This window comes from Equus asinus, chromosome 17 (assembly GCF_041296235.1).
Source record: "Equus asinus isolate D_3611 breed Donkey chromosome 17, EquAss-T2T_v2, whole genome shotgun sequence".
NCBI lineage: Eukaryota > Metazoa > Chordata > Mammalia > Perissodactyla > Equidae > Equus > Equus asinus.
The window spans coordinates 38,093,450-38,151,660 of NC_091806.1; the positions used below are offsets into that span (position 1 = coordinate 38,093,450).

General features: G+C 40.4%; 1 protein-coding gene and 1 long non-coding RNA gene across 5 annotated transcripts; one reads left to right on the top strand and one right to left on the bottom strand.

Moving 5' to 3' along the window:
* Positions 1-16,315: 16,315 nt before the first annotated feature.
* LOC139040792 (uncharacterized) lies at positions 16,316-34,297 on the bottom strand. 2 transcript variants are annotated; one of them, XR_011495102.1, is made up of 5 exons: positions 33,405-34,297; positions 27,424-27,766; positions 25,000-26,015; positions 22,447-22,561; positions 16,316-21,606 (listed from the first exon to the last, which is right to left on the bottom strand). It is a non-coding gene; the product is annotated as an uncharacterized lncRNA (long non-coding RNA). The 2 variants fall into 2 exon arrangements; XR_011495101.1 differs by having other exon boundaries at positions 21,708-22,561.
* Positions 34,298-37,506: 3,209 nt separating this feature from the next.
* Positions 37,507-56,690, top strand: MS4A7 (membrane spanning 4-domains A7). 3 transcript variants are annotated; one of them, XM_014861794.3, is made up of 7 exons: positions 37,507-37,656; positions 42,266-42,425; positions 47,326-47,460; positions 48,084-48,140; positions 49,929-50,135; positions 52,782-52,883; positions 53,668-54,961. In XM_014861794.3, the coding sequence occupies exons 2-7, from the start codon at positions 42,279-42,281 to the stop codon at positions 53,740-53,742; spliced, it is 723 nt and encodes a 240-aa protein (XP_014717280.1). In that variant the 5' UTR covers positions 37,507-37,656; positions 42,266-42,278; the 3' UTR covers positions 53,743-54,961. The 3 variants fall into 3 exon arrangements, with proteins under 3 accessions (XP_014717280.1, XP_070344012.1, XP_070344013.1); XM_070487911.1 differs by lacking the exon at positions 53,668-54,961 and adding an exon at positions 55,704-56,690 and having other exon boundaries at positions 37,515-37,656; XM_070487912.1 differs by lacking the exon at positions 53,668-54,961 and adding an exon at positions 55,700-56,690 and having other exon boundaries at positions 37,522-37,656.
* Positions 56,691-58,211: the final 1,521 nt, after the last annotated feature.

The window sequence follows — 58,211 nt, forward strand, 5'->3', positions numbered from 1 at the left end:
ATTTCTATCTCTCATTTACCTATCTATTTTTTATTTTGTGCATCTGACATAATGTAACTATCCCACACACAAACAGCAATGCACTTGTTCCATCTCCACTGGAAGATAAAGCACAAATAGACTCAGTCATTGCATCCAATTTCTTCATTCTTACCTAATGGTAAGTTTCACTATCTTAGTTCATTCTATGTACCATAGGAAGGGAAAGAAAGAGAAAAATGAAGACAATTCAAAAATAATAAGATATAAAATGTGATAGTTCCTTTTGGCTCTGGATTTCATTTGAAGCACAAGTCACAAAACAATAGCTAACAAGTACCCCCAAATTAAAGACAGCTTTTGGATCCATCTCTCTAGAACTTAAGTTAAAAAAAGTTAGGAAAACTGCTCAGTGACCATCACACCCAATAGCCCATTTAAGAAAAGCATAGAGATTCATCATCAAAAAGGAGGATTTTTTTGAAGGGAATTCTTAGGAGTAGAGAGACTTGTAGCATTTGTCACACCAGTCCTCACAAAAGACAAGTGCATGGGCACTAAAGGAACTCACTGGAAGTTTTGGGGGAATGACTTGTCAGAAGGGGAGTTTGCAATTTTACTGCCAAGGTTTAGAAAACCATAGCCAGCCCCAAGCTTCCACCAGAGCAGAGCAGAAGCAAGTGCCTGCTGTTAACTGGCACTTAACCCTTTGAGTTTGCGACGGCTTGGAGATTCTTGCCTAGCTCTGCACTGAAGAAGTCTGAAGGTAGGAGATTGACTAAAACTGCTGTCCATGGCAGAGGAAGCTGAAGAGCGGAGCAAGCTACATCTGGGTGCATGGAATTCATGTGGACCAATTGATGCTGTAGAAGGTAGCTGGGTTAGTGCTATTAAAAAAATAATAATTGGAATAAATGCATACAGCAATTTTGAAGATCAAATTATTTTTAAAGGAAGAGAAAGGGCCACAGCACTAGTAATCGTGAATGTAGACTCCAGAATCAGACAGAGCCAGATTTGAATCCTATTCCCTATGTGAGCTGGAGCCAATTGCTTAAACTCCTTGTGCTTCAGTTTATTTGTCTGTAAAATGTAGATATTATGCCATAGGATTGTTGAGAGGATTATATTCGGTAATATGCATGAATTGTTTAACATTATTATTAACGTAGAAATGTTTCAACAAGAAGAAATATTTCAATTACTGTTAAATAGTTTAGAAAAGCAAGATGACAACAACAAAATGTTCATTGGATTTAGCCTGAATAAGGTCGTTAGTGTCCCCTTCCCAGCGTCTCAACCAATTTCCTTTCTCTGGAATTATTTAAATTTTTAGTTTCTTTTTGTGCTACTTCCATATTTCTAAGTGAATGAATGTAATACTATTTTCAATTTTTTGGTTTTATAACTAACTTCCTACTGTTGAAGACAATGAACTAATCCCAACATCCTCCTCCCTTACTCTGGGCACACACCTCCACCATAATACTTCCTTTTCCTTCATTCTCCAAATTGAGTTTTCCCATAATTTTTAGTTGGATCAATATATAGTGTTTAAATTATCAATGGCTAAATCATTGTTCATGTTATGATTGTATTTTCTTTTGACCATTTCTTTTCCCAGGAGTTGATAACTGCCTCATATTTCACACGCTTAGTTTTCTATATACCTAAAACTAATTCCAAATACTCCACCATAAATGTAAACTTCTCAGTGTCTACAGACTCAGGATAATTGGTCAGTTTCATTTATTTTTTTTCTGGAGACATGCATTCTCTGAGCCTTGTATTCTCTTGTTCTAGTTAGAACCAGTTACCTTCTAGGCCTGCTGAGATCTTAATTCACTATTCTTGGTGAATTCACTTAATTTACTATTCACTAACTTCTTAGACAGTTAGAACCAGCTCATCACCATGTACAGAAACACATCGACCTGGAGGCACTTCCAGTTCTTGAGACTTATTGGAATTCTACAAAGAGCATCAGCCTTTTTCCAGGCTTCCAGCTCCATCAGTCAGATTTATACTTTTCTGTTGGCTACTAAGTCACTTAGGACTTATCCAGCTGCTTCTTAACATGAAAAGAAAAGGATAATGTGATGCTATTTTTTCTTATATTCTTTTTGGATTTGTGGATTGACGACTTTCTTCCTACCCCTTATATTCATTTTAGTTGGGTTTCATGAGGAAACAGAAATACATGTTTTTAATACGCCAAGATTAGCCTTCAGTTCAAAATTATATTCTCATATATCTGTTTTTCTTTCCGTTTTGTTATATCTTTGAAAATGGGACTGTATCATTTATTTTTCTGATTTCAGCATTTTGCAGTATCTGATGACATTCAGGGACATTTCTGTCAAATGCTCCTGGGTGAGTAAAATAGAGTCACTGGAGGGAGTGGGTGTACGTGATGCACTTGGAGGGAGTTGAGATATATTATCAGAGAAAATTATATTCCAATGTCAGCAAAAGAGAAGGGAAAAGCCCCAGACAACTGACATAAAAGATTAGAGCAGAGGAAAAGTGTGAAAACAAATATATTAGGAACTGGGGGGTCATGTAAAGTTGAGGTGACATATCTAAGCACTACTCTTCATTATTTTGAATCTCGGAAGGATATTACTTTGCTTTCTCTTAATAAAAGATTTGTTTTGGGGTCGGCCTGGTGGTGCACTGGTTAAGTTCACATGTCGTGCTTCAGCAGCCTGGGGTTCACCGGTTTGGATCCCAGGTGCGGACCTACATACTGCTTATCAAGCCATGCTGTGGCAGGCATCCCACACATAAAGTAGAGGAAGATGGACATGCATGTTAGCTTAGGGCCAATCTTCCTCAGCAAAAAGAGGAGGATTGGCAGCATATGTCAGCTCAGGGCTAATCTTCCTCAAAAAAAGAAAAAGGATTTTTTTTCCAGTGCCTGTATAATTCCAAATTAAAAGCATAAACATATTTTTCTCTATGGGCTTCCTCTATCATTAAGAACAAAATGGTTCTGAAAATAGCAGATATGTAGCAAAGAAAGGTATTATTCTTAAGAAATCACTATTAAAATGCTTAACATCTAGCCCCAGACACTTGTGCGTACGTATACTACCACGTAAAATAAATGTTAGAGACCCCTAAGGACAGGGTCTGTTTAGTGACAATAGCCAACTAATCCATGCTGGCATCAAAGCAATGTACACACATCACATTCTTCTCTCCTTTATCATAATCAGCTCACTCAACTCTACCCACCTAACTGCTCTTCAATCATTTTGCCAAGTAAGCAAATTAGGTTTTTATCTGAACTTCTTAGAAATGTCTTTCAGACCAATCAAATCACTAAAATTGAGCAAATATGTGTTTCAAAAGGATATAAAAGCATTGTTTCTTGTTTGTTTATAAGAATATTTTGTAAATTCTGAAGGTCTGCAACTTCAGGGAAATCTAATCTCACTTCTTTTGAACATTGAGTTTCACAGAAAATGATAACCCCCACTGTCTCTGGCAGGTGATTCCCCCAACACTTCCATTCTATCAAAAGTCATAAAGGCATGTTTTTGGTACATTGGATTTTATCTCGTGGCTTTGGAGCAGGAAAAAATAAATTCCACAAAAAGATAAGTAAAATACCTTAGCATTTCTCCACATCCAACTTCAGTGGCTTGATACAATATTTCTCACAGTGTCATTTCCTCTGAATTCTGAACCCAGAATAATTAGCTATCCCAAGATTCCTATAGTATATTCAGCAATCTAAACAAAGACTATTCTCCAGAGCCATTCATTACAGTTGTTTTAATAAAATTGTGTATGACCTAAACCTATATACAAACTTTTATTATTTTTTTGGCCATGGGCTCTGCCTCTGAATGTGCCAGTGCAGTCATAGAGAAACTGACTCTGGGGGTGTCCGAATCTGGGAGTAGCTGCTGTTTATTGAGGGGTTATCCTGAGCAGGGCACTGGAAAAGACGCTTTACCTGCATATCTCCCTTACTCCTCACAAAAAATTCTACAAGGAAGGTGTTATTAGCTCCAAATTACGGCTGAGGCTCAGAGAAGTTGGGGGCACAAAGCTAGGATCACACAATAAAGAAGTACTGAGTCTAGATTTGAAAATAGAGAGATGAGCCTTTGAAGAGCCCCATTCTTCACCACAAGCCCCTCTGCCTCTATACCAAGCTCCCACAAGGATGAGAATGGTTCTATGCAACTCATCCAGGACACCCGGGAGCAAATGGTTACGGAGGCTTCCTGAATTCAGAGTGTGAGCCCTAAGAGATGCTCACAGCCTCAGCACACCGGAGTCTACCTGCCCTCCTTGTTGGGCTCTGGTGAGGGAAGATTGGTCTTTGTAAATAAAGTGATACAAAGGATGTGAAAGTGTTTTGTAAATTGCCAATTGCTATGCAAATGCAAAATAATTGCAATTTATTTTCCTTCATGAGCACAATGGCTCTACCAATGAAATATGAGGTTGTATTTCTATGTGTAATGCTTCTTTTTTTGAGATATAATCAATATATAACATTATATTAATTTCAGATGTACAACATAATGATTTAAAATTTGGATATATTGCAAAATGATCACCACAGCAAGTCTAGTTGACATCTGTCACCACACTTAGAAAAATTTCTCTCCTGTGATGAGAATTTTTAAGATCTAGTCAATATACAAACATTTTGTTAGGCCAATGGAGCATGATTGAATAAGATGATAGCTCTTACTATGGCTTTTAGGAGAAGGGCATTAAAAACACAAGAGTAAGGACTGAGAGGAAGCAGAGATGGGCAATGGTGGTAAGGGAAAACCAAAACAAAGAGAATCTACTGCATTCTCATCACATGTGCAAGACTTTTGCTATGAAGACTGTCTAAAGAGCAAGGCGGCTAAAGATGATAAGGCACATAACTAGGAGTGAGATGACCCAAGTTTTCACCTTAGCTAAGCCACTAAACTCAATGTGATGAGAGTAAGGTTTGGTTTTTCATCCTCCAAGTGAGGAACTGCAATAGATAAGTTCTAATAACCAACCAACCTGATCCCTAGTGACTCCACATCTAGTTAGCTGTCACATAGCTTCTCATTCTTCCCATCGAACTATCTCCTCATCAATATGAACCAGCTCATTTGAGCACCTCCTCCTTTGCCATCAATACCACTTTCTATGTGTATCACATGACCACCACATCTAATGACTGTTATTTCTGAAAACCTGAGGATCTTGATCCATAAAACCCAGACCTTGACGTGTACTGGGCTCAACTGAACATGCTGGCACTCTTAAACTGGCAGAATTTGAGTTGAGCTGTCTGCAACACAGCGGCATACGTAGGCAGAACAGCAGGGCTGAAAGATCTACATCTTAAGCAGTCAGTGTCTCCTGCAACAACAAGTAGACAGTGCCTAGGATAAGCCAGAAGCACAAAGGGAGTTTTCTCTGATCTTCACTCTGAGAACCTGGTGGGACTTTTGGAGGTAAAACTCATGAAAGTGTGCCCACCTGCAACTCTCAAGTTAGTCGCAGCCTTTATCCTTCATTAGAAGTGACTCCAGCAATGAAGGCTACATAAAACATCAGACAGAGCAATGGGAACACCATCAGACTGCTCAATCCAAGGTTGGGATTTAGATCAATTGTCACCTCTTCTTTCTCCTTGGAGGAGGAGAGAGGGAATGAGCAGATACTTTGTCTTGTCACCCATTTATACTTTTTTTTTTTTAAAGATTTTATTTTTTCCTTTTTCTCCCCAAAGCCCCTCCGGTACATAGTTGTATATTCTTCGTTGTGGGTCCTTCTAGTTGTGGTACGTGGGACGCCGTCTCAGCGTGGCTTGATGAGCGGTGCCATGTCCATGCCCAGGATTCGAACCAACGAAACACTGGATCGCCTGCAGCGGAGCGCGCGAACTTAACCACTCGACCACGGGGCCAGCCCCCACCCATTTATACTTTTAACTTTCGATGTTCATCATCCCTGTGAGCCAAAGTCAAGTTTCACGTCATTGTTTCTCCCAGAAAAGGGGTTATATGGTGATGGAAAAATCCTAGGACTAAGAAGCAGCACACATGAGCTTTAGACTTAATTTGGTCATTTGCCAACAATATGCCTCTGGGAAAATCTTCAAATCTCCCATAAATTTGGAATAATAAAGCAAACCATGTAGGTTGTTTGGAGGATTAAAGGCTAAAAGGAGGGAAAGGGCAAAGCATTTCTTCCCCAACCTCTCTCAGCAGTGGCGTAGCCTCTGGAAGTAGCTGCTTCCTTCACAATTATACTACAAAGAAGCTCGTCTTCCAAGGTGCCTGCTCTTAGTGGACTCCAGTAACACTGTCTTCTCATACCTTTAGCCCTAGAGGTGGTACACCTTCCTGCTATTTCTCATCTTTGGTGCTCTCTCATCTCTTGTTAGTTTCCTTAACTGGGCCCAGCCTGTAAGGTCTTCATTAAAGTCCCTTATGATGGATCACACAGGATGAATTCTGTTTCCTGGGGGACCCTTACTGATAACTGAGGATTCAAAATGAGTGACTGCGGGGGAGTGAAAGAAAGAGAAGTGCTTAACTAGCCTCCCAGGTTTTATTTTGAGTAAGCAGTGATGCTGTGTCCCAATGGTCTGAGCCACCATCCTCTCTCTCCTGGACTACTGCAGTAGCTTCTTCACTGTTTTTCCCATTTCTGACCTTGACCACTGTTGGTCTATTTTAAACATGGTATCGCAGCCAGAGTGATCCTGATAAAACTCAAGTCAGATCTCGTCTTTCCTTTGCTCAAACTCCCCCAGTGCCTTCCATCTACCTTGGAATAAAAACTTCAGCTTTATGAGTTTTTAATGAACTCAAGCCCCCAGACACCTCAGACAACACTACCTTCTCTCCCCATCTCAGTCTCTCTGCTTCGGGCACACTACCTCCTCAGAAACACGAGTCACCCACTCACCTCTGGACCTTTGCACTTTCCATTTCCTCTGCCCAAAGAATTGCTGGTGAGTTCTAAGGATTTGTATTACCAGGTTCAAGAAAATTACTTGGTTCCACTCATTGTATTCAACATTAAGTTAGAAGAATCATAGTACATGTATATTCAGTTAGGTTAAATTTTATTCAACTAATTGCCTTTTGAAAAAATTATTTTAGTAGTCATTTTGAATAGAGAGTGCGAATGCTAGGGGGTACACAAGCAACCTAAGATGATTACTAAATTGCTGGCATAAGAAATGTTGTAGGTAGAGCCAGCCCCAGTGGTCTAGTGGTTAAGTTCAGCACACTCCACTTCAGCAGCCTGGGTTCAGTTCCCAGGCAAGGACCTACACCACTCATCTGTCAGTGGCCATGCTGTGGCTGAAGCTCACGCACAATAAGAGGCAGATTGGAAACAGATGTTAGCTCAGGGAAAATCTTCCTTGACAAAAAAAAAAAAAAAAAAGGAGGAGGTACATAATTTAAAATTCCTCTTGGGGAGACAGGGCTGGAGAAAACTTAGTCTAAATTGGTAAAGCTCCACATTGTGTAAAATAGAGAGAGAAGCAAAATAAAGTAAAACAAAAAATTCCAGTAGTGGTAATGGCCCTGTCATGTTGGGACTGGGTATTACAGAAATATTTAAAAGTCCTGATGTTATTTCACTTTTTAATTTTCGTCCCAGCTCTTTCACTGATCCACTCTATAGCATCAGGCAAGTCCAATCTCATCTGTCAGCTTCATTGAAAATGACTAGTTTGGCTCAATCACCTCCAAAGACACTTCTAGATCCAGAAATCATATGAGTCATTCTAATATCTCTCATTGACATGTTTCCATATAGATGGTCTTGATGCAACACCTGGCATGCAGGAACCTCACAGGGTCTCGTTCAGGTTGTTTCCTGCATCAGAGGCAAGTGGCTATTCCACCAAGATGGAAGGGAGCCAGGGATAGGTGGTGCCACCTGGCCACTCACCTGGAGCCTTCCCCAACCCTCACCTTCTGTACTAAGGTCTACTTTCCAAAAAGACGGAAGAGGACACAACCATGTCTCTGGTGTCCTATTGATAACCCAAATCATTCAGAGTATGCGATCAGGTGATGTTTTAGTCTTAGTCTCTTTTTCTAGTTTTATCCATGCCCTCCTCCATCCTGCATGTGCTCAGATCTTCCAGAATGTGAAGATGGAGAAGAGAGAGGAAACTAGAGTAGATAACAATTGGACAAAGTCCAAATGATTGCTTTTTATCTTACCCAGAGTGTAGTGAGTGAGACAGGAGTGGAAGGCACAAAAAGTACTCTTTGAAATTAAAGCATTATCACAATATCTGTCACGGTCATTAATACCTATTATCTCAAGAATCAACTTTGTGCTAAGCTTTTTATATGCAATATCAACAATCCTTACAAGATGTGGTGTATATCTATATATACATACACACAACGGAATGCTACTCAGCCATAAAAAAGATGAAACCTTGCCATTTGCAACAACATGAGTGGACCTTGAGTGTATTATGCTAAGTGAAATAAGATGGAGAAAGACAAATACTGTATGATTTCACTCATATGTGGAAGATAAACAAACAAACACATAGATACAGAGAACACATTGGTGGTTAACAGAAGGGGCTAGGAGAGGGTGAAAGGGGTAAAAGAACACATGTGCATGGTAACTGATGGCTACTAGAATTTGGTGGAGAACACGATGCAGTCTATACAGAAGTCTAAATATAAGGATGTACACCTGAAATGTATATAATGTTATAATCCAGTGTGACCTCAATTATTAAAAAAAGGGGGGGGGGAATCCAACCTATATCTAGTACACGAAACCAGAGCTTTAGGTCAGCCTTGCATCAAAACCTCCCAGGAGGTAGCTGAGATTAGGTGAGAATTCAGAGCACATTTTCTTGCCCACCGACTCCCTCTTGTGGTTCAATTAAATATATCACTCAACGTTGAGGAAATGAGACAGAATATTTAGAAAAAAGTGAGTTGGGGAACCTGAGTTATAGATCCATTACCTTCATGACTCCCACAAGTCACTTTATTTCTCTGGACCACACTTTTATCATATTTCAGTGTAGGAAATTATGTAGGAAGATCTCCAGGTCCCTTCTAGCTCTGATGTTCTGTGAGATGTATATTGGGTCTCTCAGGAAGAGCCAAGTCCTGACACATTTACCTTATAAGGACTCTGTGTGTGTGTGTATTAAGAGACTCCTCAGTGATGGGCTCATGATTTTAGGACTTCTCTAGCACAAAAAAGGAATTGGGGTGTTTAGGGCTAGGAATTCATCTAGTTTATCACTATTTCACAAGAGGGCCATTCAGGGCACTGTCTAATCTCAGGAAACTTGATCAAAAAGGCTGGTAAGTGTAAGATCCAGGATTTGAACCTAGGTTTTCTGGCTCCAAGCTCAAGTTTATTCTTCCACACATATTTATACCAGATTGAATAAACTTAGTTATGAAAATACCAAAGACAGGAAGAGAGCATAAAAGGAACTAGGATGGTTTGGTGAAACACCTTGCCAGCAGTGTGAATGTAGGTTAATTACAACTTAAACCATTAGCACTTACTTGAGTCCCCTCTTTGTGGCATACAATGTGTTAAACGCTTCATGGATGTGAACCATGTTCACTGTTCTGTCTCATATGGAGAACTGACTTAACAATAAATAAATTATAGAATTGTTACAAGGATTAATGCATGTCATGAGCAGGTGATGGTAAGTGGCAATAAAGATGATTGTCCCTTCTACCCTTATAGAAAAGCAACCCAAAAGAAACTGATTAGGAAATTCTGCAAATAAGAAGAAAAAAAATAGAACAGAATTCACAAAGCATCCTGAAGGAGAGAGAACTGAGTGTAATCACTATAAAGGTATGGGAATGAGTTAAGCCAAGATTGGAAGTTTTGTGAGGGAATATTCAGGTAGGGAGGGTAATGAGGGGAGGGAGCAAGATGGCAACAATTAGGATTACAGAGCAAATATTAGGAGAACTGTGTACCTTTTGTATTTCTGGACACTTCAAGGTTGTATGCTATTTTCCACATGTGTTTGAGGTCAACAGCTGACAGGCCATGTCATGGATGCTAGGAGAAGTCTCCTGATGCCAGGGCTTGAGGTTTCTACTGCTCCTGCATCCTAATTCATCCCCCAAAACATGTCACCCTTTTCCCTTTGATGGAGCAAGAGTGAAAAGCACAACCTGGCTTGTGTTCCAGGAACAGCTAGTCCCTGGGAGGTCTATCAGATATGGTCCTCTATCAGATGAACTCGGGCTTCTTCACATGGCGGCTGGGCAGGTTTCTGAGAAGTGGACCAGACTTCTTGAGGCCTGGACTCAGATTTGGTGCACCATAATTTTCACTGTATTCTATTATCTAAAACAAGTGACAGGGTTACCCAAATTCAAGGGGAGAGGAAATAGATGCCCACCTATTGATGGAAAATGCTGAAAACTCACATTGCAGAGGACAAGGATGCAGGAGAGAATAAAAAATTATGGCCATTTTTGTAACCTACCACCCTTTTTTGTCACCCTCAACGTACAGGCACCTGAATAAAACATCAGCGGCTTTCAGCATCTCCTGAGACAGCCTGTAGCATAGCCTTGGGGTCGAGCAACCTCAGCGGCCTTTCTGCTTGAAGACAGTCTTTTGTCTAGAACTTTCTAGAAAAAATTTTCAAGTTTCCATTTGGCTTGTCTGTCCTTAGCTCTCTCCTTAACTAGTCTCTTGAGCCCAACAGCTTCTCTATAATTTATGTCCCCCTAGTCCTTTCCCTTATGCAGGCCAAAATTCTCTCCTTGGTGTCCTGCTACCTTCTCATTTCTGATTTATTCTTCCCTTTTGTGTGAAGTGACTGCCTTTAACCATCAGAAAGAATGACTCCCCTAAATCCATTCCCCCTCCTTTGAAAGTCACTTTCAAATATCATAGCAAATAAAAGAAATAGCTCATTTTGAAAGTTTTAGCCATTAGCACAGAGCCTGCTACTTATCAGTACTCAATATTTATTGACTAAACAAATACATAGGAATAGCCCACAGTCCATGCTAGATAGGCGACCAGCACACAGGAGATAAACCACCAGTATTAACTGTTAACAAAAGGAGAAAATACTCCAAAAAATGATCTTAAAAGAGGGGTTATGGATGAGGGGGAGAGTATGTGAGTTTAGGGAATAACGGACCAAAAAATCTAAATCAGGACAAATACTCTTGAAGACAATTCTCCAGGGGCTGGGGCTCGATTTAAGGCAATGAAACTGGCCCTGAGCCATTGTCCACTTCGTAGATCCTTCCAAAAATACCTGACTCCTATTGAAGAGGAGGAAATGGCTCGTCATTCCCTTCCCACCATAATCAAGCTGGTACATGTGCCCAGAATCTGGATTTCAGACTCATAAAAAGTCTAAGTGTTGACAGTGCATCCCATATGCCCATAAAACATTATTTTAGAAAGAAACAGATGTTCAGGTGAGCAGATGCTCCTAATGTGACAAGAGGAACCTACAAGAAACACAGTTCAGGGTGATGAGGATTTTTAGGCTGCTTAATTTTAAAACAGTTTATGATGAGGATTTTTAGGCTGGTTAATTTTAAAACTGCAGATGAGAATCAGGCTCCGAGGAGTGGAATTTGCTTGCCCTTTGATCAGAGACAATTGCATTTGTGAAGGAAATCTCCATGCCTCCCTCTCTGCACCAGGAGGAAGGGGGGATGGCCTTATCTCTGGAAACTCTTAATGGGGAAGGCAAGGACTTAAGTCGTTTACTGTCTGGCAACCTCATGTAACTGACCCCCCACCCCAAAATCCTCCTTTGTCTTTAGTTGAAGATAATATTTGAGCGGTGACTTCTGCCATTTACTCAATCCGGTTTGATTCTTATCTAAAAGTTGTGGGAGCGCCCAATGGCCGGACCCTACCGGCACTGGTACCATTTTAACTTTTTTTCCTTTGTCTTGTAAAGAGATGACTCACGTACCCATGCCTTAAATTTAGCCCTAACCCTCAACTCGGGGCAGCAGCAGGAGCTCTGACTGCCCGTGGGTCCTGTCCCCACGCACCAGCTCTGCTTGCCCATGGGTCCTGTCCCCATGCCAGCGGGGGCAGCAGAAGCAGCAGCAGCAGGAGCTCTGACTGCCCGTGGGTCCTGTCCCCACGCACTAGCTCTGCCTGCCCATGGGTCCTGTCCCCATGCTAGCGGGGGCAGCAGCAGGAGCTCTGACTGCCCGTGGGTCCTGTCCCCACGCACCAGCTCTGCCTGCCCATGGGTCCTGTCCCCATGCCAGCGGGGGCAGCAGCAGGAGCTCTGACTGCCCGTGGGTCCTGTCCCCACGCACTAGCTCTGCCTGCCCATGGGTCCTGTCCCCATGCCAGCGGGGGCAGCAGCAGGAGCTCTGACTGCCCGTGGGTCCTGTCCCCACGCACCAGCTCTGCCTGCCCATGGGTCCTGTCCCCATGCCAGCGGGGGCAGCAGAGGCAGGAGCTCTGCCTGCCCATGGGTCCTGTCCCCATGCCAGCGGGGGCAGCAGCAGCAGAAGCTCTGACTGCCCATGGGTCCTGTCCCCATGCTATTCCACACTATTCTCTAAATAAAAGAGCACTACTGCCAGATCTTGAGAGTCTAAGAAATCTTTCTTTCGACTCCTCGGCTCACCGACCCCGCATCAAGGGGACAGCCAGAGACACTCAGCTACTCTGGAGGTGGAGAGGCAGGTAGGTGACGTTGATACACTTTTCATTCCAGAGGTCTTGGATAATCTTTGACTTGAAGACAGGTGTCAGAATCTGATGAGAAGGAGATTAGGGGCATTGGGGTATTCAGTGGTTTGAGCCGTTACAAATACTAGCTCAGCTCTCGCCAGCAGATGCAAGGAAGGCTGACTCTGGTATTCCACAGTAGGAAGGCTTGGGCCACATCTGGATGCAGGCGGCTAAAGCACCCTTTCTGCCTCCTAGAATGTGCTACATCCAGGCTAAGTATCTCCAACCCTTGGGTTTTCTTCTTAAAAGAAAGTCCCAGGTGACAGCCCATGGGCAGAACATTCCATGGCTTTCCTGAGAATCCATCAAGGACAGAGACAAGAGCGTCTTCTGACAGTGGGCACTGTTACTCCCCAAGGCTTTCAGAAGTTGACTCAGTTTTATTATTTCTCAGGCTACCAAGCAGACAAACAAAAACATGTATCTCTTCTAACAAGTAACTAGCTGAAGATTGTTGATTTGGGCAAAGGAAAATAATCAGGGCACGGTAACGGGCTGTTCTCTGATTCTCTGGTTTTCTATGTTTAGGTTCAGTCCTAGGACATTGGCTGAGACCAGCTTGTCCTGAGTGTTCACTGGTCACCTTTGTGTCCACTGGACACAGGATCAGTCCCACGCCTGAGCACGGAGGCCTCTCCAGTACTTCCTCTGAACCAGTTAAAAAGGATTCTGTATGCCAGGTACAGAAGAATTCCAGAGCTGGAGTTTTTGAGTCCTGGGGTTTCAGGACAAGGGTGAGGACAAAAGATGTTGGGATGTATAACTCTGATGTTGAATGCTCTCATTCAGCCTTCCTCATTTGACCATCTCTGTAGCCCTGAAAGAAATATGCGAATGTCATGCTGTGAAATTGCATGTGGACATAATTGTTCTGCATTCTAACTAGATGCAAACAACAGGCCGCAGGACCTGGGTTGCACTGCCAGCCCCTAACTGCTTTTGTGACAGCCATCACAAAGTTTTACTGCAAGAATCTCCCTGGGAACTTGGACTCTGACGCTCTTCGTGCTGATTTTGCAAAAGGCCCAATGTTGCGTATCCTGTCTCAGCTTCCTCTTTCCCAGAAACTTCCACATCTTGAATATTCCCCCTTGGGGTACGCTTAAAGCCTTTCTCTCTCACCCTCTCTTATTTGCATTTTAGGACACTTCATTTTTTATTTATTTGATCACACAAATCATTTACTTTCAAATCCAATTTTTTTTTCATGAATAAACACATGGCTATTTCTATTTCTTTTAGCTGAACTGCCTGATTCTGTCCTTCTTCCATTTATTTTTTTCCTGCCTATTTTTCTTTCTCTTGTTGCTTGTTGTAGCTGTTACAAATATTTATCCCTTGTTATAATTTGGCTTTGCCTTTTGAATTGTTCATCAGGTTTTTACGTTAGTTAAAAAGTGCTTAAATTTCTGGGTGATTAAGCACATTTTTGTATGCCTAGAGATTGCTTCCAAACTCTAAAATGACAAGAAAATAGATATTTTCTTCTTTCTTCTTTAATTTTTTTAACATTTGATTATTCATTCCGTCTGTTATCTGTTGTTTATTCTGAGAGATAGCATAAGTAATATAAGACTGGATCTGGCCTATTAGCATATATTGAGTTAGCTGTATTTTTTCTTCCACGGTTTAAAAATAATTTATTTAGAATATGTTTAACAGACATTAACATTTTTCTTATATTATATTCACATATAGATATAGTTACTGTCTGGAATTTTTTTTTAAAGGTAAGATTGTTGGGTTTTTATTTCCTATGAGAGGAAGATTGGCCCTGAGCTAACATCTGTTGCCAATCTTCTCCCTTTTTTTTTCTCCCCAAAGCCCCAGTACATAGTTGTATATCCTAGTTGTAGGTCATTCTAGTCCCTCTGTGTGGGATGCTGCCACGGCATGGCATGATGAGCAGTGTGTAGGTCCGCGCCTAGGATCCAAACCAGCGAACCCCAGGCAGCCAAAGCAGAGTGCACTAACTTAACCACCTGGCCACGGGGCCGGCCCCTAGGATTTCTATTTTCATGATTTTATCTTCAGTCTATTTCAGTGCCAGTAACAAACAATTTGTATTATTTAAAGTATTTCGATTTTCATTACTGATAGTACAGTCTTCACTCCAGCTTTTATCTTTTATGAAAGGCTTTTGGCTAACTATGCCCATTCCATATGAACTTTAAATTATTGTCACGTTCCACAAGGGACTATTTTTGGAAGTGAATTACATTTAAAATAAAATTTGGAATAATTGACGTCCAGAAATATGTCTCTGTAGTCAAGTCTCTTTTTATGTTCTGTAATAAAAAATGTGTATCTTTCCTCATATAAGTCCTTTATGATGAGGATTTTTAGGCTGCTTAATTTTAAAACGGTTTATGACGAGGATTTTTAGGCTGGTTAATTTTAAAACTGCAGATGAGAATCAGGCTCCGAGGAGTGGAATTTGCTTGCCCTTTGATCAGAGACAATTGCATTTGTGAAGGAAATCTCCATGCCTCCCTCTCTGCACCAGGAGGAAGGGGGGATGGCCTTATCTCTGGAAACTCTTAATGGGGAAGGCAAGGACTTAAGTCGTTTACTGTCTGGCAACCTCATGTAACTGACCCCCCACCCCAAAATCCTCCTTTGTCTTTAGTTGAAGATAATATTTGAGCGGTGACTTCTGCCATTTACTCAATCCGGTTTGATTCTTATCTAAAAGTTGTGGGAGCGCCCAATGGCCGGACCCTACCGGCACTGGTACCATTTTAACTTTTTTTTCTTTGTCTCGTGGAGAGATGACTCACATACCTATGCCTTAAATTTAGCCCTAACCCTCAACTCGGGGAGCAGCAGGAGCTCTCTGACTGCCCGTGGGTCCTGTCCCCACGCACCAGCTCTGCCTGCCCACGGGTCCTGTCCCCATGCCAGCGGGGGCAGCAGCAGCGGCTCTGCCTGCCCGTGGGCTCTGTCCCCATGCCAGCGGGGGCAGCAGAGGCAGCAGCAGGAGCTCTGACTGCCCGTGGGTCCTGTCCCCACGCACCAGCTCTGCCTGCCCATGGGTCCTGTCCCCATGCCAGCGGGGGCAGCAGCAGAAGCTCTGACTGCCCATGGGTCCTGTCCCCATGCTATTCTATACTATTCTCTAAATAAAAGAGCACTACTGCCAGATCTTGAGAGTCTAAGAAATCTTTCTTTCGACTCCTCGGCTCACTGACCCCGCATCACTTTACACTTCAGGTTAAGAGAATTACTGATTATTTAACATTTTTGTTGCAATGTGAACAAAACATATTCACTTCAGATTTTTAATCTGGTTATTGACAATATAAAAATTTATAAATTTTCATTGGGCTTGAATTTTTTTAATTGTGAAAACAAATATTTACATTATCTTTTTCCACTTTACCACAATGTGATTAGTGAATGTGACCTGATTTTTATAAATTTAATGAGGTTTTCTTTGGGATGAAAATGCGGTCAATTGTTGTCAAAGTGCCAGGTAACCTTAAAAAATATGTTTCCTTTATACTGGTTCATTCAAGCATTTTATTATTCACATCATTTTTTTTTGTACATTTCTCAAACCTTACAAGATATGTTAAAAAGGCTCATGGCTATTGTATTTTTGTTAGTTTCTCCTATGCCTAGGCCAATTTTTCATTACTTGTATATCATGTAATTTGGTCATAAAGATTCTCCACAATGTAACATCATTACAAACGAGACCCGTTGTCATATTTAAGAATTTTCTTTAGACTTTTCATTGTCTGATATTAATATTGCATCCTTTGTCCTTTTATTTTGCATTTTCTGACCTGTCTTTGCCTCTCCTTACCCTCACACACCCTACTATATAGGGACTTTAGGAAATACAATTGAGATTTTGTCACCACACTGCTAAAATTCCCCCATGGCTGCTTATTACCTCCCTGACAAATCTCAATGCCTCAGGGGGCATTCAGAGCCCTGGGCATCCAGGATCTTGCCTTTCTCCCGGTTGGGTCTCTCACTTCTCACTCTGTGATAGAATCATAACAAAATGCTCCAAGTCCTCCAACAGGACCCGAGCCTTTGCCCACACTGATCCTCCTGCCTACAATGCATATGGCCACAGCATCTGCTCTTCTTTAAAAGCACCATCTAAGTGTCCTTGAAAAGCCTGCTTTTTCCGTTGTTTAACCGACTTCTCCCACCTTCACTCTCTCAGGATGCTCTCTACACACTGCATTCAAGGGCAACGACAATATCTTGTTCATAAGGTTTTGCTAGTCTCTAGCATAACACTGGCACATGGTGGGCACCTCATAAATACTGGCTGAATAAGAGAATTAATTGTGTATGGTAGCTCATGTGGAATAGTAACTTAGGATGGCTTGGTAGGACAAAAATGTATGATTCTGCTCATGTATACTGTAACTGGCATTTAGTGATGAGGATTTTTAGGCTGCTTAATTTTAAAACAGTTTATGATGAGGATTTTTAGGCTGGTTAATTTTAAAACTGCAGATGAGAATCAGGCTCCGAGGAGTGGAATTTGCTTGCCCTTTGATCAGAGACAATTGCATTTGTGAAGGAAATCTCCATGCCTCCCTCTCTGCACCAGGAGGAAGGGGGGATGGCCTTATCTCTGGAAACTCTTAATGGGGAAGGCAAGGACTTAAGTCGTTTACTGTCTGGCAACCTCATGTAACTGACCCCCCACCCCAAAATCCTCCTTTGTCTTTAGTTGAAGATAATATTTGAGCGGTGACTTCTGCCATTTACTCAATCCGGTTTGATTCTTATCTAAAAGTTGTGGGAGCGCCCAATGGCCGGACCCTACCGGCACTGGTACCATTTTAACTTTTTTTCCTTTGTCTTGTAAAGAGATGACTCACGTACCCATGCCTTAAATTTAGCCCTAACCCTCAACTCGGGGCAGCAGCAGGAGCTCTGACTGCCCGTGGGTCCTGTCCCCACGCACCAGCTCTGCCTGCCCATGGGTCCTGTCCCCATGCCAGCGGGGGCAGCAGCAGCGGCTCTGCCTGCCGATGGGCTCTGTCCCCATGCCAGCGGGGGCAGCAGAAGCGGCGGCAGCAGAAGCTCTGACTGCCCATGCGTCCTGTCCCCATGCTATTCTATACTATTCTCTAAGTAAAAGAGCACTACTGCCAGATCTTGAGAGTCTAAAAAATCTTTCTTTCGACTCCTCGGCTCACCGACCCCACATCATTTCGGACTTTCTGAATTCATATTTGTTGGATGAAAGTTGACTGGATGAACAGTGGTATGACCATCTGCCAAAGGCCAAATATCCAGCCTCTGTGGAGTAGAGAGGACGAGCGGTGGCCTGTTTTCAGGCACACCTTCACCCATAGAACAAACTGTCATCTCCTTAAGCGATGAATGAAGTGATGGATAAAATCATTTGAATTTGGAACAAGAGCAAAATAAGACAAAGCAGCAATTGTAGGCAGTGTACTTACTTGGTATCAGTCCTAGACGTCATATTAACACACTTCTTTTGCACAATCAAGTGAAAAATAATAACATTAAGTGTTACAACCTGTGATGTGATTCCTCAGCTGAGTATCAGTTTTCCACAGCCTAGAAAAATCTGCCAGTCTCAGGATCTATAAGTGGGAGCCAGAATTCCTGGTGGGAGGGGAGCCCAATTTTTTCACTTGTTTGTTCTGGAGAAGAAACAATTTTATCGCCTCCTTATAACTCCTTTTCCCATTTCTTTCCTCAAGAACGGCTTGGTTTCTTTTCCTCTCCTCATTTTCTATCCTTCATTTCTAGGGCCCAGAGTACAGAATTTAGACAATTTACCTATCTGAATTGGAGAAACAAAGGTCTCTGTGACAGTAAACATGTCATTTTTGTGTTTCTCAATGCAAAGGGGGGAGCACATTATTTATCACATAAAGAAAGTTTGATACAAATGCACAAAAATGAAGACTATCTAATTAGATTAAGATATTCTAGACCCAAAGAAATATTGCACTGATATTAAAGTTAGAGGCAGTATTGATGAAGAGTTGATACAGCCATGGTAAAATCTTTATGCCATCACTTTAAGGGAAAAACTAGCATACAAAATTGTATTTACACATTGGTTAACAACTATGAGAGGAAACCTATGGCTCTGTGGCAGACGGGTGATCTTAGAGTGTGTGCATTCGTAAACATTTCCTCTGCTGGAGTCCCTCCCTCTATCTCCCATCCCACGTGCACACATTTCTACTATGAGCTAATCCTTTTGGGAGGACCACCAACTAGGCCAGAGTCTTAGGGGTAGGCTTACAAAGAAAAGAAGTTGAGAGAGAGAGTTAAATTTCTGCTCTACACCATTCACTTCTCTCTGATCCATCTTCTTCACAGAGGCTCTGTGGCTCTTACTCTTGTGAGGTTTTCTGTCTGGTACAGAAAGAGCTCTCAGGCCCTATTTTCCTTACACCTCACACTCATGACTGACGGAAGCAGAGTCATATTATGTGTTCCCAACCATTCATATCCTAGACATTTAGATTTTATACCCAGGGCCCTTTTCCTTCTTATATTTTATAAATAGGAAAATTTATTTCTCTTTCTATTAAAAAAAAAAGTGGGGCTGGGCTGGTGGTATAGTGGTTAAGTTTGGCATACTCTGCTTTGGCAGCCTGGATTCATGGGTTCGGATCTCAGGCACGGCCCTACACCACTCATCAAGCCATGTTGGGGTGGCAACCCACATACAAAATAGAGGAAGACTGGCACAGATGTTACCTCAGGGCCAATCTTCCTCAAGTTAAAAAGAGGAAAATTGGCAACAGGCATTAGCTCAGGGCCAATCTTCTTCACCAAAAAAAAAAAAAAAAAGTTCATGAAATTTTTCCAAGAAAACAGATAAGTTGCTAGAGGAGGCTAGACAGTGTGAAGAAGAGGGAAGAAACAGTGGAGAAAGGGCTGCCATGGGTAAATAAGATTCTGGTAAGAAACTGCCTTGAGAAAGTTTCATTCCGTGTGCTCTGATGAAATCATGCCCTCCCTCCCCCACCATTTTGCTGACATTTTAAGAGACTTAAAGATTTGCATTGTTCTCAATGCTCAGATGGTAAGACTGTTATATGCATTCTTTGCTCCACCAAGGAGAACAAGAAGGCCTAGATGTATTCAAGTAATATTTGAAGGGCTCCTTTTTGAGATTTAGTATCTAAGCAGCAAGGCTAGTTGTACCTCCAATTAAACTACCAATCATAACTAAGCTAGTAGTCACTCTCACCAAGAACACATATTTTTCACACAATCATTTGGCTTAACTGTGTCATATATAAAATGTTACTGGGTTTTTTTTTGTGACTTAATCTAAGAATCTTCCTATTATGTGTTTTTTACATTTACAAATATTGACATAAGAGACATGTTTCCACCTAATATACACTATTTCATGTCAGTTTCTGACCTTATTTTTGTGTGTGTCTGTTTTAATTGGGCAATTTATGCTTGGAACTTCTACTGCCAGGAATTCATTCTATGCATATATTTGCATAAGAAAACGATGCATACAATGATAATGTGTCATGAGCTTTTCAATTAATACAATTAAAACTTAACCACCTTCTTTAAAACTAAACAAAATTTATAGGCTTACGTATCCAAAAAGGACAGAGTCAGGGCAAAGTTCAGACAAGATTAGAACAGCAGTTTATGATGTCACGGAGCCTGCAGCCCAAATTCTTGGCTCTACTGTCTGTGGCGTTTTGGCTTCATCCTCAGGCTGATTCCCTGCTGTTAACAAAAATGTCTACATCGAGAACAGGCCTTGCATCCACATACTAGCCCATAGTTGGGAAGAACAGTGCTTTTGTCTGAAGTTTCAGAACTACTGAGAATCAATCTGACTGAACCACGTTAGGTCACGTGTCCGCACTGAATGGATCACTGCCGTGGGAGTGGGGGATGACTTAGCCCAGAACCAGAGCTGAAGAAGGGGGTGGAGTCTGTTCCTCAGAACTACCGGGATCCCCAAACAGAAGTCGTAGATTGTTGGGAGAGGAACACAGAAACAACAAGTTTGTGGTGCAGTTCACTCCTCTGGCTATTCCTCATGCAAGTACATTTTTCTTCTGATACACACTTCCACCAAGGATCACAGCTCCATGACATGCACTCAGCTTTTCCCAAAAGGAAGTCAAGTCAAAATCTCCTCCAATGAACACCGCATAAGAATATCACGGGAGCTTGGTCCAAACGGTGACACGTGCTCCTTGGTCAGACAGTTCATTTATTCGCAGTTCTATTCTCCAGGAAGATTTCCTTGGTCCATTGTCTTCCAAAGCCACAGTGAGGATGAGAACTGGAGAAAACGCAGCTTCTAGGAGCTCCCTTACCATTTGGTACAAATTTGAAGGCCTGGATGGCAAGCCTGCAATTGCTTAATCCATAGGGAAATTCTCAGGTCTTCCAATAAGGAATTAAAAAGCAGTTTTAATATAAAAATTCATTTAAAATTTTTCAATTTCTCTTTGGCTTGTCATTTTTTATTATGTTAGGCCATGTTGTCCAATATAGCTCCCAAAATGGTACATAATAAATTCAAATGATGAGAGAAAATTTTTTAATTCTACATTATCAACAGTAGAATTATGCTGCAGTGTTTGATGTAAACCTTCTTTCATTATCAAATTCCCAAGGAAAAATTTAAAAAGTTAAACCCCTTTGGGGCTGGTCTAGTGGCGTAGTGGTTAAATTTGTGTGCTTCGCTTCAGTAGCCCAGGGTTTGCGGGTTCGGATCTGGGCATGGACAGACACACTTCTCATTAAGCTATGCTATGGCAAGTGTCCCACATGCAACATAGAGGAAGATTGGCATGGATATTAACTCATGACAATCTTCCTCAAGCAAAAAGAGTAAGATTGGAAATAGATGTTGGCTCAGCACCAATCTTCCTCACCCTAAAAAAAACAAAAACAAAAACAGTTAAACCCCTTTACCCTGGATGTTAAAAAAAAGTCCAAAAGTCACCTTACCACATTTTCTTATTTCACTAACTCACCCAGAGATGTCTCCCTCAGATTCTGTGTAACGTCGGGGATTTAGCAGCATTCCAACTTTTCTCAGCTCCACATTTACAAAATATAGAAAAGAAGCCAAAAACAAGCCCCTTGAACAGTTTCCCCAAGGAAAATTAGGTTTCCAGAACCCCATAATTAACCTACAACTATAACATGTTTCCAAATACCAAGCAGTAACTCAGGAGGATCCGAAGGAAGGAGGGTAGATGGAGGAAAAGAAACCTTGCTTTTCATCCTCAAGGATGCCAATCAATTCCAGTTTTTGAAGATCAATGATGTGTGAATTTAAAACTAGTTAAAATTGAATTTGAGTATCTTTTCATGCTGTCTTCATGGTGGGGTGATGAAGAAACCTGTGTGTGCACACTGCTGTCTCTCTGAGAGAGCAGCCTTTCAGCAATTACAGTACTGTATTAATCAGAGTTGTCCAGAGAAAAAGAACCAATACAATATAGAGATTAGATAGAGATAGAGATAGAGTCATGCATGGCATAATGATGTTTTGGTCAATGACAGACTGCATATACAAATGGTGGTCCCATAAGATTAGTACCACATAGCTTGTGTGTATAGCAGGTTATACTACCTAGGTTTGTGCAAGTATACTCTATGATGTCTGCACAACAGAACTGCCTAACGATGCATTTCTCAGAATGTATCCTTGTTGTTAAGCAACGCATGACTATACATATAAGAGATTTGTTATAGCGGTTAGCTCACGTGGTTATGGACACCAAGAAGTCCCATGATCTGCCGCCTGCATGCTGGAGAACTGGAAAGCTGGTAGTGTAATTCAGTTCTAGTCCAAAGGCTTGAGAGTCAAGAGTGCCAATGTCTGAGAGCAGGATAAGACGGATGTCTCAGCTCAAGGAGGGAAAACCAATTCACCCTTCCTCTGCCTTTTTGTTCTATTCAGGCCCTCAACAGATTGAATGATGCCCAGCCTCATCAGGGAGGGCCATCTTCTTTACCCAGTCAGCCGATTCAAATTCAAACATTATCTCTTCTGGAGACACCCTCACAGGTACACCCAGGAATGTTTTACCATCTCTCTGGGCATCCCTTAGCCCAGTCAAGTTGACCCACGAAATTAACCATCACAGGTACTTTGCATAGTTTAGAACTTTGGTGGCTTCTCTGTACCAAGTCACTCTGGAGGTACTTATGTCTCATTCAGCTTATTCAAAACCTCTTGATGTCTGTTTCCTCTCTGGTTTCTGTGTTCCTGTCGCCCTCATGCTGCATCGAATATGAGAACTCTCTGGGAATACAGTCCTTTGGCTGGAATCACTTAGGCCTACAAAACCAGCACCCAGGTGAAGGTTTTCCCTTGTCCTCACTCTAATTTCAGGCAAAGAATCTCTCAGAGAAATTCTGACTAAAGCTTCTATCTATACCTGTGAAGCTAGAACACCCAAGAGTCTAAAGACGGCCATTTCCTCTGCCAAAGGGCTCCATTCTAGAACCTAGCTTTTCCTCCGCTTTTAAATCCACAGGCCTTCAGTGTGGCACTTCACACATAAATACTATGGTACCTCAAAGTAGCAGAAATATTTCTTTTCTCTGCAGCATTTTTTTTCTACAGGAATCACATATGACGCTAATATTCTATTTCCTTCTGTAGGTTTCCTACTCTCTGAAAGACTCAGTTGAGCTACTAAGAATTCATCTGCTTCTTAAATTGGCCCATTCCCTTATCTATTGATGAAAAGTTGATGTTGTTCATTGATTAGACTATATTCTATTTTCCTTTTCCTTGTTTGTGACCTGGGCATTTTGTTCTCCTAACGTACTCCCTACATTGAGTCTTTAAGACTCTCAATGTCCCAGAAGCATCCACCATTCAAACAAGGCTTGTTCACCTCGTCACCCAGTATTATATGAACCACCTAAGAGATATAATTCCATTTTATCAACTTCTAACCAAGAATGAACTCAGTTGATTGTTGACTTGCAGCCACCCAATCAAGGCTGCAACAGACACCTCAGTCTCCCCAAATGCTGGCTTTTACTTATTTTTTAAAGTTTCTAGTCTCTGGATACATATTTTGGGGGAATTGAGGGACTACTAAATAACACCTCTTTCTTCTCACCTCAGCTAATACTCAGATGAAAACCAAAATATCACTTTATTCCTGATAAGCTGAAAGGAAAGCATTCCTTCAGTTCGAGACCAAATGTAATTAAATCGATGTTCCCAAACAGTCACTGGCAGAGCTGGGCCACCCTAGGCCTCTCCCCTAAGATGAGGCACCTCCCACCCCAGAAGGGGAAGAGCAGAGCAGACTTAGTGCTTTCCAGTGGGCAGACTGGCTCCAGAAAGAGAGAAGAAACTCAGAGGAGCTAAGCTGTCCAAACCCAACGCCTAGTTCCAAGTTCTAGTTGAACTAGTTCCTAGTTCTGTGATTATGTTCATCCCTCCTTCCCTGAAAAGGAGCGGGTGAAGGAGTAGGGAGAAGGTGTGTTTCTCTATGGGAAGTTCCCCCACAGGAAACGTGAAGCCAGAGAAAGGAAGTTCCCTCCTAACTGTGGAGACATCTGGGGAAGGAGAAAAGGGGAGGAGGTGGAAGCTTCAGAGATCCCTCTGACATTTCATTTCTGAGGGCGGAAAGGGTGAATCTAAATAAATACAGAAGACAAATCCTGAAAATGCTTGAATCTCTTGGGCAAATATGCACATATCAGTTTTATTATTTTTATATTTTATCTATATTTCCAAAATTTTACAATTAATATGTAAATGTTAAAAATTATTCTCAAACACTTATCATCCTACCATTGTATAAAGCAGAGAGCTGATCTTTTCAGAAGCAATACAAGAAAAAAAAGTCTCAAAAAAGAGAGCTATAAGTACCCTATGAAGCACAGATCTATTTAATTACTGTTTAAGGTACCATTTTTACACAACTATACAGCTTATTAGAGCTCCTGAGTGGCATATATATATGTGAAATTGATATATATATGAACTATATAGATATATATATGAATATATATGTATGTGTATATATAGAGATATATATATGAACTATATAGATATAAAAAATATATTTAAATATAATATATTATATATATTATATACATTACATATATAATATATAAATTATATGTATAATATATTATATATACTATATTATTTAATATAAACATATAATATATATGTATGTATATATGTATTATATATTTATATTAAATAATATATTATTTATTATATATGATTATATATATTAAATATATATCATATTTAATATATAAGTATAAAAATATATATACTTTTTGCTTAATCTTCTTTCTTCTTCTCTTCTCTCTGTGTTTCAATGCAGCCCCTCAAACAATATTGAGTACTCTTTTCACTTCCAGAACTGAAGGGAGGGAAAGTTTCCAGCCTAAGAGATACTTTATATTAACCAAGCAGTAGATTTCCTCTCAAACAAATTGAAAGTAACTGGAAGATAAATCTCATAAAAACATATCAAGTTTCCATTTCCCAATAGTTATACACCACCATGTATTCCTTTCCCTCCTCACCCCACGTTTAGGTACCATGAATGTTTTTTGTAAACTTGGGAGACAAAGACCGAAGTCTCTGACTCATGCAGTGACCAGTAGGTGACATTCTACTGTGACCTCCAAGGTTAGCACTAGTGGCAGAGCTGCCGCTGGCTTGGAACATTTATTCTTTTGCTTTTCTTTTTTTTGTGTGAGGAAGATTGGCCCTCAGCTAACATCCGTTGCCAGTCTTCCTCATTTTGCCTGAGGAAGATTGTCTCTGAGCTAACATATGTGCCTATCTTCCTCTATTTTATGTGGGATGCCGCCACAGCGTGGCTTGACAAGTGGTGCTAGGTCCGTGCCCAGGATCCAAGCCTGTGAACCCTGGGCCGCCGAAGCAGAGCATGTGAACTTAACCACTATGCCACTGGGCTGGCCCCCGATTTATTCTTATTTTTATTTTTAAGGGCAGAAGCAAAGGAAGTCCCCACATCCACTCATGGAAAATAAAAATTACAATTTCCACTGCAGCCGCCAGAAGCCACGGCAGAGAGGCTACTGTGTGGGCAAGTCCTGTTCTGGAGCTTAAGGTCACTGACCTCAGCATTGCCACAAGTGGAACTTATCTGCCCCTGGAGCTCAGGGTCAGTGTGGGCTCAGAGAGTCACGCACGTCTAACCCTGCAGATAAGATGCCTGGGCACTTTCCCTCAAGAAGCCTCACCATTTACTTCCTCAAACACAAAATATTTGGTCTCCAGCAAGTCCCTTCACTTCTCAGTGTCTTCCTCTGTTTGTCTGCAAAATAGGGAGAGTTACACATATAATAGCACCAGATGCTAATAGGATGAGAAGAAATATGTCAAACACTTAGAACAGTGACTTGGCACAGTGCCATTTCATTAGTACGCATGCATTTCCTTTTCCTCATCTTCTATTTCTCCCTGCCTTGCTTTGCTGGACAATAAAGCTAGTCCACCCTTCTAGAGCCTGTCTCCTTTATTTTCTCCAAAGAATCCATTCTCCCCCTTCCCCCACACCACCACACAATCACACACAGGTCCACCCAAGTGACTTTCTGGTACCAGTCCGGCTAGACCAAACAGAAAGAAAAGCACTAGAAGGTGGAAATTTTACATCTTAATTCTTCATACCTTAGATAATGCTAAATGTTCCACCTTCCTTCTGACGGTTGCACTTTCAACGCATACACAATACCACCACATATGAGCATGCAGGGGGAACACAGCACAGATCTAAGAGACGACATTCACTTTTGCAACCATCATGAATTTCTGCACTTTTTACAATCGTCCAGCAGATGACAGCAAAGGATCCTCAGGAAGGGCAGCTTTTTCTAATTCAGCCTCAGAAGGCATTGTAAAATCTGAAGTTAAAGTGTCCATCTGGACATAACAGGACTTACGTGGGCAGGAGACTGCTCAGTTCCATCTGAGGCCAAGAGACAATAGATAACACAGTGTCATTGCAAGGGTAGGGCGGTGGGAGGGAACAGGAACAGGCAAGGAACAGGTCATCTTTAGATTAGAATCTAGACCAACAGAAGATTTTTTTTTCGGGGAAGGAGTATTTTATTATCAATATATTTAGAATTGCTTACACGTGGATGATAAAAGGCAGATGGCAGTTCTGCTATTGTTTTAAAAGTTTCTACAGACAATGCTTCCCCTATTGCCTGCACCTGGAGGGACTGCCCCTGTTCTTGATTTGCCATGGAGTTGACAATTGCTTTCAGTTTACAAAATGAAATGCCATTCACCCAAGCAGAAATTACAAGAGAGTTAGCCAAAAACCGTTCTCTCAACTAGCCTATAAAAGAAGTTTAAAGACTAAGTTGGAACCCAGAGAATTTTGCTAGAAACAGAATATTCCTTGAGAGCTTTATTGGAGAATTCCATTGGAAGAAAACTGTTGAAGTTCTGTGGGGTTATCTCCTTCCTCCCTCTGTTGGAGAAGGAAGGAAGATCTTTCCCCTCGTCTCTAAGCTCAGAGACAGAGGCTAGAATGGGACCATGTGGGGAGCTTAATGTAGATCTTCACAGTTTGGGGAAGATGGTAGACTTAAGTCTAACACGCTCTGAGGAACCGAAAGCCTAAGGCTGGGGCTTTCGACTCTGATGGCCAGCGTATTTACCTATTGCTGCATAGCAAATTGCCACAACCTTAGAGGTTTAAAATAACTTACCTTTATTATCTCACAGTTTCAATGGGTCAGGACTCTGGGTATGGCTTAATGGGGTTCTTTGCTTCATGGTCTCACAAGGCTGCAATCAAGGTGTTGGCAGGGTTTGGTCTCATCCGAGGCTTGGCTGAAGAAGGATCCACTTTCAAGTCTCCACTGTTGGTGACAAAATCCAATTCTTTGCAGTTATGGGACAAAGAGCCCCATTTTCCTGCTAGGTGTTGGCTGGAGGTCTTTGTAGGCTGTTGGCCAGAGTTAGCTGGCCTGTTGGCTATAAGCAGGCTGTTCCTAAAGGCTGCTTGCAGTTCCTTGCCACATGGAGCTCCCCAACATAGCTGCTTGGTCCCTCAAAACCAGCAAGGGAGAGAGAGAGAGAGACACCAGTAAGACAGATGCTACAGTCTTCTGCAATATAATCGTGGAATCACATACACATAATCACATACATCTTGTCACTCTTGCCATATTCTATTCATTCAAAGCAAGCCACAGCTCTTGCCTATACTCAAGGGGAAACAATAACAAATGGGCATGAACACCAGGAGGCAGGAATCATGAGACAGATACGAAGTCTGTCTGCCATAGCTACGCAAGAGTAGGTTGGATTGGGATGACCTGTCCTTCTACAGGTAAACCATGTGGAAGAGATTCCATGGGTGGTCTTAGAGCTTGCTCCAAAAGGACATCAGGAGGGAGCAAGCAGACCTTGAAGGGAATGAGGCTGGAGATTTTCTGATGGACACCCAGGGATGGGACCTAGGAGGAATCCTGAGCAACCAGCTGAATAAGTGCATTAAAATACTGAGAGAACCACAGCCAATGAATCCCAGTGATGGAGCCGCAAAACACTCAACCCCTACCAGCCTGACATCAAGTTGGGAAAGTACCAGTCAAGGAAGACATTTTCTAGTCCTCAACTCTTCTCATTCCTGCCCTTGATTCTGCAAGGATCAGAAATCCCTCTTAGTGAGCTAGGGAAGATGGTTAGAAAAAGACAGCACACTTTCCTGCCTCCCATGATAGGCATCCTGTCTAAGGCAGACCCAAACTGATGGAAGGAAGAAGTTTTCACTATAAATGACAGTTGAGTTTTGATTCTTACACAAGACTGAACATTATAATTACTGAAACGATCAGAGAATCCTCACTCACTGACAGTAACTTACCTTAGATTTTAAATAAGAAGCTGAAGAGAACTAGCCCCACTGAGGATGTTTGGAAAGGACAGTTGTGGGAAAAGAAAGAGGTAGGTTTCTTCGAGTTTTATGAGTCCCACTTATTCAAGTACAAGTTACAAAGATTTTGAAAACCCAAATAGAAAAAGCACTATATTATTTTTGTGTTCTCCATATCGCATATACTCAAGCTTTAGGAATTGAGCTATTAAATTTCTTAACACTGTGTGGTGCTCCTTAAAGAAGAATTGGGATTTTTTCAAGTGCTCAATCTTAGAAAAAGTGCACTATCCCCAAATTCTATAATTAAAGAACCATAACTGTAAACCAGTTGTAATATTATTTGCTTAATTAACTCACTTTTTCTACTTAAATAAATGAATTTAAAAATAAAAAATGTCATCGCTGTACATTTTTTGTGGAGTATTATTTGTGATAGTAAAAGGTAACCGCAAATAAATGTAATTTAATGTAAAAAATCATTACATTTTAAAACAAATAATTAAGAAATATCTGTAACAATAAATCTAGTTGATTATTTAATGACAAGAATTAATGTGATTATTATTGGTTAAGTGCTGAAGGGACTTTCTCTGAATACCACTTACTTAAAATGAAGATGACTTTCATATCAATAAGGTAATTGTCACTTTTAAAAATTTAACCAATATTAAGAATCTCAAATCACAGGTGTATTGAATCAGAAGGTTCATAAAATTTTAATCCCATTATCTGAAATTTTGACACGTCAAAGAGTAAAATAAATAACACTTGAGCTTACAAAAAATGAATCAATAAATAAAGCCGAGTTTATGTGTTTATTTATGTACCTAGTGAGGAAACAACCCAGAGGAGGAAATTCATTAAGTATTCACTGAGTGGGGAAAGTCAGGGGTTTTCCAACTGGTAAGCAAGACATTTCATACTGGTTATGTAAACTGAAAACTAACCCTCTGCATGGGAAAAAATGAGTTGTTTAAAACAAGTCCTGCTATTCAAATTTTATAATTATTTATCAGCTTCAGTGGGTTGAAAAGGTTGTAATGAGACACAACACTCAGTTTTGATTAATTTCCTACCAATATTTACCTTTTACACTCAAAATTAATTGCTATCCAAAATCATAGCAAAAAATTAATGAACAAATTTTGGTCTTTAAAATGCCGTTAAAATTTAATATAGGTGTGTGTGTGTTTAAAAATAAAATATAAAATTCTTCCAAATGCATTTTAATAACATCTGCAATGTGCTGGTAAAATGGCTCCATATCCATTCACTGCTACTATCTAGGGTTTAAGAAAATACTTTAGAAGAAATCTTATCAAGTGTTAAATGTATCATTTCATAATTTTGCAAATATTTTCGCTAAATCTTCAAATGAAATATGCAAAGAATCCTGCTGCCCAAGATGAAGACACACCTCAATAGAAATTATCTTGCAAATTCAACACTAATTATAAATAGATAAGTTGCCTCTTCATTAACCTGTCTCCCTATCATTCTTGCAAAAGGGTGGTGACTTTATTCAGGATTGGTACAGTGCACAGCTGAGAGACAATATTTTCCAGCCTTCATGGTGGATAGAAATGGCAATGCGATATGGTTCTGGCCGAGGAGACCTAAGAAGAATTTTGCAAGAGTTTCTTGAGAACGTGTCAATTTCTTATTTAGGTGCTTCACCTCCCCTTCATATCTTTCTTCTTCTTCCTACAGGGAAGGAGGATGGAAAGCCTATAATGCAGCATCCAGCTACCATACAGTTCCCATGAGGATGAAAGCCCACATTATGGATAGCTGAGCAAAAAGACTGACGGAGTTCAAAACATTGATGATATCATGTATCTTCTTCATTAGTTCTAGACAGCCTCTCCAGACTTCTTGGATAAGCCTAATTTCCTAAGCTTTGGTATTCAGGGATTATTGGCATTGAATTAAATTCAATGTCTGACAGACTAATATAAGCATTTCTAGAAAGAATAAAAATAGTTTTTACAAGTGAGCAAATAAACCTCAAGATATCCTAATGTGAAAAGTGAGGTTCAAAATGTTTCTTCACTATGAATTACCTCTATATCTCTTCCCACACTTTTGGAGGCACCATCGTTTAATGTTATAGTTGGAATGGCTTTAGAAAGCCTCTGGTTTTGTTCATTCCTAGCATTTAATGGATGGAGAAGCTGGGCTACAGAGTTATGATTTTGATACAGAGTTCCTAATTCCACGACCAGTGCTGTTTCTTACATGCTGTGTTGACTACAGAGGTCCATGTCCCCTATTCTCTTCCACTTATTGTTTATACTCTACAGAACTATTAATATCTCAGGGAAGCAAGGTTAGTTAATAATGGAACATGTGTCAGTAACTCAAAAATGGGCTCATTCTCGAAGACAAGAGTGACAGCATTACACTAGTTTGGATTCTTAGAGTCTCATAAATGCTTTTACCGATAATTGCATCAAAATATCTTACAGTGACTCTGGACCTAAGTGGATCACAGGTGTAGGTGATTATCTTCAAATGCAATTGTTGGAGAGACCACAGATTTAGCTAGTAAATTGCCTGTGCTAGGGATAGGGAGATCCCAGTTTGTTTTTTGTGAAGCTTTCATGTATGGAAAATGCAATGGGTTTAGAGTATGAAGAACAGGATTCAGTTTCTAGCTTGTACAATTACTAGCTGTGTGAATAATCACACGAAAATTTTGGCAACAATATTATTTGTGTTGTATTTTGTTGGGGGTGGGGATTGCTTGCATATATATTTGTGTCAGTATTTTTTACGTCTTTTTGGTTCTGCTGGTCTCTGTGTGTCTACCTATGTCTATACTGCTCACATCAGCCCAGGTAGATTCTTTAGCCATCGACTAGACATTGGCTTCCCGTTTGTTCACTGCACGTACAAAAATGTAGAGTAATCATGTGTGTGACTTTGTCATGCTTCCAGAACTTCTGGTTCAAAATAAACAGATCTTCCTCAACATGAACGGAGAACCCACCCAGTGTCACCAGAATGATCTCGTGAAGATATGTGGGTAGGAGACACTCTCCTGTGCTGTGGATAGTGAGATGACCTACAAAGAATTAAAGAAATAAAACTCCTAATCGAATAATGTTGTGCTTTTTTTTCTCCTTAGTGGTATAAGAGTTATACCCAGAGGAATAAACAAATGTAAGGAAAGGAAAAGGAATTTTTACCTATTTCTAGAGGGAAAGGAACATGATTATAAAGGCTCTCAAATTTAAAGGAGTTCTATTTGATTTCTGGAGACTTCAAAGAGCTTGTACAAATTTATAATAATAGGTATTAGGGACTCAGGAAAAGAGGAAAAAAACAAAGTGTGCAGAAAGGAACAATGCCGTTTTAGTTAAGGGAAGTAGATAGCGATCTGGTGAAGATAAGAAACAAAGAAACACTCATTGGTATCAGGCCAGTTTTAAGAAATCCTTTTGTGTTAAGCCCCTTTTTAACAGATGTTAACAATAGAAGTTTATAACAGCGTTAATAGTACTTGGTTTGAAAAAAAACCTATGTGCCAAATTGACTTAACTCTCCTAATTATGGCAAATTCTTGGAACAGATTGCTTAGTTCAATTGAGTTTTAAAGACAGTGGTCTGTCCTCTTCCCAAATTTATCACAGAATAAAAAACCACCGGGGCCTGTCAGTATTTTTATGTTTAAAGAGTTCAATGATGTTAGTAAGGATTGGGAATCGATTTAATTGAAGCCTCCTAAGATTCCTTACATATCTTCTAAGTCAGATAAATGATCCCTCTTCACTCTAAACATTTTAAATTATGCAAATGTAAGCAATCGTGTTAAACTAAATTGGATTGTAATGACTAAAGCCTTAATCAGAATGGACTCTTTTACATTCAGACAAGTACTAGAAATTGTGTGTATGTGCCTTTACTCCACTTTCACTAGTTAATTAAATTTTGAGTGGCCATTTTTCTCTGACAAGTTTTTAATATTGAGTTCTTTAGCACTAATTTAAAATGTAATTACAAGGGCCTTACTTTAAGAGAGTAGTCTTATATTAAACACAAGGAATTAATGAGTAATCTTGATTAACATGAGCATTTTTAAGGAAATTAAAATTCACAGACACAAAGAAAGCAAAAGCCACCATACTACAGTTTTTGTGCCTATATTCAACATTTTTGTTCCTCACAGCATTCTAATTAGAGGGTAAAATCAATTTAGAAAAACCATTGTCATATGATTGATAAAATGTCTCATAATTTAGAAGCAAAATGCAATGTTCTAAATAATATTATCTAAATATATTTAATATTAATGTGTATGTATAAGATATGTTAAAATTAACATATTTTTACAAGAAGATTATTGAGAAAACAGAGAGGATAGATCTGGTAATCCAGATGGCAAAGATTTGCCTCACCTGATGCAAACTGCAACCAAGTTTTCATGAAAAAAATCTTTATTTTTATGATTGCATAAATGAGATCCAGATTGTTAACTGCTAATTTTTCAAAGGGAGGTGTACTGTAAACAGACAAACCACAATTGCTCAATAATGTGCATAGATTCCCTACAGTCTTCTTTGTTCTTATTTTCAGACCACAAATCATGAAACGCTTCTATATAAAGGATAGCATGAAATAAAGCCTTTTAGTTTTAGTAAATATACTTTGCCTTTCCATCTGAAAATGCAGAAAAACCTGCAGCATGACCTGGTGAGAAAAGTTGAGTCCTCATTTTAAACAGCATTAGTATTATAATTTCACCGTCCCTGTAGTCAGACTCCCAGTTTCAGCTTAAGTATGCTGGCAATCTTTGATACTCACTGCAGCATCCCCGTCTTCACCTACGTCTTCACCTCCAGGTTATTCCTCCTCTTCTCCTTCCAGCCATTTTACAAGTGGTTCACTTTGACAGCAATTTGTTTAGTAGTTCTCTTGAGCCCTAACTTCTTAGATACCTTTCCCAAGGAGCTGATGATAACCTCTTCTTCCAAAAGCCCTGTGACCTGTTTCTCCTTCAAAATACTTAGAATGTTAAAGACCAGTCTGACCTTGAAGAATTGCTACTATATACTTCCAAACCTGAAGGAACTCCTGAGCCTTTTGTCATTACTGTGTCAAACTGTAGAAAATAGCATTGGTATTTCTTAATTTCCTCTCTAATCTTATCATTTAAAAAACGAAACAACAAACTCCTGTCAAAACAAGAGAACCCGTCATGGCTTTTATACCCAGTTTTTCTGCTCCTGCAACAATTTCTTTGTCAAAAGAATCTAAAAACCCTCTTCCTTTTTTCTTATAAAAAAATAAAGCAAGGTATTGATCTGCTCTTCAGCTGTCCTTTCAGCACCATCAGTTGTCAAAATGTTTGTATGATCGTCAATTTCCTCCTTGGAGCTGCCTCGGCTCTGTCATCCTTCTCATGGTCCTTCTCCTCATGTTCCTTGTGCATGACAACTGGCTGCCTTCTGAAATGGCAGTGTTGTCTCGCAGCTGGATACAGAGCAGTTCTCTTTGTCTTTGCCGTGTCTAGTTTCTTTTCTTCTTCTTTTCTCCCGTGCCACTGTCACCAAATACACAGAGTTTACAATTTGTTTCAGGCGTGCTTCCATAACTACGGGACTTCCAAGCATTGCCTGTGGTTTCCAGCTTGGGAATGACATCCAAAACAGCTTCAGGATTCTCACATTGGGCCAGAGAACAAATTTTTCAATAAATCCGTCAACATATGTCCAATCCTATTCACCTCATGAGATCTATTTAAATGACATTCTTAACATCAACTCTGTTCTATTGGTCTCTTCCTCTCTTTGCACCATCTTGTCACTAGTCTTATTACTATGGCTGTATAGTCTCTCTTAACTACGCTTTTATTTTAGTGTAATGTAAGCCACACAAAGGCAGATGATTTTGGCTGTTTTGTTCATTGATGCACCCTATCTTAGTTAGCTTGGGCTGCTATAACAAAATACCATAGACTGGGTAGCTTAAACAACAGATATTTATTCCTCACAGTTATGGAGGCTGAGAAGTCCAAGGTCAAGGTGCCAGCAGATTTCATGTCTGATGAGAGCTCTCTTCCTGGTTAGCAGAAGGCCACCTTCTTGCTGTGTCCTCACAGGGCAGAGAGAGAGAGCGCTCTGGTCTCTTCCTCTTCTTGTAAGGACACGAATCCCTTCATGAGGACCCCACCCTCATGACCTCATCTAAACCTACCCCACCTCCAAATACCATCACATTAGTGGTTAAGATTTCAACATATAAATTTTAGGGGACATAAAAATTTAGTCCATAACATGTCCCCTAGATCACAGCCTGGCACAGAAGAGGCACTCCAAAAAATGTCTGAATGAAAAGTGATGCCCATTATTTTTCCAAATGTAATTTTTTTAAAGGAAGACTGTCCCCCTACACCTCTTCAGAAAGGGGATTTCTGTAAAGTTCCGTGAGGCGTGGCGTGGCAGATCTGCTGAGAATGAGGTGAAAAGAGACTCCGCCTTGTGCATCTTCCCACCCCCCCATACCGTTATGTCTGTCCTCAAGTTACGCCAAAGGTACAGAATCTCAGCCTCATCAACATCTGAGACAATCTCATTCTTTTCCTCCTTCCATCACCACTGAATGGTCAGTCCCAACAGCTGTGTTTTATTCAGACATCAAAGGACCTATCAAATAACCGTTTGCTTACACTTCACTTCAAAGGAAGGGTTTCACAATAGTTTTGGGTTCAGCTGTTCAAGTCAAGAGGATCAGTATAGTAAGTTCCAGCAGTAATAGTACAGCAGAGTAGTTAGAGCACGGTTCCTGAAGTCTAATTACCTGGATTCAAATTTAGACTCCACCAACCACCAGATGTGTGACCTGAGGTAAGTTACTTAACCTCTCTTTCACTTAGGTTATCAGTCTGGAGACAGAAACCTCCTGTTATTTCAACAGAGAGCACTTATAAAGAAGCATTAACTGTGCAATAAGAACTGAAAAGAAATCATAGAGATTAAAAATTGCATGTATCAGCCACTAGTAACTCCCTGAGTAACCTTTGGGCTTCAGTTTCTCCACCTGTAAAATGTGAGACTCGGAAAAGGATCCCTTAGCTTTCATTCTGCTGTCATGATGTGAGATTCTATGAAGCAGGGGGGAAAAAACTCATGCGTGGAGTCAATAACCAAAGTCAAACACCAAAGAGGACAGTGAACTGTGCTCTGGGGAATCTTTCCCAGACGGTCAGACCCTGCATTCTCTAGTTCTGGAGAAAAAAATCTCAGCCACTTCTGTTTAAGGTCAGTAGAGATCTGAGATGCACTTCCACTTTGGCTACCTCCACAATCTGCTTGGGGTTGGGCAGTAGGAAATTGAGAAATCCCTGGACTGTGCCCTTGAAGCAGGTTTAGCAGCATGAGTCACTTGCCAGTCTAGAGCATCAGGACCCTTTGAAAGAGGCTGAGGATATCCCAATCAATGCACAAGAGGGTGGATTTAGATTAAATGTAGAAAAATTACACATAGAGACCAGAGATCAGTCTAGAGATAAAGTCCACTTTTCTATAAAGGATGTAGGAGAAGATGTTGGACAAGAAATACACTTTTCTGAATGTTAATATATATATGTCAGACCCTATGCTGGGCACTTTAAATATGACTTATATACTTGAATTTGTATGTGGCTTCATCCTCTCAAAAACTCTGAAGGCCTTTTTAGCACCATTTTATATATGAGAAAACTGACTAGGTATTTAACTGATTTTCCCACAAATTCTTTCTCAGACTCAGAAGAGATGTTATTGCAAATTCCTCTCAAATTCCTTCTCAGGCTTCTCAAATGACCAAGATGCTTCTTTGGCAATTTTTTCAAAGCAGGTCACAGATCCAGTGGAAGTTCTGGACCATGAGGATTTTCTTAAATGAAGATGATGTTGGTCATGGGGATGAAGATGACGACAAAATGACAGACTGTTGCTCTGCTGCAAGCCTGGACCTAGCTGCCAAGATGCTTGGATTCCAGTCCTACTTCTTCCACAGACTTGACATGTGGTCTGTGGTAGGTTCCTTCAGCGATACACCTCATTTGGAGAAGAAAAGGATCAGACTAAAATTTTCTCCAAGTATTTTGAGTTTCTTCAACCACTTTGGCTTAGATTTGCTCCTTTTTCAGGGGACAGCTTTGCCAGCCTTCAGGAAATTGTGAAAGTACAGAGCATGTCATGCTGCCAGATACTGCGACAGGCTGCACTTTTCAGAGCCATCCTAACCCCTCCTTGCTCAGCCTTTCTGAGCAAACGCTCTTCTCCAAACAGCTTTAAAAGGAATGTGAAAGTGGCACCAATATCCCCATACTTCTCAGAATATGAGCTTGTTTGCAGCCCTGATGTCTCTGCCTCTGACTCCAATCCACTGGCATCTTTCCCAAGATGTGCCCGGACTTCCATGAGCATGAAGTTAGGAAGATATAAAGCCAGAGACAAAGAATGAAGAGGCACCCAAAAGAAGTAACAATTAGACAGTGGGTCCCCATAGTGTGCTTTCAGTTTGCCAAGAGATTGGGAAATGGGAAAATAAATAAACTCTCCCAATTCAGAATTAACATCATTAATTATCACTAGTTATTGAGTGCTTACTTTTTTTCTGTAAGCTCTTTACAGCCTTTCTCTTTAATTCTCCCAACAGCCTTATTGTGGAATGACTATTACCCATCCTCATTTAGTAGATGAGAAAACTCTACTAAAAGGAGAGGAACTAGTTGACTTACCTACAGGAATGGGGGAAATGAATTTTAACTGGGACCGTGCAACTCACTAGTCTTCACAAGCTCTTTCTCATGTGTTGCATCTATTTCGTGACATTGTCCAGACTTTAAAATTTAGAAAGAGGAAGCAGGGGTACTGTAAGTGCAGTAAAACTCATATCTTATGTAATCATAAAATACCACTCAAGAAAGGGACAGGAAGTCTCAGAGGTTGGAGAGCAGAGCAGCAAGATCGGTCCCACAGGAACAGCCAGTAGGCAGCTCTGGGCGACAGCTCCTCAGAGGTGAGCTGGTCCACCAGCCACAACACACAGGACTGGGCTGCAAGAACAGGTAGGCATCTTGGTTTGGATCATGAATCTTGGGGGGAGATTACTGTCTTTTGAACAGACAGTCAGGAATCAGATTCTTGTCTTGTCTCTGCTGCTGGCCACTTGCATGAATTGGTGAGTCAATTCCCCTCTCTGGGCCTCAGTTTACTTACTTTCCGAATGAGAGAATTGGGTGAGATGATCCTTAGGTTTCTTTCAAGATTTGAGGTGATGATTTCCTACAATCCTCTGCATTTCCTGGTATGTTCCTGAGTCTTACACAGAATATGCTCTCAACAAATACTGTGCAATTAGATCAAATCCTGTATTAGGGCCCCATTGTTCTATTCTAATTCTGTAATAAAGAAAATTGCTGTGTCTAGAGCAGTTATCCTCCAAGCTATGATTCGTTTCCAAAGTGGGGATTTTAAAACTGTCTTGAAAAGTTGCAGGCCACCCCAAGTTTGTCTCCACTTGGTGAATGTAGAAGGACCAAACATTTCTCTCAGATATTGGAGATTGGAGATGATGGGCTCAGTCTGGAGACGTCTTGTGAAGCCATAAAGAATCTTGGTTTTATAGAATTCCTCCTAAAAAGTAGCAATATGTGTCAAAATTTAAGGATAGCCTTAAACTAAGTGAATCCACTTCTAAATGTTACTCTAAGGAGACAATTGAATAGGTGAGGCCCCACAAAGGTGCTAAGATGTTCACAATAGCATTGTTTATAATGGTAAAAACATAGAAACAACCTAAATAGCCACGAATATGTGGCTGATTAAATGAATCTTGAAATACCTATTCATCTGAATACATGATTTGGCTTTTTTTATTGTGGTAAAATACACATAACACAAAATCTAGCATTTTAACCGTTTTCAAGTATCCAGTTCAGTAACATTAGTGCATTCACATTCTTGTGCAACCGTCACCACAGCTGAACTCCAGAATGTTTCATCTTCCCAAACTGAAACTCCATGCCCATTAAACAATAACTCCACATTCCCTTCTCCTCTCAGACCCTGGAAACCATCATTCTACTTTTTGCTCTATGAATTTGTACACTCTGGGTGCCTCACAGGAGTACAATCATACACTATTTGTCCTTCTGTGACTGGCATGTTTCATTTAGCATATTGTCTTCCAGATTCATCCCTGTGGTGGCGTGTGTCAGAATTTATCATTTGCCTTTTAGATTTAGGATTTTCATTATCTATATTTATTAGTGTCAAAGATGTCCACAGAATGATGTTGAATGCCAAAAAAAAAAAAAAGATTTATAAATGGTGTGGACAGAGTGACCCTGTTTATGTAGAATTAAGAATGTGTGTAAACATATGTGAAGAAAGAGAAGAGAGACAAAATGAGAGAGGAGAAAAAGGAGAATGTGAAGGATATGTATGAAACAGTAGTTATTTCATGGTAGTTGAGATTTAAGCTACTTTTTTGTTTTCTTCTTTAAATCTTACTCCCTTTTTATTGTATTTGCCATGTTATGCACTCTTTTAAACAAAACAATTAAAAAATAATATAAGAAAATAAATGTACATGGTATCTGAGAGTGTGGTGAGCTAGAGGGTACCAACTAGGCTTCTAGGTCCTAGCTCCGGGCTTAGAGTCAAGCTTATCCTGTAGTTCTTGGGCATGAGAACTGAAAAATACAGAAATGAATCAAGAACTACAGAGACTTTTTTTTAATCCTTAGGTTGGACATCAATCTTTTTCTTTCTTTCTTTCCAATTTTATTTTTTATTTTTTTTATTGTGGTAAGAACACTGAACATGAGATTTATCCTCTTAACGGATTTTTAAGCATACAATACAGTATTGTTATCTATAAGCACAAAGTAGCACAGATCTCTAGAACTTATTTATCTTGCATAACTGAAATTGTATACGTCTTGTACAGCAACTCCCCATTTCCTCCTCCCCCAGATCCTGGCAACTACTATTCTAGTCTTTGCTTCTATGAGTGTGACTATTTTAGATGCTTTACGTAAGTTGAATCACACAGTATTTGTCCTTCTGTGACCGGCTTATTTCACTTAGCACAATGTTCTCAAGGCCAGCCTTAAAAAAAAAATGAAATCTTGCAATATGTGACAATATGGACGAACCTTGAAAGACTGGTTATTGACACTAGAAAGAAGGGGTCTACTTCATGTATTTGGGCTATTAAGCCATAAGGAGCAAGGCAGAAGCCAAGTTATCAGAATATGGGAAGATTTCTGGAGAGACCATCAAGCACATTCCCTAAGGTCAGGAATATTCCTGTGGGTAACTATGGACATGATGAATTTCAGCTATAAGGGAGAAAGGTCACAGGGGCTGAGGATCATATGTAGCTAAATGGGCATGCTCAAATCTGCAGGGGATATAGAAAAGCTCCAGCATTAGGCTGCCTGGTTCAAATCTTGCCTCCACTACATGCTAGATATACAATCTTGTGCAAATTATTTAACCCCTCTAAGCCTTATCTTTCCTACCTGCAGAATTCAAGTAATAATCAAACCTATCTCTGAGAGCTGTTGTGCAGACTAAATGAGACTCTGCACAAAGCTCTTAGTAAAGTGCCAGACTCATAGTGGGTGCTCAATAAATGTTAGCAATTATCATTTTATTGGAAACTATTATTTGATTTTGAAAGTTAGAATCTCCTCAAACCTGATGCTTTTTCTACTTCTCTAGCTCTAAAGATGTGCTGGAATGCTTAGTAGAAGGGGCCTGGAACCATCCATGGCATCTTTACCCCAGCTCTACTGCAAGGATTCAGTGTCAGCACGATTCCCATCCTTGTTCATGCAAATCATCCATACTTCTGCCCGGATTCCAAAATCCCCCAAAATGAAAATGAGCACCTTAGACAAGGAGACTTTTCTTTTTAATAACTCTTCAAATAAGGTATTTGGTGTCCAGAGAGCATGAGAAACTTGACCAAGGCATAGAAGTAGAAATGGGGTAGAGGTCACTAACCTCTTATTGAGTGTTATGGAACACCTGATAAAGATCACAGAGGTATGACAAAAGGGACTCATGTACACCATCTCATTCAAATCCTCACAAGCATCCTTCATGATAGCATTATTGTTCCTATGTTATAGGTAATTAAACTGAGGATGAATGAGAGGAAATAACCTGCCTGTGGCCAGCTAATAAATATCAGAGCTGGAATTCCAGTGAGTTTTAGATATAACCAATATGTATTCAGAGTTTATCACATGCCCTGCTCTATATTGAGCTCATTACTGCATCATCTCATCTAACCTTCCTCACAAACCTATGAAGTGGCTAGAATAACTTGTCCATGGTGAGTTTAGTAATAATTGGTCAGTATAGAATATGAGTATAGGACTGAACTCCAAGACACACACTCAGGTGTGAAACTGGACGCTGAGGCATCAGACTTCTAGCCCAGTGCTCTTTCCCATTCTCCCCCACCCGTAATGAGACTGTGGATGCCAGGCTCAGTCTTTATATGTTACACACTGAGAAAGCCTGAAACCATTCCTAAAACATTAAGACGTTGAGTTGAAGCGTCAGCGAACAGAACTGTGGCACCATCAGATTATTACAAGATTTTATCCAAACTATGGCATTCAAGAGGGAGAATGTTGTGCTGAGAACGTATCTGGGGAGCATCCCAGGGGTTGAACTCTGTTGCTGACACCACAGAGGCCTAACAATGCTGCTGAGCTGTTAGACAGCAGACAACCTGCTCCTCGAGTCTGTATTGGAACTACCAATGACAGGAAGGAAGAAAGGGGAAGATAAGGAGGATTGATGTGGTATTGATAAAAATATCACAAGCTTCTGAGCCAGATCGACTTGGTTCAGACACCTTCTCATTATGCAAATACAGGCTACTCATAATTGTATTTGTTGCCATGTATTAAACATTTCCATATGCCAGGCTAAGTGCTTTGTGTGACTATTTCACTTAAGGAAAATCACTTGAACTTATTCGTCCTGAGTTTCTAAGATATAAAGTGATTTAATAACATCCAAGTCATTGTAAGGATTAGAGCTACTGTGGCCTAGAGCCTGGAATTCATCAGGAGTTAAATAAATGTTCATATTAACAATTATTAAGCTAACATAGGCATGGGGGTCATTCTAGGTGGGACAAACCCTATACTGGAAAGGGATGTGGAACAGGATTAATCAACATGTTTATGGAAAGAAAATAAGACTATGATGGAAGAATGAGCAGAACAGGTATAGCATAAAAGTACAACACTGGGAGATGTGGTGTGGGAATGTGCCACAGGTGAAGCAGGGGCAAGGAAGGCAAACAACTGGAAGTCAAGTCTGCTGGTGGGAGAGTGAGTTGGATACACTCAAGGCTGCAAAGCAAGTTCTATGTGAGTTGTTGGCCTCTCAAATGTGGGACTCCTTAAAACGTTTATAGCTTTCTCCCAGTGACATGCTTCCTGTCTACAATGGATGGACTGTGTCAAGCATGCTGGCTTTCCAACTCTTCCACTGCTCCTCACATATAGTTTTGTTCCTAAAGGACGGGTCCCACCTTGGACAGTGGAGAAAAATCTTAAGTTCCTGCAAACTTTAGTCCCTGGGAGTTTCATACCTTTAAGTCAAACCTTGAGTCCTAACTGAGCTCACTGCCTTTTCCAGAATCGTGAGCATCATGCTGTCAGAACCTAAGACCAAGGGAGGCTTTGACTTCTTCACTCCAAAGGGCATCATTAGCCCCGAAAAAGAGAAACTTGAACACACCTACCAAAAAGAAGATAACCTGCATAATGGTCTGGAAAAAGAAGCCACAGTTCTTGGAGTAAGTCCATCTCATTATAAAGGGAATACTGGGCAAAACATGGTCAATGTATCCAGACTACAGCTCTACAATGGATCTGGGAGGATAGTTCAGTTCTTTTCTGTCTGACTCCAGGCTAACTGGGACATGAAATGGGGCTTCATGGGAAGACTATATCTTCCTCAGGCCTTTCTGTACACTAACTAAAACCTCTAGGTCTTTCCCACCTGAAATCTACACGATAAAGTCTCTTGTAATTTGTCTTTAATAAAGTAGAGATTTTGGATTTAACCATATGATTTTACTGTATATGATTAAGTTAGATCTTCTTATTTTGAGCTCATCTCTTAAACATTTGAGATGAGACAATCTGGACTAATCTCACTATACATTTTCTCCCTGTTGACCTGAGTAACTGTAAGACATCCAAGCATCCTAGGTCATCATCTTTCTTATCTAGGACTTTAATCCCCACATGGTTCTGAATATCCCCTTCTAACATCCAACTCCTGCTTATTCTTAACTTTGGAGACCTTGCTCAGGTGTGCCCTCTAGAATTCAGGGTCAGTTAACATAATCCTCTTTATGCCCCCATTTTTTTCTCAAACCCCTCCTTATTGTACAAACAGAAATCTAGCTCCCAAGGGCACTGTTTCCATTGCAACCCCCACTTCTGGGCGTGAAAGTGAAGTGATTATCTTCTTTGCTTCCCGTGGACATTCTAGATCAATCTTTTCCTCTCATCCCTAAAAATTCCTGCTTTGGGGCCGGCCCCGTGGTGCAGTGGTTAAGTTTGCACATTCTACTTCAGCGTCCCGGAGTTCACTGGTTTGGATCCCAAGTGTGGATCTACACATCACTTGGCAAGCCATGCTGTGGCAGGCGTCCCACATATAAAGTAGAGGAAGATGGGCACAGATGTTAGCTCAAGGCCAGTCTTCCTCAACAAAAAGAGGAGGATTGGCGGTGGATGTTAGCTCAGGGCTAATCTTCCTCAAAATAAAAAATAAATATGCCAAAAAATACTCCTACTTTAGAATCTCATGTCATCCTACTAGGTAATTCACACCCACCTTTTTTTAAAAAATGATATAATTGCCCTTTTTATTTATGATTTAAGAAATCTTAATTTAATCTTCTACCCAAAAAAGATATTTTTGAAATGTTATTTATATTTTGAACACTGGAAAAGAATAATTACCTCAAGTAATTGTAGATAGTCACAAATTTCAAAAGTTTGTTTTAGGTAATTCTAATATTAGAATAATTGAGAATTGATAAGAGGATTAAAATTTAAGAACACTGAGTTTACTCTAAAAACCTAAAAGTAGGGCCCGGCCGTGGCTGAGTGGTTAAATTTGCACACCCTTCACTTTGGTGGCCTGGGTTTGTGGGTTCAGATCCCAAGTGTGGACCTACTTCGCTCACTAGCCATGCTATGGAGGTGTCCCACATACGAAAAAGAGGAAGACTGGCACAGATGTTAGCTCAGGGCTGGTCTTCCCCAAGCAAAAGAATAAGCAGAAGATTGACAATGGATGTTAGTTCAGGGTGAATCTTCCTCAGACAAGAAAAAAGAAAAAAAAAAATCAGTGTTTTAGAAAATAACATTAAATGATGTATTGGCAAATTGGATAAGTGATCATCCTTAGAAAAATCATCTGATGAATATGTTGCTTGAAAATAAAACCAATTAGTGTTTGTCATTCTACTATCAGTTACCAATATTCACTCCTTAATTTACTTCTTTCAAATAACCAGTTCCATGCTGACTTGCCTTTCTCTCTCTGAAGAAATCCCCTGTTCTCTTTGCCCATGAACCTTACAAGATAGCCTACACACAGCTATAATCATAAACACATTTCATTGTTTGCTTTAGCAACTTAATAAGAGATATTATAAATATATTTATTTGTTCATACATTCATGTATCACTTATTGAGCACCTTTAATGTGCCAGTCACTATTTTTACACAAAAGAGCCCTATTCTCATAGCCCTTATGATATATTGGAGAAACAAAGACAAATTTCAGTGCATTCCCACTTCCTTCACTCTCCCGGGTCCTTCACCTTTTTCCCACCAAGATATTGATTCCTCAGTCACTATCACTCCCTCCAGTAGAGTTTCTACCATAAGCCTTGGCTAGTTTAATATTCATGTTTATGATCCTTCCACTATCACGACCTCTCATTTCCTTGACCTCTTCTCCCCAAGAGTCTTGTCCATCCTTCCATAGACAAACATTCCTGTAGTTGTACACACAACCTTATGAATACTAATAGAAGTAAACCCTGCATTATCTACATTTCAAGCAATCCATTCTCCAATCTCCAACTCTAATCTTTCCAGATCACTCCCTCTGACTCAACGTTGACTCTTTCTTTAACCTCACTGCAAATGATTGATAATACACCTTTTTCACAGAGCCTTACTTCCTCTTACACTCACTTCCTTAGTTCACAAAGATCCCATAGTTCACTCTCTTGTGAACACCCCCAACAGACTTGTCCTCATCTCCTTAGAGCATACTCTTAAAAACTGTGACGTTGGTTTAATTCTAACCAATGGACTGTAAAAGCTGCATAAAAAGTACATGATATTTCTTTCATCCATTCACTTTCCCATTATCCCAGAAAACTATTTCATATGTTCTTTCTCCTCAAACTTCTAATGCTTCTTCCTTTTCTTTTGATTACCTTGCTTTCTATAATCCTAAGAAAATTGAGACAATCTGGAAAGGATGTCCACAATGTGGTACATTTCTACAATTACCCACCTCTGTAGCTGTATTTCTTTCTCCCCTCCCCATTGCTAAGAATAAAATGTCCATCTTCTAACTAATGAAAACTCTCCCTTGGTGCAACAGATCCAATCCCTTATCGCTTGTTCCAGTAATTTCCCCTGCATAATTATTCTTTATCAATTTCATCAGCCCAGAATCTTACTGAAAATTCTCCCATCTTGAAAACATAAAAGCAAAAACAAAAACTTTTAACTTCACACACCCTCCAGCTAATGCCCCATTCACTACTTGCCTCCCCAGCCACGTTCCTCTAAAGGGTAGGAAGTCAACGTCTCCCATTACTCTTGAATGATATTTTCTCTTGAATCATATGCAATGGCATTTGTCCCCTTTCTTCCACATTACTAACTCAATTTCCAAGACTCCATTGTTAATTTTTTTGAGCTAATTGAAGTGTTTGGTGCGGTTGGCCACTCTCTCCTACTTGAAACAGTTTATTCACTTCGCTCGTGGACATCATATTACTCTGGTTTTTCTCCTTCCTTCTTGGCTGCTCCTTTTATGTTCCTTTACTGTTTCTATTTATTTCTCTGATCCTACATTTAGAGTGCTCATAGTTCTGTCCTTGATTTCATTCTCTTTCTATATCTTCCACAATGGTGACCTCATTCAGTAATATGGCTTTAAACGTTGTCTTCACTTATAGAAAAGACTGTATCCCTTGCCTGGATCTCTCCTCCAAACTTAAGACTCAAATATCCAACAGCTTATGTACATGTTCACTTGGATATCTACTAGACATCTCTCCCTTAACCTCTGCCAGATTGAAATCCTTGTCTTCATCCCCAAACCTGCTCCTCATACAGTACTCACCATCTCAGATCAATGTTAATTCCATCATTTCGATGCTCAAGCCAAAACCCTTGGAGGTAAGCTTCATTGCTCTCTTTCGTCATCCACATTCAAACTGTCAGCAAATCCTATACGTTTAATCTTCATATACATCTAGAATCCAACTACTTCTCATTACTTCTACTATCGTCTTCTTTCAAGTCAATATCATCTCACATGTGAATTATTATACTACTCTCCCTATTTATCTCCTTGCTCTGTTTCCTTAAAATCTATTCTCAGCAAAGCAGATAGAATGATCTTTTGAAAATATACATTGCATCATGTAATTGCTTTGATCAAAATTATCCACTGGGCTTCCCTTTTTACTCAGAATGAAAGGCAAAGTTGGTAAAATAGCCTGCAAAGCCCTACATAGTTTGCACCGTGCCCCTACTATTTCTCAGGCCTAATTGTCTACTACTCCACTCTTAGCTCATTCTACTTTCCAAGGAACTTATCTGCAAAGGACATAATACATGTCCGGTGGCAGCAATTTTCATTTGCTTTATTCCCCTGATGCCTGGCATACAATCAACATTCAATAAATATTAATTGTAGGAATGTTGAATTTTCTTGATTTTAAGTTATTTCTCCTATGTTTGCATAATCTTTCATATGCATTTGAAACAGTGAGTAATAGTGTGGGCTCTAGTAAGAGGGCTGAAATCCTAGTTCTTCCAGTTGGTCATTTGTATGGGTTTGTACAAGTTATTTTAACTCCTGGGTCCTCATGTTTCTCATCAGCAAATAATGAGATTAATAGCCAGAACGTAAAAAGTGTTCAAAGAATGTAGGCTATTGCTATTGTCATTGGTGTCATTAAAATTATTATTATTATTAAAATCCAATGATGAATATGATAAGATGAATTATAGCACAGAAGACTTCCTGTTCTATTTTGTTTCAATTGAAATTGAGGTTTTGTTTAATACTCCCTTGATAAGTGTACTTTCTATATCCATCTAATTAGACTACTGTCCAGAAAAATATTCTCCATCTTCTTCTAGAACCAAAAAAGATTTGTCAAATATCTTTCTCAAAATAAAGTTAAAATGCGTATATTATCACTCCCTGATTTGCTAGTTGAATAAACTTATCTGAAAAGAAAAGAGGTTAGATATACATGACTTTCTCTCAGACAATGTCTATTGGCTTCCTGAACACTTTTTTTACTCCTTAATATGAAAAATTATAATATTTTTAGACTCTTTATAATTCATAATGTACATAACTTTCATCTGTTTAAAGTGTGTTCTAGAATTTTCCTTCTTGTCTCTTGTAGACTATCCATATCCTGTGTTCCATGACGATTTCAAGTTTGGGGGCCATTTTGATTTCTGCTCCCTACTCTTCTAACTTCAACCCAGCAGTTTCCACCATTTTAATGTCCGGGTACCCCTTTGGAGGAGCTCTGTGTGTGAGTAGAGTGGGGTCACCAAGAGGGGATATGCTTTATAAATGCTAACTGGGTGCTAAGTCATGGCGTGACTCAGTTCCAAGAGGCAGGAAGATAGGAGAAGAAAGCCAAGGCCCCAAACTTCCTCTCTGTATCATCCCACTTCATGTCTCTCCAGTTTAGGAAGAACAGCAGAGGGGCTTAATCCATCCTCCTGTGTGAGCATCTCAGGGCATGACCAGTTGGGGCAGGAGACAAGAGGGGAAGGTAATACAGTGCGCATACCAGGACAGCATTTCTTACCTGGCCCGACAGCATACCTCTGGAAAAGTGGAAGATTTTTCACATCCTTCTTTGGGGCTTTGATGAGGCCATTGGACTCCCTCTAGTTTAAAATAATCCACTCATCAGGTACTGAATGAAAAGTTCATTTCACCCTCTGTGCATCTGCCTAGTCTTCAGAGTTAATGTAAGCATCCTGGAGGTGAAAATCAGGCCTCGCTATCAATATGGATCCACACCATTCCTACAGTGTTATATCTCTAAAAGTTCCACATTACACAGTGATTGAGTGATTGACAGTAACATGGTGACCATATTTCCACAAGACAACTGAAGTGATCATTTCTCTCTTTTCTGAGCAGTTTGCTGTTACTGGATTCCTCTCAATTATCTCTGGGAAAAAATCAGCTAAGGCGTTTGTAAGTATGAGAACCGTTAAATCTCAGGTGGTTGGAATAAAAGGAACATCACAGTTAATTCTTCTAGTTCAAAAATCACCATTTGACAGTTTAGGGCAATAAGGCTCAGAGCAGGTGAGGGAGCCCAAGTTCTCTCCTGGCAGAACCAGGAGTAGAACCCAAATTCCTAGACTTCTAGACGGGTGCTCTTTCCCCCACAAAATGGTGCTCCTGGACCATATTCCAATTTGGGAGAAAGTTTGCCTTAATTGTTTAAACAGTAGAAAGTTTTAAATACACCATGGACTCTTTATAACTTGCTATCTTGGCCCTGAATAGGGCAGATGACCATCCCAGCTAGAGCCTAGAGATCCTTTTTCTAGAAAAACCTGCCTCATAATGAGTCAATTTCCCTAAATGACAGGGTCAGAGGCAGAAGTGTGTGGGCTTAGATCCTGTGGCTATGTCCTCCAACCCCTCTAAAACAAGGAATTATCGGATTGTAGGCGCTTTCCTGACAAAGGTAAGGAGTGGGTGAGAAAAGCAGCTGAGGCCTTTGATCCTCTCCATAGCAACCTTTCACTCTCCCCGGCCACACACCCACAAAGATGACTTAGGGAAAAGCCACATCCTGACACAGGAAGATACACAGTCTGGTTAGCCATGAGTGAGGGCACATAAGATGGTATACAAGGCCAGTATATGCTCCTGACACTTGAAGCTGGAGTCTAAAACCCAGAAACAGTGGACAGGGTTTTAAAGAGTTCATAGCATTGGATGGGGTCAGAGTTCCGGACTTTGAATCAGGAAATGTGTACTCCTGTCCCAGCACTCTCGTTGACCCATCTGTGTGCTTGAAAAAGTTCCTTCCTTGTCTGGGCTTTAGTTTCTCACTTACAAAATGTGGAAGATAAACATGTGAATCTCAGAGGTGGCTTCCCAACTGCCCTGAATACACTGAAAGGGAAAAGTGTACTTGGGATGACCTGACATGAAGTGGACTCCACATACGGGAGATAAGACAATGTGTGGGCTCCATTGCCCATGTGGTAGCTCTGGGCAAAGGCACTGCCTGTTCAGTCTGCTTTGCCTTCAGGGACTCAGCACTTGAAGCCATATAGCTACTGGGCCAAAGAGGAAGAGGGCAGGGAAATCATCCTCTCCAACACACAGTATCCAACAGTGATTTCAAACAGAAAAGAGCATTCGCCGGGAACCTGGCACAGAGTCTGTTCCATCAGTGTCTTTGCAGAGAAATCAAATCCTGTGAGAGCCTTTTACCCCAAAGTGTAGACTATGACCCAGCAGAGAGTGTCGTGAATGTGGTTCTTGTAGGCCTGGTCCACCTCCAGGTAGATGTTCCAACTTCTCCAGTTTGCTTCTGCCTTTTCTCTGAAGCTACTTCTTTATGGAACGAGAAGCCATAGATTGATCATCCCAGGAGGAACCACAGGCCATATTCTAGAAGTCCTTAAAGCAGCAGAATGATTCTAAGGCTGTTGAGGAAGTCAAGGGAGCTGCTGGCAGGGGCCTAAGCAGTACCATCTCTGTCTTCAGCGCTGCAGAGAGTCAGGAAGCCCGAACCCTTATCCCCAAGGAGGCATTATTCATGCATTCTCTCATTCAACAAACATTGACTAATTACGTCAGGCGATAAACTAGATAGTGAGGAGGGATACAGAGATGAATAAAACACAGCCTGTGCCCCCAAGAAATACGGATATTAGAGAAAGAGACCCATGGATTGAGGGATAACAGCGTCCCATGCTGCTTCTCTGATGAGATCTCAATGCGGAATTTCTCTTCCAGGCCATGAGCAGCTTGACCTCCAGTGCAGTGAGCTCTGTGGCCGCTGGAGCAGGCCTCCTCCTCCTCGCTGACAGCCTGGTAGCCCTGAGGACTGCGTCTCAACAGTGTGAATCAGGAAAGGAATATCTATCTTCATTGCCTTATTCGAGGTACTATTATTCGACATATGAAGTCAAGGAGTGTTTCCTGGCTGGCATCAGCCTAATAGTAAGTAGTTTCAGATTGAATATCCTGTCATGTGAAGTCTCGGTGTCTCCCTTTTGCATAATCTCTGCTTTCTCAGCAGTCTCTAGCCCTGTTGGTCTGAATGCCCAGAGACAGACAGAAAAAAACCAATTATGGTTGCAAGAGGCCTGTCGGCAGACTGCACAATATGGGAGATATGCTGTGCAAAGTCAAAAAAGGAGATCAAGAAAGGCTGTGGGTAGTCTATCCCTTCAGCAGTCTCTCTTAAATAATAAATATTCCATTTTTAATAGGTTGAACTCTCAAAGTTCCCCCTCTGTTGAGCAGGCATATTTTTTCCTCAATGCAGGCAGGAAATATCCCCCTTTATGTGAATTTTATTTGATCGAGATTAATGTATCCTACACTAAGGTAGGCACAGAACTTGAACCTTTAGCCCAAACACACAATTATTCTACTTTGGCCCAGCAGTGCTTACAGGCAGTGAGAGGAAGATAGGAGATGGCCACCAATGGATTCCACTCCTAGCAGAAATGTCATCTCTGGGCAGCATTTTCTTGCTAGATTTCCCCCAAACTCATTGGTCACTATTGTTGATGGTGACATTCCTGGCTTAGTCAATCCTCTCTATAAACTCATAGTTTTAAAACCATAAACTTTGGCCCTTTAAGGAGAAAGATTTCTTCCTTTGGGACTCCTCCTAGTAGGAGCCTGGGAGACAAAGGCAATATCTCTTTTCCCTTGGCTCAATCTGATTCATGAATCTCAGAGAACATTGGCAAGTTTCTGGACTCATGGCCTTCTATGAGTCTGCCCATGTAACCCAGAGATTATCAAAAGTAACCTCTTTGATCCAAGAGATGGAGGAAGTGAAAGAGCACAGAGACCCATCTGGTTAGAAATCAGCATGAGGAAGCCGTGGAGACAGTATGACCCCGGTGTAGGGCAGATGTCCGGGAAAGCAATGTGAGTGGGAGAGGCATCCTCCCCGCTAGGATATTGGGAGTTTAATGTAATGAAAACTAATCTCAACACATCAAACTCCCTCCCATTCTCAGATAACTCGAGCCAAAGGGAACTGCTTGCAACATCAGAGAAGTTGCAACACAGCAGACTAAGTGGACCCCAAAGATCCACTCTTTCTTTATTAACACAAAGATAACCTGGGCAAAAGTAACAAATTAAAAAAATTCAAAATATATATCTCAGGTTGGAAGAAGGAAGGAAGAGAGGGTGGAAGGAAGGAAAAATCAAGAAAGAAGGACATCTTAGGTTCCAGAAACTAAGAAGCACCCCAAGATCAGATAACCAAACAAGAACTGAGACCAGAAAATCAGGGAGGGCTGGATAGGAATACAGGTATTAGAGGCTGGGATCATGCAATGTTAATGCCATGATGGGATTTGAGGTTCTTTAGGCCCACAGGAAGCAGCGAGCTCACCCTGAGTGCCCTGCAAAAATGTTCGAAGCTGAGACTGAATATTTACCCTGTTTATGAAAATAAAACAAGGAAAACTCTGCCCAACATCCCACGAAACTTCAAGAAACTCTGCCATAAAGGTTTCTAGGATGAAATTATCTCACCAAGCCTTGGGCAGGTGTGATATCCAAATTCAAAAGGGTTAACTTAAAATCTGTTCCCGGATCCATGAAACTTCTAAGATTCTACCAGAATCAAACCTAAAACTACCATCTAAGGAAATGTCCATAAACGCAGTTTATGAGTCTCCTGCGTATCAAAGATTCCCCTCCCCGCCACCCACACATTGAAATTATCTAAGAACAAAAATATCTTGAAAAACATGAAAAAAAAAATAAGGAACAGCAGCAAATGGAACAAACATGACAGTTAGTTGCCCTAGAATTGGAGATTCTATAATAATTTGAAAAAGGCTATAATGAAAACATTTTAAATGATTAAAGATATAAAAAAGGAATTGAAACCAAAATGAAAGAACATCACAGCAAGAAAAAAGAACAAGTGGAATCGAGAAAGAACTAAATAGTATGGTTAGATATGAAAATTATAATCTTTGAAATTAAAAATTTAGCACATCAGTTAAATAGCAGATTCAACATACCCAAAGAAATAAAGAGTGAAACGAAATTTAGCTCTGATTAAATCACACAGAATACAACACACTAAGATAAAAATTTGGAAAACATGAATGAGAAGTTAAAAGGCACAGAAGATATAGTGAAGTGAAAAACTCCAACACACCTCTAATTTGAGTTCCAGTAGGACAGCATGGGAGAGACGGCGTATGCAAAGAGAAATAACTGAAAATCTTTCCAAATTCAAAAAAGACATGAAATTTCAGTCTGAAGGAATGCACTGAGACAGTTGAAGGATGAATAAAAACAAATCCACACATAGAATCATCATGACAATAAAAAGCACCAAAGAAAAAAGAAAATAATAAAAGAAATAGAGATAAATGAAGGATTATTCTTAACTCAAAATGTGGGATATCAAGGTTTTGAGATGGACCCATTGCTACCTATTTTCCTTCTGTTAAGAGATCCAAAAGAGAAAGCAGCAAAGAGAATTAACAATTTTCTGTGTCCCTTATTCTGTCCACTGCTACAGCCTTCATCCCCCAGACCCCTCTAAGTCAGGCACAGGAGCTAGCCTATGGCACTGATCATTCCTGTCCTGGTTTGCAGGGTGTGCTGGTGGTGATGCTCACCTTCACTGTGCTAGAGCTCTTACTCGCTGCCTATGCTTCTGTCCTTTGGTGGAAACTGGTCTACTCCAAGAACTCTGGGGTGAGTACACTGACATGTCACATGATATCTGCTGGGTCCCAAGATTTGAGGTATGATGATCGAGGTCTAACCAGTAGCAGAAAGAGGAGTCAATTAGTGGTCATGAAGTGCACATGAAAGGCGACTTTTGCAGTGAGAAGAGAGTTCAGTTAATGGGCTCCTTCATGATGACACTCTGGTCATCTGAGATTGGCTGGTGCCGCCTGAGCAGCAAACCAGTTACAGAATTGTTTAATAAGAAGCTAGATGGCTTTAGACATCACCTGGCACAACCCTTTATGAAAGAACTAAGGCTTGGACAAAATTATATGGAGAATGAATGATACAGACTAATGGGCTGAGAATGAGAACTTGCATCTCACTCTTGTGGTGAATAGTCACCTGCCTCCCTCGAGATTCTCCATGGTCCAGTGCACTTGCTCATGTGATGAGGTTTTACTAGGATGTCTCTGTTCTGTTCATGCTTTCCTGCATTCTTCCTTAGGTCCTCTTAGGTCTTGACATTATAATTTTAAAACATTTTCCTTTCCTCTAAAAGCCATAGTTAAAAAAAAAATTTTTAAAGGATTGAATAAATTATGATGCAACTATGATCTTATCAGAAAATGGTGACATGATTGGAGAATGGCACTTGTTTGAACTAATACTGATGCAATTATATATTACGGTAAAGTTGGAAGAGCTAATACTGTACAACATTTGGGGGGGATATATTATAAATATGCAACGAAAGCGTCCTAAATCAGAGTTAAAAAAAACTACTAACAAACTTTATCTTTTCTAGAGTGCGTTTTCCTTGCCGTGGTCACAAGATAATATCCAACAAGTCAAAAAGAATTCTTCAAGGTCATGGATATGAGTAGCTCTTGGCCTTAGAGAAAAAAGGAGGAGAAACCCAATGCTCATGGCAGTGTGATTAGATTTTCCTGAAATTTAAGCTACTTTAGACACTGAAAGAAACTTAAAAAAATAGCTTTTGTTGAGTAGTTTTATTGCTCTTGAAAATAATTTCTCGAAAGCCCAGGTCAGTAAAATTTTACTAGTCAGTCTTCCAAAAAGGCCATAAACCTCATAAACTTCTCTAGGTAAACTGAGAAGAAAGTGATTCATCTATCCATAAGTAAGAAGAGAAAATGTGCACTCTTGTGCTAGTGTGAATTGGCTAAGTCTATGTGGCTATACAGGCCCTGTTTCTGTATTATTTTCACACTCATATTGCTTAAATATTAGATATTAGAGATTGCAAAAACACTGTAATTAAAAACACTTTGAAAATATATGGCTCCATTTCTGCCAATTGAATGAATTGAATTTCCGTCGATCGAATATGGCTTAATATTCTATCTCATTTAATGACTTTATTCTTAACTATCTTGATCCAAATATTATAATTATTCACAATGCTCTTTACAATCTAAGTTCTAGATTAAATAAGAAATTAGACATATAGAAATAATACTGGCCAGGTGGCATAGTGGTTAAGTTCGCGTGCTCTGCTTTGGCAGTCCAGGGTTTGATGGCTCGGATCCTGGGTGCGGACCTACACACATCTCAGCAAGCCATGTTGTGGTGGCATCCCACAAAGAAGAACTAGAAGGACTTACAACTATGATATACAACTATGTACTGGGGCTTTGGGGAGAAAACAAAGAGGAATATTGGCAACAGTTGTTAGCTGAGGGCCAATCTTCCTTACCAGAAAACAGGGAAATAATATCAATTTTATTACTGTGTTGGAGTAAAGAATATGATGAACCCAATAAAGAGGTTCTTAATATTGCTTCCTGGGTCTAGGCTTTGGGTCATATCCCAGAGGGGAATGTGCAACAGAAATGCATGTGTACATTTTCCAAGTGACATATACAAAAATGGTCAAAGAAGTAATACACATAACAGCCCTCAAAAGGAAACTATCCAAAAGGCTACAAACAGTGGAAGAGACAAAATAAAAATTGTGCGATATTCAGACAATGGAGTACTGTACCACAATGTGACTGGACAAATCGCAATTACACGCAGGCATATCAATAAATCCCACAAACATAATGTACAGGGGGAAGAAAAAGTCATGAGAAAAAGCACATACTGCATAATTCCATGTATATAAAGAACTTTAAACGCAAGCAAAATTAACATGTAGTGTTAGAATCACGATAGTGGTTACCTTTTGGGATAGAAATTGGCAGGGGACCCAGAGGGCCTATGGGTTCCTGGAAATGTTCCTTTGCTTGATCTGGATGCTGGTGCTGTGCATACATTACTTGTGTTCTCTTGTTTCTATAATTGAATAAAAATGTTTTTTAAAAAGCTATTTTTGATTTCTTACTCCTGTCTAACTATTGAGTCATCCTTCACTTCTTCTCTATTGTCAAATTCCTTTAAAACATCATCTCCCTTAGGGGCTGGCCCCATGGTCAAGTGGTTAAGTTCTCTCACTCTGCTTTAGCGGCCTGGGGTTTCCCGGTTCGGATCCTGGGCGTGGGCCTATGCACCACTCATCAAGCCATGCTGTGATGGCATCCCACATAGAAGAACTAGAATGGCTTACAGCTAGGATATACAAGTTTGTACTGGGGCTTCGAGGAGAAAAATATTAAAAAAAAGAGGAAGATTGGCAACAGATGTTGGCTCAGGGCCAAACTTGCTCACCAAAAAACTGTCAAACACTTAAGAAAAAAAATTATCTCCCAAAAACCTCAGAGACATCCTTGACTCTTCTCTTTCTTTCACATACCATATTTAAACTATCATTAAAACCTGCTAGGTTTAACTTCAAAACATATCGAGTCTAATTACTTCTTTTCTTTTTTTTTGAGGAAGATTAGCCCTGAACTGACTGCTGCCAATCCTCCTCTTTCTGCTGAGGAAGACCGGCCCTGAGCTAATGTCTGTGCCCATCCTCCTCTACTTTATACGTGGGACACCTACCACAGCATGGTTTGACAAGCTGTGTCATGTCCACATCCAGGATCCGAACCGGCGAAACCCGGGCCGCTGAAGCTGAACATGGGAACTTAACCGCTGCGCCACTGGGCGGGCCCCCCAGTCTAATTCCTTCTCACCATCTCACAAGTACTCTGGTTCATCATTTCCCACTGGCATTATTGCAATGAGCGACCAACCCCCACACCACTCAGTCTGTTCTCCACATAACAGACAGTGAGTTTTTTTTAATCTAAAATCATATCATGTCATTCCTCTGTTCAAACGCATTCCATTTCATTTAAATAAAAGCCAGCATCCTTAAGTGTCCTGACAGGATCTGAACTGTCATTTCCTCTCTGATCTTCTCTTTGACTACTTTCTCCCATGCTCTCTCTACTCCAGCCACAGTGGCCTTTTGCTGTCACTTGACATATTCTTTCTTCGGGAATTTCACACTGGCAGGTCCCTCCATCTGGAATGCTTTTCTTGCAATGATTTGCATTGCTCCCTTCCTCACTTCTTTCAGCTCCTTCTTCAAATCTCTCAGCCTCAGTGAAATTTCACCCACCAACCTACATAAAATTAGAGACTTTTTTCCCCTTCACTTGCTTATTTTTTCTCCATAGCACTTACTACCATCTGACATACTATGTATTTTATTTATTTGTTTGTTAATTGTACGTCTACCCCTACTAGTCTGTAAGCTACATTAGGGCACTCACTTACTACTCCCTGCTGGGGTTTCCACCTTCTATTTGTGTGTTTTCAAACTTGTGTGTATGTCTGTATTAATATTTTAAACTGGAGATTGAGTACATTGGAGATTCCTCCTTGTCCCAGAAGCCAAAGAATGAAATAAAACTATATTTTATCCAGGAGCTATATCTTGCTTGTGTTTGCTATTAATAGAAAGGTTCTTCAGAATATCTGGAGAATTTATTCAGCATTATCTGGAATAATATTTCATATAAGATTATCTGGAATGTATTCAGGATTATCTGGAAGAATATTCCAAACTGATGGAAGCTGTGGTAAAAATAGTGCGTCTTTCATTTGTAACTTTCCTCCGGCTCCCCCCACCTCCCCGGCCCGAGCCTGGGTATCTTTCACAAATGGCACAGCGTACTCAGTTTCTACTCAGTCAGAAATTTGGGAGTCAATCTTGACTCCTTCTTTTCCCACATTCACTTTGGGAAACGAATGGCAAGAACCACTAACGAGAAGTTCTAATAAACTCATGGGAAGAAAAAGAGTGAATGGTTTTAACCAAGTCCAAGCAGACATTACAGATATTTAACACACAATTCTAGGACTGCGAGTTCTCGTTCCTGATTTTTTTTTTAAATGCAGCTTCCCCAAAAACGTAACTCAAAATTCGTGGCTGAGCCACACATACTCAGATCTTTATCACGAACTCTCCAATTCTTCCTCTGATCTCAGCCAACCAGGTGAAAGATTCTCCTTGTTGGCTTGATGAAGTAAACAAGCAGCCATGTTGAGGAAGCAAGGAACTGAAGGTGTCCTCTAGGACCTAACGGTCAGCAAAACCCAGGGCCCTCTCAACTCCAGCCAGCAAAACCCAGAGCCCTTAGTCATACAACCAAAAGGAAATTAATTCTAACAACCTGAATGTGCTACAAAGTGAGTTTTCCCCACTCGAATCTCCAGACAAAAACACAGCCTGGCTGACACCAATGCAGCCACGTGAGACCTTCAGCAGGGCCACCTAGCTAGGCCATGCCTCAACTCCCGATTCACGAAAACTGTAAGATAATAAATGTGTGTTGTTTTAAGCCAAGAAATTTGTGGTAGTTACATAGCAATGGAAAACTAATATACTCTGGATTGTTGCATGGAAAATGGAAGAGGAAAAGCCAAGTTCAAATCTTAGCTCCACTGCTTATCAGCAGTAACTGTGGTCCCCAGTTTCCTCATCTTTCAAATGGGTATTCTAATAGAACCTACCTCCCAAGGCTATTGGAAGCATGATTCCATAGCACATGAAGAAGGATGAATTTAATGAGGGAGTTAATGTCTCATTTTATTGAGGGCAGCAATGGCACATGGTATGTGTTAAATGTTACTTGTCAAACTCAAGGAAGGGTGGTTTTCTGCTGGTTGAAAGCAAGAGGGAATATCATTTCCACCCAAAGACTATCACCCTGCTTGTAGTTGCCCCGTAAGGATTCTGCCATTTCCCTCCACATGGAAAGACTTCTTCCCACCTTCTGAGTCCATAGATTGAAATATTAAAAGGTCCATCTTTAAGAAGCTTGAAAGTCAGAAGCAGGGGAAAAGGGCGGAGGCAGGCCAACTATAACCTAGTTGAAATGATAAAGGAGATGCAGTTTGAAATAACCAAGGTAGACAGAATTATAAGCTTCTCCTGTTTAGTAAAAAGTA

Coding starts and splice junctions, on each gene's coding strand:
- MS4A7 (XM_014861794.3), top strand. CDS start 42,279: ATGCTGTCAGAACCTAAGACCAAGGGAGGCTTTGACTTCTTCACTCCA. Junction 48,141..49,928: donor AAAAATCAGCTAAGGCGTTT/GTAAGTATGAGA, acceptor TTTCTCTTCCAG/GCCATGAGCAGCTTGACCTC. Junction 52,884..53,667: donor TCTACTCCAAGAACTCTGGG/GTGAGTACACTG, acceptor TATCTTTTCTAG/AGTGCGTTTTCCTTGCCGTG.